The sequence below is a fragment of the Primulina eburnea genome, unplaced genomic scaffold (assembly GCF_022965805.1).
Source record: "Primulina eburnea isolate SZY01 unplaced genomic scaffold, ASM2296580v1 ctg1459_ERROPOS7100000, whole genome shotgun sequence".
In the NCBI taxonomy this organism is placed as follows: domain Eukaryota; kingdom Viridiplantae; phylum Streptophyta; class Magnoliopsida; order Lamiales; family Gesneriaceae; genus Primulina; species Primulina eburnea.
Genome location: NW_027330988.1, coordinates 10169 through 82257, shown reverse-complemented (window position 1 = coordinate 82257; position 72089 = coordinate 10169). Strand labels below are relative to the sequence as shown.

The window sequence follows — 72089 nt, the reverse complement described above, 5'->3', positions numbered from 1 at the left end:
AGATGATGAGGTGAGAGTTTGATTTTTCCTGCGAAGGCTCGGCTTAGCAGAGGAGTTATGAGATGAGTTATGAGATGATGAGGTGAGAGTTTGATTTTTCCTGCGAAGGCCCGGCTTAGCAGAGGAGTTATGAGATGATGAGGTGAGAATTTGATTTTTTCTGCTAGGGCCCGGCCTAGCAGAGGAGTTAGAGGGTGGAGAGGTTGAATTTTTATTTTCCTACTAAGGCATCACCTAGCAGAGGAGCAGAGTTTGGGAGGAGAAAAATGTTATTTTCCTGCTATGGCATCGCCTAGCAGAGGAATAGAGTGGATGAGGAGAATTAAATTTATTTTTCCTGCTAAGGTGTCACCTAGCAGAGGAGTTAGAGGGTGGAGATGTTGAGTTTTTAGTTTCCTGCTAAGACCTGGCTTAGCAGAGGAGTTAGAGGTTGTAGGTAGTGAATTTTTATTTTCCTGCTAAGGCATCGCTTAGCAGAGGAGCAAAGTTTGGGAGGAGAAAAATTTATTTGGTTAGTCGATAACGAAAGATGTTTACGGGGAGCAGAGTTTACGGGGATCGACCTGCCCAGTTAGGTCGCGTGGATCGACCTGCCCGGTCAGGTAGTGGGGGTGTGGGGGCAACGCCCCCATAATTTTTTCAGAAATTAGACAATCATTCGCAGGGGACGTGCTTGGGCGAGGGCATGTTTGGGCGTCGGGGCGAGCTGGCGGATGAAGGGCGAGCAGGCGAGGGCGAGCTCGAACGTCGACGATGGGCGAGCTGCAGGTGGCTGGGCGATCTCGGACGCTGGGCGAAGGGCGAGGGGCGAGCTGGCGGACGAAGAGCGTGGGGCGAGCGTGGCATCAGGGGCGCTCGGGCGAGGGGCGAGCGTGGCGGAAGTGGACGGGCACTGGGCGGGGCGAGCGTGACGTGCGCTCGGGCGAGAAGCTGCATGGAGAGGCTGGGCGATGGCTTGCGCGGGGAGATGGCGAGGCGAGGAGAAGGCAGGGCGAGCGCTCGGGCGAGCGCGGCATACGTCGAGGGGCGAGCGTGGCACGGCATGGGCAATCACGCGGCGAGGGGCGAGCTTGGCAGGTGTATGGGCAGGCGAGGGCGAGCGTGTGGGCGTGCTGTCGAGGTGAGCTGAGGGGCCGGGCGAGCTGGCTGGGCGGTGATGGGCGAGCGTGACAGGCGAACGTCTGGGCGGTGACAGCGCGGAATACGTCGAGGGGCTGGGCGAGCTGGCAGGGCTGGTGAGGGGCGAGCTGGGCAGGTGTATGGGCAGGCGAGGGCGAGCGTGTGGGCGAGCGTCTAGGCGGCTGGTGAGGGGCGAGCTCGGCAGGTGTATAGGCAGGCGAGGGCGGAACAGGCGAGCGTAAGGGCTGGGCGTAGACTCGGCGAGGGTAGTGTGGTGTGGCTAGGCGAGGGCGGCGCTTGGCGAGGCTAGGCTGGCGAATTGTGTGCTGGCGACGAGCGTCGACAGGGCGAGTGGCGCGCAGCTGGGGCGTTGTGCGCGGCAGGGGCGAGCGACGAGCGTGGGGAGGGGGCGACGCTGCAGGATTGCGACTTTATTTGTTTCCAAATTTTTGGAGACTGACAGATGCCGAGAAGGACACACAACTCACATGTTGTAAAGCTAGAACAACGCAATTAATCGAACTTTGAACCTACGATTCAGTTCGACTCGGGAGGGGGAGACTGGTGATACCCCAGGGATGAACCCATCAAGATCCGGCCCAAACTCCTGGCCCATATATAAGGCCCGCAGGTGAATGGCCCATGACAAGCTCATGTATTCTCCTATAAATACCAGGTTTGAGCGTATGATTAAGGATTCACTATATTGTTTTCAACAGCACCCTTAACTGCTCCCTTCATATATCCTCAGTCACTGACTTGAGCGTCGGAGGGGCTACGCCAGGATACCCTCCTGGCCCCCTCTTAACGGTCTTTTTCTTGAATTCAGGCTCAGGGTCATCTTAAAGCCCATGTCTGAACTAGTGACGCTCGTTGGGATCGGATCCTAAATTTCCCGTGAGTATCAGCATGATCTTGACCATATAAATTTGACCCAATGCTTAGGATGATACAACATCTCTGTTTTCTTCAATGTGATAGGGACATTTTGACTCATCATCCATTCTGTCTCTTCGATACATAATTCATGGATAATTTCTATATAATTCATTGTCGCTACCATGTACGCCGTGTGTTCATCCCAATCAAAACTCGACATATTGTAAACTGCGTATATTGTCTATGAATCAGACATCGCCAGTTTTCCCCTCACCAGTCCTTGTAGTCGTCATGACGCATTCGCAGATTAGTGTAGAATTCCTGCACCACTGAAAGATAGCGTCTGGTGGTGATTTGGCAAAATCAATCCATTCCCAGTTCAAAATCTCCTGGCATAGCAAAAAATCTGGGGTCAACATGTCGATTATATATTCTTTAATCATCGGTCTAATCAGAGAACTCTCATAAATGTTTTGTGCTTTCTCATTCCAGAACTTGTGGGCATCAAAAATACTGGAGGAAGAAACAACTCCCTTCGATTTCTTTTTTTGAAACAAAATAACCCTCAAATGTCAGTGCACTTTTAATCCTTAAACAATTTCAACCTCATATACCTCAATTAGGGGTGTTCAAATTTCGGATAAAGCCGAAAAAACCGATTTCGGTAAAATTCGATTTTTTGGTTCAAATTTTAATCCGTAAAATCCGGTTTTTTGGTTCGGTTTTTTCGGTTATTTGACCAGTTTCGGTTTCAATATTACGCATTTTCGGTTTTCTGGTTCGTTTTTTTTTTTAAAAATAAAAACCGAAATAACCGAAAAATCGAATATATGAGAATTCTTTGTTTTTTTATTATACCGAAAATGCGTAATATATGAGAATTCTTTGTTTTTTTATTATATTGTACTTCAAACATGTGGGGACCCGGACGCTAATCAAGTTCTTAATCACTTCCTGGGACTAATTAATCAATTATAAACAGGGTCTAAAAATTTTTCTTTTAATATACAAAGCGGAAACGTAATGTAATTAAATTCAAATTACATATTAAACATAAACATACACATCCTGTATTATCTACAAGGATTCAACTAGGTTCAACTACATATCAGTGCTGAATCCTAAGTTGCTTCGAAGCCCGGATCTCCACGCTATCTAGTCCAGCCTCTTTCTTTTCTTGACCCTGAACCTACCCCACCTGTTGTCATGCACACATACAAAACAAGACAACAGCCGGATAACTCCGGTGAGATATAAATATCCCAGTATAAACAATGTAAACATGCAATCATATAAAAACATATATAAAAGCATATAAGCAATAATCATAACATGTATCAAATCAGAACATGAAGCAATATCAAGAATAACTCTTATTCTAAACATGTACCATCATCCGGAACATAATCAACATCAAATATTATAAATCAATATCAAGCAATGAATCACACTCAGACTCAAACTCAACTCAAACAACGCGTCGTCTCAGACTCGACTCAACTCTAACCTAGGGATCCCGATGTCTGGGCGAAACATCCACAGAATTGACGAATCAGTCAAGATTTAAGCGAATCAGCCAGTAGCTGGGCGAAACAGCCGATAGCTAGACGAATCAGTCACTAGATAGACGAATCAGTCAATAGATAGACGAATCAGTCAATAAATAAGCGAATCAGCCAATAGCTAGGCGAAACAGCCGATAGCTAGACGAATCAGTCGGTGACTAGGCGAATCAGCCAATGACTAAACGAATCAGCAGTCAACACATGCAATAGCTATGAATCAATAGACTACACACATCAATCTCAACAATTACAAAAATCAATGTAATAAACTAAGTATGTGATTTAGGGAGACTCGAGTCAAACCACACTCGAGTTGTGCAATCCCAACACAACATTACTTTATACCTTTCTTTCTGATACTCTGACTCTGTCGAAGTCTCGAACCCCAATTCCTGTCAATTAATCAATCTGACAATACGATATCGAGGGTACGGTATCAATACACCACTCAATCAATACTGGATATAATCAGAATTTAATCAAATTCTATTTCAATATCATAACGTCATAATTTCCAATATATCCAGCACTACCATATTAGTCAGATATCAATCCAAACATCTCATAATCAAGAACAACTCAAATTTGATATCATATCAACTCCAAAATTCATAACAATTCCATACGGTATCTATTCTTCAGTCCGGTTTCGATTATACGATGTCTAACATGTCAAGAACATCATATATGAATCCTATTCAATTCTGACAATAGCATAATTTCAAAGCATGTCAAAACGTAGCAAAACTTACGTCCAGTTGTAGCCTACGTCGATAGGAACTCAGTACCGAAGTCGGATTCAAAATCAGACGGACGGATTTCTTACAAAAGGCGTAAGGATTTTCTTTCCCAAAGCCTCGACCCTTCTTCGGATTTTTTCTCTGAATTCTAAATGAATTCGTGCATGTATATATATATATATATATATATATATATATATACATCCTCGCACATGCAAGAGGACGAGTGGCTCAACTTGGTTATTCCACGTCTCGCGCTCGAGCGGTAAGAAAGTACCGCTCGGGCGCGAGCTCGGCGCTCGGGCGGTGACAATCTGCCGCCCGGGCGCGAGGCTCTCTGTCCGGATGCTCCTCCATTGGCGCTCGAGCGGTACTATTCTACCGCTCGGGCACCACCTCTTCTGCCCGAGACTCTTCTTTGTTGAACATTGGCGCTCGGGCGGTCTCTTTCTACCGCTCGGGCGCCACCGGTTCTGCCCAAACATTACATAACTCATATGTTTTAACCAATTTGGTTCCGGAGTGGTCTAACTATACTCATATTCGTTCATCATCAATAAATCATCTCATATTACGTTAATCATCTCAGATTTCGTTAATCAAATTCTTGGGCATTACAAAACATGTCCTAACTTAAAAATTAAAAATAAAACTTAAAAATAAGTGAAAAAATAATAATCTAATTTTATTTAGGTTTTGAGGTTGACTGTAATGCCCGAGATTTAATTATTGTAATCAGACGTTGATTAACTGACATAATTGAGATTTTAAGAACTCAAATGACGAGGCCGGGCGTCGGTGCAAGAAAAACAAGATTTGTACAGAACCTGCGGCTCTCGAGCGGTAGAAAAGGACCGCCCGAGCGCCAATGCACCACAAATATGGAGGTTGGGCAGAATGTCTGGCGCCCGAGCGGTAGAAAAGAACCGCCCGAGCGCCAGTGTTCTGTAAGAATAGGCTTGGGGCAGAATATGTGGCGCCCGAGCGGTAGAAAGTTACCGCTCGAGCGCCAATAGATAATCACCCGAGCAGAAACTTCCGCGCCCGAGCGGTAAAGATCAACCGCTCGCGCGCGAGACATGCAAAAGGAAAAGGTGCCACTTGCTTTCATGCATGTCACGGGTGAATATATATATATATATATATATATATATATATATATATATATATATATATATATATATATATATATATATATATATATACACACATGCAAAACCTTCAGATGTTCAGAAGGAAATCGAGAAGTTAGGGAAAGGCTTCGTTCTTGAGTTTTGGAAATTAAGTACGAGAAATCCGTCCATCAGAATTCGAATCCGACTTCAGTACTGTGTTCCTATTAACACAGGCTACAACTGGACGTAAGTTTTGTTATGTTTAGACAAGATTTGAATTTATGTTATTGTCAGAATTGAATATGATTCAGATATGGTGTTTCTGCTACCGTAGACACTTTATAATGGAAGTCAGATTGAAGAACAGACTGTTTCTGTAATTGTTATGATTTTTGAAAGATATTGACTGAGATTCTATATCAGAATTGTGTTAGTATTCAGATTATGAATTGTGTTGACATAGATTATGAGTTCCAGTATTATATTTGTGATGTTCAGATTGACGGGGTTATTCAGATTGTATTGTTATGCCGTCGAAACATCAGTAGATTGATATTGATCAGATTCAGATATGATTTCGATTAGATGGTGATATTATTGATATGACTCAGATTGTATCTTGTTCAGACACTGATCATATTGTATACTGGATGGAGTATTGATCAGAACAGATTGTGTATTGAGTTATTTACTGATACGTTGTATTCGATATTGTCATTTCAGATTTGATATGGACAGAGTTGAATACAGGTCATCGTCTTCGTCAGACCGGGACGACAAAGGTATAAATAAATGTTGATTCGGGATTGCACAACTCGAGTTAGGTTTGACTTGAGTTTCCCTAAATCACATACTTTATTTTATTGCATTGATATTTGCAGATTATCAGATTGATATGTTAATCTATTGACTTAGAACAAAGTCAGAGTCCGAGTCTAGGGCAGACAGCCTAGCTAGGGCAGAACCGCTGAGTCTTTCTCAGAACCGATAAGACTCTAGACTTACGGTGTATCGAAGAGCTTCAGATGTAGATCGACGTCTATCTCAGACACATTCGATACAGCATACTAAATTAGATTAGGATCCCTAGATTTGAGATAAGATAAGATTAGATCACGAGTCATTGATTCATGTAGTCAGATTAGATACATGTTTTGATGTTTGTTTATGCTTTTATATATGTTTTATATGATTGCATTTAATACATTGTTTATACTGGGATATTTATATCTCACCGGAGTTATCCGGCTGTTGTCTTGTTTTGTATGTGTGCATGACAACAGGTGGGACAAAGATCGGGGTCCAGAAGAAGATGAGAGATCAAGATTAGAGTGGTGATTCCGGACTTGGATGTAGATAGGTTTCATTACTAGAACTTTAGTAGTTGAACCTTAGATTAATTGAAAGACTGTTGTATATTATTGTACTTTTATACAGATATGTATATTATGTAGATACCATTACTTTCCGCATTTTAAAAGAAAAATTTTTAGACCCTGTTATCTTAACTGATAATTAAACCCCAAAGATGATTAAGAAGATGATTAGCGTCCGGGTCCCCACATTGACAATTGAAATTGACGATTCAGAATTTCAGCCGCACAAATCAAGATTGGAGAAAAAGGCATTGCTTCAAGCCTTTGTTGTTGTGCCTGTGGGCTGCTTCACACCTTCCCTTTTCAATAAACCAACAATAGCACGAGTCTAGATTGGAGAAGAAGAACTTGTGTTGCTTTGGCCTTCAAGAGTTCGCTACTCTTAGTTCTCTGCTCTCTAATCTCTATATTGCTCATGGTATTTTTTTATTATAAAATTATTCTCTTGATTTCTTTTTCCCTGGATTGAGTGATTAAAAAAGTAATTGATGATGCATTGATGATAGTTTCTTGATTAAATATGTTTATATCAATATTATTTTTGTCATTATGTGTTTACTTTATCTCACATTCTCATGAGCTGATGTGATAAAAACAGGTAAAAAATCAAGGAAATGGTGAATATAATTTACATCGATTTAGTTACACAAGTACTATTGAAATACTAGCTTTCTAACATACTGAAATGTATAGTGGAATCGAAAGGAGAAAAAGAGGCCCTAATATTAGTGATCAGAGTCCATGTGCTTGGAATCTCATCTGCAGAGTAACCACAGAATATGTACATTATAAATTTGTCTTTGATGAGATAACTCTCCCATACCAAACTATGCATATTAGCCCAAACTAGTTTTCACATAAATTGAACTTTTGTGTTGTGTCGTATATGTTGTGTCAATCATGCGCGGTATAAGAAACATTTGTTTCTTAGCGAGCCATGTCTTTCCAAAGTGACCTTGCAAGTGAGAGCTGATTTCCTTGCACGATACGACATTGACAATGTTTATTATTGTTCTGTTCTAAATTGTTTTTTTCCCTATTTACTCATTAATTATTCTACCTCTCAAAATTAAAAGTTTCTTATATCTTCCTGAGAAAATTTTTATATTAATAGATGGTCGAAGAAGGTGGTAAACTTGATGATAATGAAGGTTCAAATGCTATGCACCTCCTTCTGAATCTACAATTACTAGTGATGCTGGAAAAAAAAAGAAAGTGGTAAGAGTTAGATCTGTTGTGTGGTAACATTTTGAGAAGTATGATGATTTTGATGGGGCTTCTAAAGCAAGGTGTAAATATTGTAGATCTAATTATGCTGCTAATACAAGCTATAATGGAACATCAACTTTTAGCGCTCATTTGAGAAAATATAAACAAAATCCTCACAATGTTGAAACTAGCCAAGATAAAATAGGTTTTCAACAAGCTTCAAAAGATCATAAAGGTGATGCTTCAATGGGTATTTGGAGATTTGATCAAGAATTACGTAGGAAAGCTTTAGCTAAAAACTTTTTTATGAAGAAAAGCAAAAGCTTAAGAACTTTTTAAGGGAGAATAATCGAAGAGTCAGCCTAACTACAGATACATGGACTTCAATCCAAAGTATTAATTATTTGTGTCTCGCCGCTCATTTTATCGATAAAGATTGGAAGTTGCATAAGAGGATACTAAATTTTTTCCCTGTTAATAGCCATAAATTAAAGGTGATGATATGACAATTTCAATAACTAAGTGTTTACTTGATTGGGGCTTGGATAAAATGTTCACTATGACAGTTGATAATGCTAGTTCAAATGATATTACCGTGAAAGAATTGTCAAAACAATTTAGTAAGTGGGGAACAAATTTGATGGATGATCATCACCTTCATGTCAAATGTATGGCTCATGTGATCAATCTTATTGTTCAAGATGGTTTAAAAGAAATTGGTGATTCCGTTAGACATGTTAGACAAGCTGTGAGATACATCAGACAATCTCCTGCAAGGATCAAAAGATTTAAAGATTGTTTTGAAATTGAAAAAATAACAAATAAAAGGTCCTTGTGTCTAGATGCTGCCACTAGGTGGAATTCCAGTTATTTGATGTTAAAAGCTGCCCAAGAATTTGAAAATTCTTTTGTAAGTTATGGCAATCTTGATCCAGGGTTGTTGGAATATCTTCTTATTTATGTTTGTGAAGATGGAAAGGCTACAGGAGCCCTCACGAGTGATGATTGGGCTAATGTAATACGGATAGAGAAGTTTCTTGAAACATTTTATAACCTTACACTGAGGGTATCGGTTCATTATATGTAACTTCAAATATTCACTTCCATGAAATTGGTGAGCTTTATTGTGTTTTGAAATTGTTGATAGAGGGTGATGATATTAATTTGAGTTTGATGGCAAGCAGAATGAAAGCTCAATTTGACAAATATTGGGATGCTCCGGAGAAGATGAATAAGATGATTTTTGTTTCTTCTGTTCTTGATCCTCGATTCAAGTTTGATTAAGTCGCATTTGTTCTTTTTAGGATGTATGGGCAAGAAAAAGGGGAGAAAATGATAGATGAAGTTAAGACATACATGGCTTGTTTATTTGATGAGTATCGAAAGATAACTTCAAAAGTATGTGGAGTCTTATCTGATTCACATTGTAACACATTTGACATATCAAGTATAAATTGTGGAAGCATTCATAAAGGAACACTGATACAACAAGAATATATGAGACACAAAGCAAAGAGTGGAAGTATGGATGCTAAAACAAAGTTGGATAGGTAACTTGGTGAAGAAAATGAGGTTGAAAATGAACAATTTGCTATTTTACTCTGGTGGGAAATAAACAAACCTAGATTTCTTACTCTTGCTGAGATGGCTCATAATGTGTTAGCGATTCCGATTTCTACTGTGGCATCGGAAAATGCATTTAGTACCGGAGTGTTGGGTTTGTCCCGAAAACCAGATCTAAAATGCAGCGAAAATTTAAAAAAATTTCAGATATACGATATTTTAGGGACAATCGATTGCCTTTGATTCATATTTAGTTTATACATGTAAATAAAATAGATACACGAATAGAGATGACCACACGACCTAGATCGTGGTGACGAAAATCTTGTCCAAATCTGACTGCACGGCTTGACTTTGCCGCTACCACAAACCGCCAAAATCCGGTCCACCAACTGTATATATCTACCTCAAAATAGCTGGCACTAGACAACTATCCGATTTTTTTTCAAACAAATCAAGAAGCACGAAAATCAAATAAAATTTATTTAATCAATTAGCCGAGAGTGAAGTTGAGAAAGAAACAAGAATTATTCAATAACCCTTCTTCAATCACACCTCTATTTAATTACACGGCTCATTTAATGAATCAATGTCCTACTTGTTGAAATTATATATTTTAATATGGAAAAGTAATAGTTGAATATTTGAATGTTGAAAATAAGAGTTGTAAAGTTAGAAATTTGTGTGTGATGATGTAGGTAATGATGTATTTTATTTTTGGATTATGTGTAATGAAACTCTATAAATAGATCTCTCATTTGTGAAGAAAATCACAATTGAGTAGAGAGAAAAATATTATAAAGTGTGTAGTTTGGTAAATTTTGAGAGTTTGAGATTTTTACTTTTTACCATAAATTTTTACTTTTTCACAACACGTTATCAGCACGAAGCTCTAAAAGTCCTACATACTATTCCAAGCTCCAAACAGAAGAAAAAGGTAACAAAAGTAATAATATTTATTTTACTGTTATTTATTTATTGTGTATTTATTTAATATACAATATAATGTTATTATTAGAAATAATAAAAATAAATTTTTCATAAACTTGTTATAAATCTTGGGAGGATGTTAAAACGACATCCCACACTCCCGGTAAGGGATACGACAAGTATAAAAGCCTATACGGTTTTTAAACAAAAAGTAATAATATTTATTTTACTGTTATTTATTTATTGTGTATTTATTTAATATACAATATAATGTTATTATTAGAAATAATAAAAATAAATTTTTCATAAACTTGTTATAAATCCTGGGAGGATGTTAAGACGACATCCCACACTCCCGGTAAGGGATACGACAAGTATAAAACCCTATAAGGTTTTTAAACAAAATAAATTATGACACTCATTATAATATTATGATATGATATACATAATTATTTAAACATGTCTAATATTATATACATCATATTATTACCATAAAATTATACAAATACATACATTTATTTTTTGTACACCAACGGTCATAAACAGTAACAAACGGCTAGTTTTTGCCCTATAAATATCATCTCACAAACACATTCAATCACTCCAACTTTCTCTTCTTCTCTAAAAATTATTCATCATCAAATTTTTCGAAGAAAAAAGAAGATGGCTTTCTCAAGGATATTTTTAATTATTTTGGTTATCATACTCACGAGTCTTGTATTTATCGGAGAATATCCTCCTCGTGCGTTTTCTTTATTTTTACAAATACTTGTACTTGTTGTTTATCCGTTACTTTGTATTGCAATATTTATTAACTAATAAAATGCATCGTAATTTTTTTTAGTACCACCATGTCAAATTTAACAAAGCTCGAATTTATTGCGCTCGACATCACGGGAAAGAATTATATGCCATGGACTCTAGATGTAGAAATGCATCTTGAGTCATTGGGTCTAAGCGAGACCATTAAAGAAAATGGCATATGTACGTCACAAGAAAAGGCAAGAGCCATGATATTTTTGCGTCGACATCTCGACGATGGATTGAAATGTGAATATCTGACTGAAAAAAATCCCATGGCTTTGTGGAAGGGATTAAAAGAAAGATTTGAACATATAAGGGAAGTTATACTTCCGCCCGCCCGGGATGAATGGAACACACTGAGATTCCAAGATTTTAAAAAAGTCAGTGATTACAATTCGGCTATGTATAGAATAATCTCGCAATTAAAATTTTGTGGACATGAGGTCACAGAATCTGAGATGCTTGAAAAAACATTTTCCACATTTCATGCATCAAATATTACTCTACAGCAACAATATAGAGTACGTGGATTTGCGAGATATTCTGAACTCATCGCCTGTCTTCTTGTGACGGAAAAGAACAACGAGCTATTAATGAGAAATCATCAGTCCCGACCCACTGGATCAACAGCATTTCCAGAAGTAAATGCTGTAAGTAAAAATGAATTTATACCTGGAAACCAAAATCAATTTCAAAGACAAGGTTTTGGTCGAGGTCGAGGTCGAGGTCGAGGTCGTGGACGTGGAATTGGTCGTGGTCGTGGACGCGGCCGTGGTTTTGAAAATAATAGAGATAGTTAATTTTATAACTCATCTCAAAAGAGCGTCCCAAACCATCCACAGAAAAGACATCATGAGAATACAAGTGTTAATGAGAATCACTCAAAAAGATATGAAAGTTCTTGTTACAGATGTGGTACTCCAGGACATTGGTCCAAAGTTTGTCGAGCCCCTGAGCACCTTTGTAAACTTTATAAAGAATCATTAAAGGGGAAAGAAAAGGAGACCAACTTCACTAAACGCAGTGACCGTTTGAGTGATTCAACTCATCTTGATGCTGGTGATTTTATGAATGATTTCTCTGGAAATGATCAACATGTTGGTGGGATAGAAATGAACAATTTTGATGCTGCAGATTTTCTCAATGATTTTTCTGAAAATGAACAATATAGTGGTAGAATATAAATGTACAATAATTTGTTTTTCATGTATTCATATAATAATGTTTTATTGTACAATTATGATATGTGTTATATTTATATATGTATTGTCAGTAATTTTATTTCATTGCATATTTTTTTTGAAGTACAAATATGGAAAATGCTATGGGCAAAGCTGAAGTTTGCAACCCGATAGTGGTACAACGCACACTATCCTCCGAGATAAAAGATATTTCTTGGAACTAAAACCAACAAAAACAACGGTGAACACAATATCAGGTCATGTAGACTTGATTAAAAGATGTGGTAAATCACAATTTTTGTTACCTAATGGTACAAAATTTTTGATCAATGATGCTTTATATTCACCACAATCGAAAAGAAATTTGTTGAGTTTTAATGATATATATTCTCATGGGTATGATACTCAAACAATGAATGAAGGGAATGAGAAATATATGTGTCTTATCACATATAAATCAGGAAAGAAATATGTGATTGAAAAACTATCAATGCTCCCTACTGGATTGCATTATACACATATAAGTCCCATTGAATCAAACATGGTAGTTAATAATTCCTCGATATTAACCAATTGGCATGATCGATTGGGACATCCTGGTTCAACAATGATGCGAAGAATTATAGAAAGTACACATGGTCATCCACTGAAAGACCAAAAGATCTTTCAGAATAATAAGTTTCAATATAAAGCATGTTCTCTTGGAAAACTTATTATAAGACCATCACCAGTCAAAATCCAAACTGAATCACCAATGTTTCTTGAACATATTCAGGGTGATATTTGTGGACCAATCCATCCACCATGTGGACCATTCAGATACTTTATGGTATTGATTGATGCCTCCAGCAGATGGTCACATGTATGTTTATTGTCAACTCGAAATGTTGCATTTGCAAGATTACTTGCTCAAATAATAAAATTGAGGAATCAATTTCCCGATTATACAATCAAGAAAATTAGACTTGATAATGCTGGTGAATTTACTTCCCAGACTTTCAATGATTATTGTATGTCTATGGGAATCATTGTTGAGCATCCTGTTGCTCATGTACATACACAGAATGGATTGGCTGAATCATTGATTAAACGTCTACAAATGATTGCTAGACCAATGATTATGAAAACAAAGCTCCCTATTTCAATATGGGGACATGCAATTTTACACGCTGCTTCATTAATTCGCATCAGACCAAGTGCATATCATAAATACTCCCCATTGCAGCTTGCATTTGGTAAAGAACCAGACATTTCTCATCTGAGAATTTTTGGATGTATGGTGTATGTGCCTATTGCACCACCACAACGAAAGAAAATGGAACCTCAAAGAAAGGTTGGAATTTATATCGGTTATGATAGTCCATCAATCATTCGATATCTTGAACCTCAAACAGGAGATGTGTTCACAGCACGTTTTGCTGATTGTCATTTTAATGAGGAAATCTTCCCAATGTTAGGGGGAGAACAAAAACATTCCGAAAAAGAAATTACATGGTATGTATCATCATTGTTACATCTGGATCCAAGAACAAAATAATGTGAAAAAGATGTACAACAAATTGTACACTTGCAAAGAATAGCAAATCAAATACCAGATGCATTTGCAGACACAAAAGGGGTAACTAAATCATATATACATGCTGCAAATGCCCCTGCTCGAATTAAAATTCCAAAGAAACAAATGGAAGATACTCATGATGTCATTAAACGCCTGAAGCGTGGAAGGCCAGTCGGTTCCAAGGATAAAAATCCTCGAAAAAGAAAATTCATAGAGAAACATGATGATCACAAAATAGAGAATGTTGTTCCTGAAGAAATACATGATGATGAAAATGTTCTGTCAGAACCACAAACTGACGAGAATCATGAAATCTCTATCAATTACATTAATACTGGAAAAATATGGAACCGAAAAGATATAGATGAAATTGATGATATATTTTCTTATAATGTGGCAATCGACATCATAAATGATAATGAAGATCATGAACCAAAATCTTTTGGTGAATGTAAAAATCGGCAGGACTGGATAAAATGGAAAGAAGCCATCCAGGTTGAATTGGATTCGCTAAATAAACGTAATGTTTTTGGACCTATAGTCCTTACACCTGAAGGTGTAAAACCTGTTGGATACAAATGGGTTTTTATTCGAAAACGAAATGAGAAAAATGAAATAGTAAGATATAAAGCTCGACTTGTTGCACAGGGTTTTTCTCAAAGGTCTGGAATTGATTATGAAGAAACGTATTCTCCTGTGATGGATGCAATTACGTTTCGGTATTTGATTAGCTTGGCGGTATCTGAAAATTTAGAAATGCGTCTTATGGATGTTGTTACAGCTTACTTATATGGATCACTTGATAGTAATATATATATATGAAAATCCCTGAAGGATTTAAGATGCCTGAAGCACAAAGTTCAAAACCCAAGGAATGTTATTCTGTGAAATTACAAAGATCATTATATGAGTTAAAGCAATCAGGTCGAATGTGGTATAATCGACTAAGTGATCACTTGATGAAAAAGGGATATGTAAATAATTCAATATGCCCTTGTGTTTTCATTAAGAAAACAACATCCGGATGCGTAATTATTGCTGTATATGTTGATGATTTAAACATCATTGGAACGAATAAGGAAATTCAAGAAGTTGTGTCATACTTGAAGGAAGAATTTGAAATGAAGGATCTTGGAAAACCAAGTATTGTCTGGGTTTACAAATTGAACAAAAAGAATGTGGAATGTTTGTTCACCAGACAAATTATAGAGAAAAGATCCTTAAACGTTTTAATATGGATAAAGCAAATCCTTTAAGTACTCCAATGGTTGTTAGATCATTAAACATAGAAAAAGATCCATTCCGTCCATGTGAAGATGATGAAGATATTCTTGGTCCAGAAGTACCATATCTAAGTGCCATCGGTGCCCTTATGTACCTTACAAATTATACAAGGCCTGATATATCTTTTGCCGTGAATCTGTTGGCAAGATTTAGCTCATATCCAACAAAGAGACACTGGAACGGAATTAAACATATATTCCGTTATCTACGAGGAACGACAGACTTGGGATTTTTGTATTCAAAAGATGCTAATCCAAGTATAATTGGTTATGCCGATGCTGGATACTTATCTGATCCACACAAGGCACGTTCCCAAACTGGATATGTATTTACTCGTGGAGGCACTGCAATATCTTGGCGTTCACAGAAACAAACGCTCGTAACAACTTCATCAAATCATGCCGAGATTATTGCACTACATGAAGCAAGTCGTGAATGTGTGTGGTTAAAATCAATGACCCAACATATCCAAATTTCATGCGGATTATCATTTGATGAGAAGCCTGTGATACTATATGAAGATAATGCTGCATGTGTTGCTCAAATGAAAGAAGGATACATAAAAAGCGACAGAACTAAACATATTCCTCCTAAGTTCTTCGCATTCACCAAGGAGCTTGAGAAGAATAAATGTATTGATGTTCGTCACATTCAATCAAGTGAAAACTCATCAGATCTCTTCACAAAGGCACTACCTACGTCAATATTCAGAAAGCACATATATAATATTGGGATGCGCAATCTACGAAATTTGTGAAGTTTGTTCGTGTCAACATGAGGGGGAGTTCACGTGACTGCACTCTTTTTCCCTTACTATGGTTTTTATCCCAATGGGTTTTTCCTAGTAAGGTTTTTAACGAGGCAGTACAAAACACGTAATGAAGACATCATCGTATCATGATCATCATCACAAGGGGGAGTGTTGAAATAATATATTTTAATATGGAAAAGTAATAGTTGAATATTTGAATGTTGAAAATAAGAGTTGTAAAGTTAGAAATTTGTGTGTGATGATGTAGGTAATGATGTATTTTATTTTTGGATTATGTGTAATGAAACTCTATAAATAGATCTCTCATTTGTGAAGAAAATCACAATTGAGTAGAGAGAAAAATATTATAAAGTGTGTAGTTTGGTAAATTTTGAGAGTTTGAGATTTTTACTTTTTACCATAAATTTTTACTTTTTCACAACACTACTATCATTTTTAAAACATTATCATTTCAATACTTCCGTATAACAATTGAATTGCATATTCATTTTTAGTCCTGAGGACTATAAATGCATTGTCTAATCAATATTAAAATGCATCACGTGGACACCTCTTTTTCCATTCATTGAAACGCCCACTTATATATGTAAATATATATATATATATATATATATATATATATATATATATATATATATATATATATATATATATATATATATATATATATATATATATATATAATATCTTCATGTATACTTATATATGTCATATATATATAATATACATGTTCCGATATATAATCATATATATATAATAATAATAATAATAATAATAATTCAACAAATCCAATATTTCAAAAATATACCTTTTATTCGATTTTTTGTGCTTACTTATAATCACTATTATAAGCCTTGAAATTTAATTATATTAAATTTATTATTATTAAATCCAACTCTTTGAATTTAATTATTTTTGTTCGGGTAGATAAAAATCAGTATTTGTGTGACCCTCAATGGTTCAGGATTATAACTAACTGTGAGTTCACACCTTCTTTGTGATTCAGAACAACATTTGTTCTTATTCGAGCTTATCCTAATTAGCTCCATTCTTTTCATCAACCCCTTGATCAAGAATGTCAGAACCCAACTCTGATTGCACTCATCGGATCACGGTAAAAGCGTCTAGTAGCATCGTCTCATGATCCCCTAGGTATCACTGATAGTGCCTGCAAGAACCTTATGCTATGGTTAATTTACAGTATGTTCCCTTCAACCAAGTATATCCCGATCGAATTTGCAATCATTGGTATATCGAGAGTTGCTAATTAATTCGATAACAATGTGATGTATCTCTGAGTAATTATAATAGCATCGGATGTGCAACTAGAGAACCACCTTCTCTAAAACACATTTATTGCTCTGGCCAGAGACTTCTTGCACTATTAACTTATCAGATTACATAGGATATCTTCACCCGTAGGTGATCGATGAATCCCCAACTACAATATATTGGCTCCTACGTATTTCGAAACTACACTCAACCTCGCCACTTTATGACCCTCTGTGGAATCGGTAAACGAGTCAAAGTACATGCTAATACGCAGAGCCTCCATATTGTCTCGGGTCAAAGGATTAATGATATACAACCATAAACGTGGACTATTCCACTCAATAAGTGATAACCACTTGGAAAGTCCGAGGGAGGGTTGTTCAGTGCATCATCATATGATCATCCATCTATATGAATGGACCTCTCTATGCCCTTTTCAATGAAACATAACATTTTCATCACAGATGCTAGTCTCAAGCTCGAGCGACCTTTATCCTTGTTTTAGGCGGCTGAACAACTAGGAACCGATTTAGAATATGCAGTACACTTTCTAATGAGTTTCATGATCTTACGTTGAAAGGCAGACCTCATGGTACTTATTGTATATTCAAGGACTTTATCTATGCAGTTTGCATGAGTATACAGATAAAGTAAATGTCATAATATGATAAAAATCATAAAATATTATTAAAATAAATATTGTTGTACATTAGAGTCAATAAAATCCTAGCCACAAGTTGGCTAGTCGGACACCTACTCTAACACGGAGGACGTGTTCTTGATTCATTTAGAAGTTCTTTGACTCCTAAATTGGTGCAAGCTCTTGTTTGTGTTCAAGATTGGCTTCGAAATGAATCTTCACCCGTTAAAGTAGAAGAAGACTTGGATTATCTTGAGCGACTTGAATCTGGTGAGTATCTATGTAACTCGTATCTTTTTATGTTATAATTATTTTATTCTTTATCGGTTGATGATACTCGTTTTTAAATTTTTCTAAATTTTATCAACGATGGAAGATATTTTTGCATTATTGATATATAGTTGTGACTTGCAATCAGGTTTGTTAAGTTGATATAACTTATATGAACTTATTCTTTTTCATAATGGGTTGATATTTTAATTTCCCTACACATGAGGATTTTTGTTGCAGGAGTTGACAAATACAATGCTGGAATTATTCACTATCAACATATCCAAATTCCAAATTGCTTACAATTGTCATAGCTATATTTTTTATTATTTTATTTTGATGTTGTGAGATACTTAACAAATTAGTTACACGAATGATAGCTACGCCTGTTTTTGATTACTTTATTTTGATTTTTTAAAGATAATCAAAACCAATTTGATTGTTGTTTTTTATTATATATTTTTTTAAAATTTATAACCTACAACTTATTTATTACTAATTTATCACACAAACCGTACTAATCGACCGTAATAACCATACAAAAAAACCAAACCGGACCGAATTAAAATGATTTGGTTTAAGATTAGGTATTCGAAAAATCGTAAATCTAAAACCGAACCGAAATTTATTAAAACCGAACCAAACCGACCGTTGCACACACCTAACCTCAATCAACAAGCAACTCAATATTCATCACCCGAGTAATTCATGCTATCGGGTTTTATATAATCTAGATAAAATTCTCTTCTCACTTTCTAGCACGAGCAATATTTCTGGGATATAAAAATTCACACCTAAATTTAGGGGACTTACAGCCAATAAACGAATATAGTCGGATTTCATAGATCTGTGTCGGATGAGTGCAGATCTTGTGGTTGTCGGATGAGTGATCGTGCGGGTGCTCATGTGTTTCTGGTAGTCATGCACGCGTGGCTGCGTGTTCTCATCGTGTAGGTGCGCGTGCATTTTTGTATCAGGTGACTAGTCCTATAGCCCCTCTTGTAGCACTAGTGCACGGTAGTTCTTGCTTTCATCTCTTCAATCCTTCATAAACTCTGTACACTCTATCCACTCCGCGTTTGCCCCTGTCGTCCCATTATGCATGTATCACCACGATTCTTGTCATGACACCAAAATAACCACTAAACGCATAATTTTGCCCAAAATCAGCATTAGGCATATCAATTTCTAGGCTAATTTAGATGTAAAAATCGTATTTATGACCATGAATAATTAGACTCTGATGTTGAAGTGAATATCATTTATTAAAAATAAAAAGTATACAAGTGAAAATTTTAATTTATATTTTAGATTTGCTATATAAATATCTTTTCCTCTTTCTCACCCTTTATTTATATTTAGACATGATAAGTTGGACTTCTATCATCTGATTTTAAATAATTGATTCGTATGTTTCGTTTATGATTATTTATTATTTATTCATTGAAATTTTTATTTTTTAAGATATAATTATCCAACACCTTCGAAGGAAAAACTTAAATTACCATATTTGATTTTGAGTGGTGCATATAAGGCAACATACACTAGTTTTGATTTTGATGTTGTAGTGTTTGTCATTTGTCTTGTGTAATAAGAATAATTTGGAAATAATAGATTTTTTGGTGGAATATATAAATACGTTGGGACATGAAATAAATGAGAGTTGTGAAAGCGCAATATTGGACTAAAATTTTTTGGTGATTGCAAATCATTTGTATGTGTCCAAAAGAGATAACCGAAAACTTATTTAAATACGAGTTTAGTTTATTTACAGAAAAATATATATCTAAACATAAAGAGAACCTTAGAAAACCAAACATGAAACATCACAATTTTCATTTCAAATTAGACAAATTAGTTACTGGGATCAATGATTTGTTATCAGTTGTGGTGAAAGATGTGGAGAAATCATGTAAGACTTCAAAAAAACAAGAGGAAAAAAATGGAGTAAGACATGAAGTGTAAACGACTCAAATAAACAAAATAAGAAGTACATAAGAAAAAAACAATGCAACTATCAAATAGATTAATCAACATCAAATCCGATAACGAAAAATAAACATGGAAATCGGATATGGCGATGATATTGCTGAATTTAATCGAACTCATAAGCATGAAAAATTAGAAAAGATGAAAAAAATATTAAATGATTCAAAAATCAAACGAAGAAAAATTTAAAGAAATTAAATCATGGATGTCTGAAATGATTGATGACCAGATAACATATTTCTCATACTCTAAACCACATGACCTATTAACTGAAACTGAAAATAACCACGCTAAAAAATAGGGCATGATCTTACCTTGGTTTAGAAAATCTGAGGAGGTACTGAATCGATGATGGACGTATGTATGTGTGTGTGTGTATATATATTATTTAAAATAACTATATCACTAAGATTTATTTTTAAAATGCTTAGCTACTCCAAAAAAAATATTTGGGGCGTTACAATTTATTTGCATTCTTCGTTTCTCAACAGAGAATTACTGAGATTGCCGGGATCGTACTCTCTTTCGATCCGAAACCCATATAGTTTAGACCTGTGGAGCATGCATTATGCGTTCTTTGATGTTTGTTTTCATGGTGTTGTCAGTGGCGGAGAGCCAAGATACAGGAGAAGTTGCCTTCCTCTTTGTTTTGAGCATGTAATAAAATATTTGTTTCATGTAATGGGGAGAATGGAATGGAGCGGGTGCCCACACGAATTATAGGTTCGAATCCACAATACATTTAGACTTTAGTTTTTAGTTTCGAATTCTCCATGCTTATTACTTATTAGCGTACTTCATGTCATCATGTGTAACAAATGTCGTTGTAATTCTTCAGTACGAACTCCATGAGAGGTGATGGAGGTTATGAAGTCATTAAGGAGGCTATCCATAAGCTCAGTTTGAGGCACAAGGGACACATCTATGCACATGGAGAAGGCAATGAACGTCGCATCACCGGAAGGCACGAGACAGCCAGCATACACACTTTCTCACGGGTATGAGCTTAAAAATTCTTATATAAAGAGGCACATCAAGATATCAATTCATACTGCATTTTGATTTTGTCAGTTTTACTTTTTGATACACTCTACTAGGTATAAGAAAACTCTTTTTTGATTTCAGAACACCTAAGCAACATTTTGCATCTTCTGTTGCATGTTGGCATCACCATGCATGTATGATAAGGTGTGGCGAATCGTGGAGCACCGTTAGGGTCAGAGGAGAGTTGGAGAGGATGGAAAAGGCTATTCTGAGGACAGTAGGCTCGCTTCGAACATGGACCCTTACGTCGTAATGTCTAAGATAACCATAGTGTGGAAGCCACAAGATTAGTACCATTTGTGCTGCTTGTGTGTGTGAGTTTATTTGCCTTTCTACAACCATTTGCTGTTCAGATAACTCATCATCATGATATAAAAAATTGATATAAAATTTTAAAAACTGTAACTTAATGAATAATAATTATTACATCAAGAGAATAGAAGATGCGATATAATACATTAGTCTGCGTCATTGTCATTATAGTTTGGGTTCATTCTCGATTCAAAATCTTTCACAAGTCGAATGTAAATACTTCTCTTATCGGATTGTATATTTTTTTTGGGTTTTAAAGGTAATCGTTTCCAAGACAGACCGAGATGTTCGTATATAGTACCAACAAAAATCAATGTTAATATTATTTTCATAGACTTCACAATGCCGTGAAAGAAAAAAAAAAAAAAAACCGTCCCTTTGCAATATTTAACAATTTTATGTCGCCTATCGTTACAAGTTTACCTCCTACAACGATAAGAGAAAAATAGGAGTACAACAAATATCAAAGTTCAGTTGTCATGTTTCCGGCCAGATTTCCTATTTGTATCGAATAATGGTCCGGTTATGCGTGACATCCAGCTTTGAGCAACCCCTGAAACCAATTTCCCACCATCATTGCATGCGTATTGTTCCAACTGCTGCTCGACAGAGCCGCACGATTTTCTGAACTTGGACTTCTGATAACGCTACGACCCTTTAGAAATCATTGGAAAAATCTACTCCAAGCAAGTATTTTCAACCTGTCAAACAAATTATGTCTTTCATGAATATTGAGAAGAAAAAGAGTGATCGGATAATAAAAAATTGTGTGGACTCTCTCTAACATAGAAGAGATGGCATACAAATAAAAAATATTAACGGACTGACAAGAGTCTAAGATCTAATGCTCCAATCCACAACACAAGCACATTTTCCAACACAAGTCTCGAATTATGTTCAGCTTGAAATACAAAATTGAAAAGTCAGCCGCCAAGTCCTTCGTGAAAGATGGTCCTGATTATCTTGTTGTCACAATGCATGGACATAGGAATTTAACATTTTATACTCCTTTTGGTCAATAAAGTCTTCAAAACGACTTCACAAACTATATGAGCCATTACCCTGTACACTGCTACTGTGCTGGAACTTGAAACAAAATTTTGATTTTTACAATGTTACCGAGTTTCCACCGACATGCATACAATATAGGATCTAGATTTTCTATATGCTTCATCACTTGCATGGCCAGAGTTTGCATTGGATTCAACATTCCAATCTCGATTATTTCTATACAACAAGTCCTTTGCGACACATTTTTTCATATAAGCAAATATCCTCAAGGCAACCCCCCGACACGCAACCTTAAGATTTTGTATAAATTGACTTGTAATTCAAATAACAAATAACATATCAGGACATTGTGAGACTAAAAATATACAAGTTTGTTGGCAAGTACACAATACTTTGATGTTTGCTCAAACGTTTCTCCACCTTCCAAGAAGAAATCAGAGTGAACATTCATACGAATGCTCTCAGGCTTACATCCAAGTAGTCCAGTCTCTTGTAAAAGGTCAAGCGCATACTTTCTTTGAGATAGAACAACTTCAGATTTGCTATGACCTCTATCTATCTGAAGGAGATTTCTAGGTCATCAAATGTCTATGGTCACAAAATGTTACAGATATTCTTTGACTTCTTCTAAACCAGCAATATACTATCAGCCAAAAGAAAATCAACACAAACAACAATGAACAAACATAGAGTCGTTTGGATGGCAATGGCGAAAACCTACAATCATAACACTGATGAATTTGTCAAACTATGCAGGGTCTTTGTTTCAGACATAAATAGCTTTCTCAAGTTCGTTGACCATCTTCTCAACCCTAGCAAATATCCTGGAGGTAATTCCATTCACACATTGTGATATAAGAAGGAATAACTGACATCTAGTTGAAGCATGGATAATTCCTTATCCACACCAATAACGAGGATGTGTACCACACAAAAATCACGAATTTGTAATTATTTAAGTTGGTCCTGAATCGATGTTAATAAGACAACAAATTATTGAAATTATTAATTTAGTTTTAAAATAAATAGCCTCAATGGACCTTTGATTGAACCAGAAAACAACCAAAAAAGTGCAAAAAAAAATCTGCTAAACAAATCATAAAATCTACGGGCGTATAAAATCTAACACCTAAAGCCTTCGATGTATAATAAAAAACAAAATAGTAAATTTTCTAAAATAAAAATATTCTCTAACAATGAATAATGTTAACTCGATAGCATTGTAGTAAGCAACAAGAACAAGCTTTTATCCTAGTAAATGGGTCGGCAATATGAATCGTCCTATATCATTTTGTGTCCTATCCCCTTGTATATCCCGATCTATATTTAAATTAATTTTATCTTTCTTGTAGCTAGGTTAGAATGTGTATTTGTCGGAGAAAAGTTCCTCTGCAACAATTCATGTAACATTTCTTGTTACATTAATAATTGATTGACAAGTCACCTGTGTATCAAATTGCATACTTAAAAAACTACCACACCAATAAAAAACCTAACATGCGTCAATCAATTAATAATGTAACATAGAATATTACTGGAAGTATTAAAGAAGATATTTTTTTCCATATTTGATGTGGTCTAACATCGCCTGACGGATACATTTATTGGTCGTTTAAGTACGTGTCCGTACTATTTTAAATGTATCTCTCAAATTTTTCCTCAATAAATGTAACCCCAACTTTCTCTTAGGTATTTTTCATTTCTTACACTGTTCATCCTTGTATGCCTGCATATCTACCTTAACATCGTCGTCTCTGCGACTCTCATCTTCTGCTCATGTGCTCAGTTAACAGCTCAACATTCAGTTCTATATAACATATCAGGTCTAACTACTGTTCTATAAAACTTCCCTTTAAGCTATAGAGATATCTTATTATCACAAGAACACATGACGTCTTACTTCATTTCAATCATACTACTTGTATTCTATGCGAAACATCTCTATCAATCCCTCTTCCGTCATTTTACAAAATCGATCCAAGATACTTAAAGGTCCCTGTTACAGTACCTCGTCATCTCTTATCTTAACCATTGGCTTACTACATCTAATATTGCTAAAAATTTAAATTGCATATCGTGTCTTTACTCTACTAAGTCTAAAACCTTGTACTACAGTGTTCCCCCAAGATTCAAGCTTGACATTTTCCAGTGTTCCCACAAGATTCGAGCTTGATATTTACTCGTTATGTGTCTCATGATCTCATCTACCAAGACAACGTCATCTACAGCAACATGCACCGTGGTAACATTATTGACGTGTCCAGCAAGTTCATCCATGACCAGTGTAAAAAAATAGCATTGTCGTAAACATTGACGCTTTTTATTCAGACATTAAAAGATATGTCTTACCTAATTCTTGGATCATTATCCTAAACAACATGATAACAATGAAATTGAACTGCCAATGAAACCTCATGTGTGAAAATAATACAATTTGAAGCACACAAAATCCAACCCTTTGCTCCACAATAATTTGGGTACACTGGTATATGCTAAATTTCAAACTTGCACAAGGTTGTAAATGGCGGGAGGCGGTGGCAGGGCGGTCGATGACAGCCTACCGCCTCGGCCACCCAGGCGGTGCCCGGACAGTGCCTAGGCGGTTGAATTTTTTTAAGTAATTTTTTATAGATAATAATAGATAATCATGCAATATAATCACAAATAGTCATCATTTTTTATGTAAAATGTGCAATTAAATAATGTTAAAGTATAAAGAAGCTTCATACAATATAATATCATCTAGATAATGTGATAGGGTTTTGATATTTAAAATTAGTTGACCTTGACTAGATTTTTAAAATTGTTGACTAAGTTTTTAAAATTGTTGATTAGGTTTTTAAAATTGTTGACTACAACTTAAAACTTTTGACTGCCCGTCTCTCCCGCCTGCTCGCCACCTCGAACCACCTCCCCAACGCCTAATAGCTTGGGACGCCTAAAACACTTGCCTCATGCATAGGCGGTGCGGTCGAGGGCCGCCTACCACCTAGGCGGCCGCCTCAACCGCCATTTAGAACACTGAACTTGCAACCTAGTAATATCAAAGTAAATCAAGTCATGCTAGATACTTGAGGGCCAAATTAATTTTGACATCCAGTCATCCATATAAATCATTTAAGTTTACTATCTGTGTTTCCTCTTATTTGGGTACACTGATATATGCTGAATTTCAAAACTGCAGTCTAGTAATATCAAACTAAATCAAGTCATGCTAGATACATAAGGGCCAAATTTAATTTTGACATCCATATAAATCATTTAAGTTTACTATTTGTATTTCCTCTTATTTCGTCATATGAGACCCCAACCTTTTTTCAAACTACCATTTCTAGTTGGATCTATTCTTGTGCAACTTGTTAGTGTCAAAAATCAAAGAATAATTTCATTATATTATTTCCAATAGCTACATGATATTTACATATTAAACTATTTAGAATGGAAACTCTAGATCTTAATCCTAGCAATCTTTTGAATTAAGGAAACCAAATATACACATGTATCAATCCAATATAAATAATATCATTAAAGATCTACAACATATTATTTATACAATCTTCCAACATAGTCACAATATCTTTAGTTTTTAACATTCTCCCTCAAGCTCAAAAGTAGACATATTCCATTCCCAGCTTGGAAACAATCTTTTGCAATACTGTACCTTGGAGTCATTTTGTAAGCACATCAACAAGTTGGCCATTCTAAGGAACAAATTGAGTACAAATCAATCCATTCAATATGCTTCATTCTGTCGTGTTGAACTGGATTATGATCAATATTTATGGCAGATTTGTTGTCGCAAAATAATCTTATCGGCCCTTCCCATTCAATTTTCAAGTCATTCAAAATTATCTCGATCCATAAAAATTCACATATTCTCAATGTCATTGCTCTAAACTCGGCCTTTGAACTTGATCGAGCCACATCATCTTGCTTTTCGTTTCTCCACGTCACTCGATTGCACCTTCTATCAACAAGAGAACCTGCATAATCAGTGTCAGCATATGCCTCAAGGCCTAATCCAGCGTTTCTCTTGAATAAAATGCGTTTGCCTGGGTTCGCTTCTAGGTAATGCGGTACCCTATAGACTGCATATAGGTGTACTTCTCTAGGATCATGCATAAATTGACTTATAACCCCCATAGTGTATGCAATATCCGGTCTGGTATGAGCAAGATAGATAAGCTTACCAACCAACCTTTGATACCTCTCTTTGTCGACTACGGGTCCAACATTGTCATCACCAAGTTTGTGGGTAGCATCAATTGGCGTAGGGGCTGGTTTGCAAGCTAGCATTCCAGTTTCAGTCATTAGGTATATGAGATACTTTTGTTGTCGGATAAAGATCCCTTTCTTGGACTGAGCTACTTCTATTCCAAGAAAATACTTCAATCTCACAAGTTCTTTCATCTCAAACTCTGTTGCCAAATGGCTCCTCAAAGCTTGCTTTTCCTTCTCATTTTTTCAGTCACGACTATATCATCCACATATACAAATAGGATTGTGACTCCCCTTGAGTAAGAATGTTTAAATAACTAAGTATGGTCTCCTAGGCTTTATCTGTATCCATAAGCAAGCGTTGCTTTCGTGAACCTCCTAAACCAGTCCCTTGGTGATTGTTTAAGGTCATGTAGTGCCTTCTTTAATCTGCAAACTTTAAAGCCCTCAAAATCTTTATTGAATCCTGGAAGAACATCCATCTATATTTCTTCTTCCAGATCCCCGTGAAAGAATGCATTCTTTACATCAAACTGCAACAAATTCTAGTTAAGTTGGCTGCTAAAGACAATAGGATTCGGAATGTATTCATCTTGGCAACGGGAGCGAATGTCTCTTCATAATCAACACCATAGGTTTGTGTATAGCCCTTTGCAACAAGTCTGGCTTTGTACCTCTCTAGTTAGCCATCGGATTTGTACTTTATTGTAATCACCCACTTGCAACCCACAACCTTCTTTTTTGTTGGGAGATCAACAATTTCCCATGTTGTATTCTTTTCCAGCCCCTTCATTTCACTTTTCATAACAACTCTCCAATTCTCATTAGATAATGCCTCAGATAAGTTATTAGGAACGTGAATGGTGTTTGAATTTACTAGGAAAGCTCTATGTGAGACAGAAATTTTGAAAGGTTACAAATGTTCATGGGCAGCTTCGGGCTTTTTCTTCTTAAGTATACATGGTCAAATTGCTTGCTGTTAGGAGAATTATTTGACGAGTGACTTGGCTCAACATAAACTGGAATGGAAGTAATTGGGGCTGCCGGAGCGGCCGGAGGTAACTCAAGTAAGAAGAAATCTCTATCCTTATCTTCAAGAACAAGTACTGCTTCCTCCTGAAGATACGGTTGGGTAAAGTATGATGTATCTTCATCAGAAGTAAGATCCATAAAAACAAAAAAATTCTTAATAGGAGGATGATAAAACTTGTAGCCCTTTTGGGTTGATGAATACCCAACAAATATACACTTATGAGCTCTATAATCTAACTTCCCTTGTTATGAATATGAACAAATGCAGTGCAACCAAAACATTTGGGTTGAGGTGAGATTTCTTGTCAAGTTTAAGGAAAAATTTCAGATAGTACCGGGATTGGACTTCTAAAACCTAACGTTTTTTATGGCAAACGGTTTATAATGTATGCAAATGTTAGTACGACTTCTCCCCAATAGTTTTTTGGACCATTTTTATGGAAAAGAAGAGCTCAGGCTGGAGCTAGTAAATGACCATTTTTCCTCTCCGCCACTCCGTTTTGTTGTGGGGCATAAGTGCAAAATGATTCAGGGATGATTCCCTGCTTTTCAAAATAGGAAGACAAGGTGTGATTGAAATATTCTCGCGTTATCAGATCTAAATTTTTTGATTTTTTCTCCAAATTGATTCTGGAAAATGGAATGGAAATTTTTAAACACAGTACTAACATCAGACTTATTTTGACAAGGAATATCCATGAAATCCGAGTGCAATCATCAATAAATGAGATAAACCATCGAGGTCCAGATATATTAGGAGTAATCAAAGGTTCCCAAACATCACTATGGATTAGATAAAAAGGAGTAGCACATCTTTTGTTGCTTATTGGAAAGTTTACACGTTTATGTTTTGCAAACTCACAAACATAACAATGAAGACGTTCATTTCCTAACCCCACAAACAACAATGGAAACATAGATTTTAAAAATCCAAACGATGGATGACCTAATCGGAAATGGTGAAGCCAAATGCTATCCTTATTTGAAGATGACAAAAAAAGACAAAGACACTTTATTCTTAACGCTGTTCAAGTTTCCAATATCCTCAAGAAAATATAGCTAGTTTCTTCCCTAGCAAGTCCAATCTCCCTCCCCGAATCCTGGTCCTAAAGCACACAATGAGATGTATAAAAAAGCACATTACATTTAAGGCCGTAGGTAAGGTTTTTGATAGATATTAGGCTGGTGGATAATCTTGGCACGTGAAGAACATTGTGAAGTCTAATTATGGGGCTGATTTGGACACTGCTTATCCCAGCAACAGTGGTAAGAGCACCATCAACAATGGTTATCTTTTGGTTGCTTGGACAAGGTGTGTAGTTGTTGAATTTAAGTGAGGAATGGCTCATATGGTCGTGGCTCCTGAATCGACAATCCACAAATTTCTAACCGCAATATCTGAGGCATTTAATCCTGGAGAGATAAGGGACTTACATGAATGGGCAAAGGAACAAGTAACATTGTTCATCTCTTCGTTCCCAAGGAGTTTTCGAAGTCTCAGCCTCTTACTGAGTTCATTCAGTCTTGGTCACCTTCTTGGCTAGGCTGATTGACAGTAAAGTAGGCTTGGTTTAAGTTCCTGGTCTGTCCCCATCATTGATTCCAGTCCTTGTTTCTGCCATGTAATTTCCAGCACTTGTCCTTAGTGTGTCCAGTCTTTCTACAATAAGTGCACCATAAATCTTTTTTACCTTCTCGGCCTTCAACTTTTGATATTTCTGCCCTTCCGTACTACTTAACTTGACGTCATTCTGGAATCTAATTTTGAGGCTCAAGCATCACAATTCTCCGACTTTCTTCAGCCTGAATCAAAGAGATTGTTTCTTTCAAAGATGGTATCTCATCTTTTCCTAGAATTTGGACCCTTGATATAATTATGGGTTCAATCCAGCTAAGAAATCATAAACTCTGTCCTTATCAATGAATTGTTTTAGAGAAGAGGCATCTTTTGGACAATTCATCACAATGACCCGACAAGTGATCAAGTTCCTGCCAAAGATTTTGAAGTTCGTTGGCATACTCAGTAATCGGTTTATTTCCTTCCTTGACCGATCCCACCTTTATTTTGATTTCATAGCATGGGCAGTATCACGAGCCTTCGAATAATTCAATAAGTTCGTTTGATTGACTCCCAAATGGCCTTTGGAGACGTTAAAACATGACAGTGTCACTAATCCTTGGATCCATAGACTCCAACAGCCACGACATGACCATAGATTCAGCTTCATCCTACGTGTCGAAGCCGTCTTCTCCTGGTTTCTTGGGTGACTAATTCTCCCTTTCACCTTCAAAAAAGTTCGCACAAACTGGGACCATTTCAAGTAGTTCTTTCCATACAAACGTAAGTTCATCCAAATGTTTTGCAAGTCACCGGTCGTTAGATTGAGATTTACACACTCCAATTTGGCAGATTGCTTCACAACTAAAGTTTTTTTTTTAAGCTTCAGAATCTTTTTTTTTTTGATAGGAAACAATATTTTAATTTAAGTGATAAAAATGATTACATCAGTCATCGATTATAGCAGATGACCTAAAAATTCATAATCTATCGCACTAATGGTCTAGTGATACACATAGTCCCACTGTCTTATCAAATCAAAAACCGAAACATTCTTGAACTCCTTGTTAATTCCAATCCATGTGGCGACATTAAGCTTGATTTTCTCCCAGCATTTGTTGACGTCCGATTCTTTTTCTTCGAAGATTCTGTGGTTTCTTTCCAACCAAATTGTCCAGCAAATGCATTGAACCACTACTCGCCAAAATATTCCTCCTCTCTTGCCAGTTGTCCGGCCCAAATCCAAGCTGAATAAGTCTTTAGTTGATTTAGGCGTAACCCAAAACAACCTCAACTCCTGCAAAGCTTTAATCCATAAAGAAGACGAGAATGGGCAATGTATGAAAATGTGATCCTGAGACTCCGAGTCATGTCTGCATAAAGTACACCAATTTGGAGACAACGCAAGGCCGGGGCATCTTTTTTGAAGCATCTCCGATGTCGGTAGCTTACCCAGAGTTGTAGTCCAAGAGAAAAACTGAATCTTGCTAGGAACAGGAACTCTCCAGATTTTATCAAAGAGTTGATATTTTGGGAAAAGGTTTGATGAGAAAAATGAATCATAGAAAGAGCCAACAGAAAACAAACCCGACGGATCCCCTCTCCACTGGATAAAATCATCCACCCCCTCAACCAATCTAACAGGCTGTAAGACTTCTAATAACCCTGTGAGTTGATCAATCTCTACATCTCTCACTGCCCTCCTAAAATGAAAATCCCAAGAGTGTTCTCGATTTGTACCCCCGACATGAGCATAGTAAGAGATAGGTAAGTTGTGACACGATGAAAGCTGAAATAAAGCTGGAAAACAAACCTTGAAAGAAGAGTCGCCCACCCAATTATCCTCCCAAAATCTAACCTTATTCCCGCCTCTCACCTTAATTAAAGTCCAGTTCTTAAAAATTGGGTGTATCCGGGAAATAAATTTCCAAGGACAACGGTATGTTACATTTCTTGCCAATCCCGCATCCCAACCGTTTTCTTGTAATCCATATTTGCTCACAATAATTTTTTTCCACAGTGTGCCCTCTTCTCGAAAAAATCTCCACCACCACTTCCCAAGCAATGCTGTATTTTTGAATCTGATTTTTGAAATCCCCAATCCACCTCTTTCCTTCGGTTTGCAAACTTGATCCCATGCGGCCAAATGAAAATGACTCTCTCCATCCATTCCGTCCCATAAAAAGTCCCTCGATATCTTGTCCAATGATACCTCAACAGATTTTGGAACCTTGAATAACGACATGTAATAAATGGGCATCGAATTCAACACCGAAAGAATCAATGTTAATCTACCTCCTTTCGACAAAAATGCTTTCTTCCATGTGGCCAATTTTCTGGACATTTTAGCAACCACAGGCTGCCAAAATACTTCTTTCAAAGGATTTCCACCCAAGGGTACACCCAAATAAGTAATAGGCCATGACTGTGTACCACATCCCACGTGTCTTGCCAACCTTTCAATTTGATCACTATCGCGGTTAATTCCCAGCAGTGAGCTCTTCTCCCAATTGATCTTTAAACCCGATATATCACAAAATGAAAGCACCACTTTAGCCAAGAATTTTATGTGATCGTCGCTCCTTGCGAAAAAAAGCGTGTCATCCGCAAACTGGATATGAGTTATCTCAATCTTTTCTTTGCCTACCTCTATCCCCTTTAAAAGATGTGATTCCTTGGCTTTGTCTATCAATCTTCCCAACACATCAACAACCAAGTTGAAAAGAAAGGGAGATAATGGATCTCCTTGACGAAGACCTTTGAAAGCCCTGAATTATCCTCTCGGTCGGCCATTGATCATAACTGAAAAAGTTACCTTCGATACACAACCTCTCATCCATGATCTCCATCTGTCTCCAAACCCTTTCTTCATTAAAACGTAATCCAAAAACTCCCAACTCACATTGTCGTAGGCCTTCTCAAAATCCACTTTCAAAACCCATCCTTTTGTTTTCTTAATCCTAGTTTCTTCGAGCAATTCATTCGCTATAAGGCCACAGTCGAGAATCTGTCGTCCTTCAACAAATGCATTTTGAGATTCTGAAATTGTCGACGCCATGACTCTCTTCAGTCTTGCTGATAGGACTTTTGATAAAATTTTGTATATGCTTGTTATTAGACTAATGGGTCTAAAATCCTTTACCTTGAACGAGTCGGCTTTCTTTCTAATCAAGCATATATAAGTCTCATTGGTGATTCCATTGACGATGCCACTACTGAAAAATTCATCAAAAACCAACATGATATCTGTCTTTACTAATTCCCAGCATTCCTGGAAAAAAGCGAGGGTAAATCCATCAGGTCCCGGGCTCTTGCCCCCATCACACTTGAAGACTGCTTCTTTCACCTCTTCTTCGCTAAATTTTTGTTCAAGTTGACGACTCATCACGGCTTCAATTGGACTCCAATTCACGCCTTCAATACCCCAACATCTATCTCCCGACTTGCTGTACAATCTCATGAAGAATTCTGAAATGATTGAAACGATTTCATCCTCACTAGTTGTAATTGTACCATCATTTCTTTCGATTTTATCAATGATTGCCTTACTCTTACGGTGGTTAAGAAGCGAGTGAAAGAATTTAGAATTATGATCCCCTTCTTTGATCCATTTTATCTTGCTTTTCTGAAAATTCATTTGATTCTTTCGATTAATCATCTCTTCTAACATCATCTTCGCTTCTATCCTCTCGGCCACTACACGTTCCGAAGCCTTCCCCTCACCCTCTAAACTGTCATATCTTCTGATTTTGTTCGATAATTCAGCCATTTTCATCTCTGTCTTTCCATAGACATCTTTGTTCCATTTTTTGATATCATCCTTCATTGTCTTCAATTTCATCATCATCCTACTATATCCCGCCCATCCTTGAGATATGGAGTTATTCCACCATAATTGTGTCAAGTTTTTGAAGCTTTGGTCCCTGAGCCATGCGTTCTCGAATCTGAAAGGCGTTGGGCCCCATTTTGTTTTTTCCAAGTCTAGAATTAACGGAAAATGATCCGAAGTTACTCGAGGTAAGATCGATTGTCTATAGAATGGATAAATTTCAGTCCATCCCACCGAGAACAGAAATCTATCTAGTCGACAACAAATGGGAGAATTCCTAAGATTCGACCAGGTGAATTTGCCATTCAATAGAGGCGTATCACATAACTGAAGCTCCTGTATCAAGCTATCGAAGCATTGCATACTCGATGTCATTGAACAACTATTAATTTTCTCCTGAGTGGACCTAACAACATTAAAATCTCCCCCCAAGCACCATCTTTCTCCACAAATCACACTCAGACCCGCTAGCTCGTCCCAAAAATTATTACGAAGACTCGGATGGCACGGTCCGTAAACAGCCGAGAACCACCAATCATGCTGTGAATCATTCTGGATGTGAATTGAAACAGAGAATTCACCAATCAAATTGTCCTTAACCCTTATAATTCTCGGATCCCACATAATGGTGATACCCCCCGACCTTCCCAATGCAGGTAGGCTTACCCATTCCACAAATCTCGACTTCCAAAGGCCAGAAATCAGTCTCCTGTCCACCACTATCTTTTTTGTCTCCTGCAATATTATTAAATCCGGTTTTTCTTTGACGATTACGGCTCTAATCAATCCCCTCTTAGTGGCTGATCCAGCCCCTCTAATATTCCACGATAAGACTTTCATTGATTCACTCCTACTACCCTGTTACTCTTACTACAGCTGGCTGCCTCACATTCCGCCATTTTTCCATCGTCATCAAAGTTTCTAAGTTCCACCTTCTCCACACCCATCATTCTTAGGCACTCGTTCTCGTCTTCAACGCTTAATTTCTGCTTTCCCAGGCCTTTTGAATTGACCCCTTCATCCATCCCCTCACAATGTCCCATGATTTTATTTCCGGATAAACCCACATTTTTAATGACCGAACAGTTTCCCCGCTCACCCCAGCCCTCCAACCCTCCCCCCGACTCAAAAAAAGAATCTGAAACAGAAGAAGAATGAGGAGGATACTGACAAGGTTTTGATTTTATGGGTAAATTGCGTACCTTCACCGGAGAATGTTCAAAGAATTCACCCAAGTCCTCGAATTGTAATGATTTTCTTGATGACTTATCCGTGTGGTCGGATATATGACTGTCGGCATCGCTGAAATCTCCGCCATCATCTGAGGTGTCGTCTCTAGCGCCATGATATAGTTGTTCCTCCCAAATTCCTTCTTCCCCGAGATCTAATACTTTACCGATATCAAGGATTGCTTTCTTTGGTTTTTGTACTTTATTCATTTGTTCTGATTCTTGTTGATGCTTTTTCTGTTTCCTACAATAAACGTGCTCAAATTTCCTTACAGCAGGGCCACAATCCTCTTCTAAAGAATGCTGTCCAAACTCTTGAGTATCAGAAATGTTTGTAGAGTCAATCTTCCCTTTATGAAAGTCTTGTACCCCTTTCGGCTTTAACTTTTTCAGTATCTTAATGTTCTTCCCCCGGAACCATGGTTCTGAAACACAGCTCCGATTTTCAGCGTTAGCATCCTGATCGACGATCTTGGGAGCATTATAATCTCTGAACTTGTTCCTGTCCACTGACTCGCACTTCTGTTTATGCATGAACATTCCTTCTTGGTTTTCTACTGGATGGTTTTCGGTATTAGCCTCGTGCTTGCTTTGGATATCCTGGGAGTCTTCTGCATTCTGAAATTTGTCATTGATCCCTTCCTTGGTACCCCAGCCTTTCACATTGCTGGCTGCATTCATCACCACTTGAGCGTAAGTCCTCTTTTCCTGCATGTCGTACTCTGAAATTTTGACTGAATCCACGATAATGCGAACGAACATAAGTCCTCTTTTGGTTTTGATCTGAAAATTTCTATTGATGAATCCTCCTTCGATTCCCACAACTTTTAGTTTTGCTGCTGATAAATCTCTAAAAAGGACCGTATCTTGACTAATGCTTAACAGACCACCACATTGATCCCCGATACTAGTGAAAAGTTCTCTGGACCATAAGTCCCATGGAATCCCTAAAACGCGAATCCAACTGTGGCAACACTCGAACACTTCCTCTTCTCTGTTGATATTTTGACTCCATTTCTGAAAGGATAATGTAACTTTACGTTCCAAAAAGCATTTCTTCAAGCGCAAATAGAATACAGCAACCTCTTCGTTATGTGGCCACCAAACTGCCTTGTTGGCTTGGAATGGGAAAACTTCGATCTTTCTCTGGATAGCCTTTCCGAGTGTATTGCTCACCAACTCCCATGAAGTGTTCACACAATCTCTTGTGATGATAATAGCCTTGTCCCAGTCCTTAGATATCATATCTGGTACATGTTCCTTCTCTACCACTTCTGGACTTACCTTTACACCAGTATTCAACCAAACATTATGCCTCCTCTGTGGTTGATCCATCGGCCGTTTAATATCTCTGAAGTTCAAAGCATCGTCCCTGCCATTTATCCTGAACCTAGACAAGAAAGATGCCAACCGTTTCCATCCCCCATTGAAACGTCCGCTTGGTATAATGATTCGCTGGGACTTTCCCCTCCAGACTAACTTAGATAGTTCTAAATAGCTGCCTCGACCGTTAACGAATTTCTGCAAATGAACCACTGATTCTCTGCCTCTAAATCGATTGAAAGTAGAGCAATCTTGTGGTTTGTTAATGAAATCATATAGTTTTGATATGATCCAATCCAAGCTTTCCATATTAATTTCCAGAATGTAGGTTGCATTTCTAGTTCTTTCAGAAACCAAGACCGAGTCACCCCACCTACCTCGACTGACTAAGAACAATTTTTGTTCAACTTTGATGTCATAGCTTTTTTTGTATTGATTTCTAGCAAAACCCTGATACTTCACGGGTGATTTCATATTAACGAAAGACCTGGGAAGAAAGGCACACTGACTGCGATGGAAAAAAGGATAGAGAAAAGGATTATTGGGATCAAGAGGCTAGGTTAAAGGTCAGATAAACCGGGAGAAGCTAAGGGATCGGAAAAGATCGGGACAAGATAAAATGACAAAGGCAGAGTAAGGGACCGACAAAGTAAGAAAAGGTACGCTGTAGGTGAGATTTTAAAAGTTCTGGTTGACGCCGGCGCCGGCCGATGGAGACTGGGAATGAGGGCGAACGATGAATCTCAGGGAAACTGGAACTCGGTGAAAGGATGGTGAAGTATTTCAGTCGAACGGTAGTTTGGTGAAGGAGAGAGCATTTTCAAATTTTTCTCTCTCTAGGATTCTCCCTTGATTGTCCATACCAACTGCTTTCTTGTTCAGAATCAGACATGATTAAAGAATGAAGAGAACGATTTATTGGATTGGAAGAAAAAAAGTGAATTTAGAAAAAAAAAAAAAAAAAAAAAAAAACTATCTCTAATATCATGTCAAAAATCAGAGAATAATATTATTGTATTATTTTCCAATAGCTACATGGTATTTAAACAACATACTAAACTATTTAGAATGGAAACCCAGGAATATAATCCTAGCAATACCCTGACTTAAGAAAACCAAATACACACCTATATCAATCTAAGATACATAATATCAATCAAAGAGAGACAACATATTATTATACAATCTTCAAACTTGGTCAATTAGAAGATTTGAACACCATACTATGAAGCATGAATACATTTTTCTAACCACAGCATATGCAGTGATTCATTTACCATAGGCTTCAATTAATCATTACTTTTTTTCATGCAAAGCGTTGGGTTAATTTTATTTATTCACATATATACCAATATATAACTCTGGTAAGAATGAGTAATCTACAAAAAGATTAAACCTCACATGCCAAATATTGCAACTTCTTCACGTAAAGCTTTCATGTCGTTGGCCGTGTTACAGTGGACGAACCCCGTCCCACCGGGATAATGTTATGGAGGCCCTCTACCAATTCTTCCTCCACAATGGAATCTGCAAAAGAAGTTTAATAAAGAACTTGGACAAAGTAGATGATAAATACTTAAAAGGAGACATTTCATCTCAAAACATAAAATTATACTTCACCTGTGGCATCTTCCCCAGCCTGAGACCCAGAAATCCCAATGCAAGAGTACAGGGAATTCTCATCTATCTTCAACTGCGCATATGCTACATATACATCTTCAACAGTAGCAGCATCATATAGTGAAGTGAGATCTTTGATGCAAGATATATCCTGGAAAATGGTATAAAAGTGGATTATATTAGAGGGGGAAAAACATGGAATTGCTATATCTTGGAAAATGGTATAAAAGTGGATTATCTTATAGGGAAAAAAACATGGCATTGCTAGAAAGACGGAAAGTTTTATGTTGAGGAAGATTGCAAAAACTGCAATTAATTTCCTATGAATTGTACCTTCATCGGGACAGATGTCGACTGCAAGTGAGCCATCAATCCTAACCAATAAGCATTCGACTTGATTTCAGCTTCATGCCGCATTAGCAGTGTCCGTCTTGCCTGTACATGAATAACAGTTAAAGAAGTGTAAACAACCATCCATTTGGAATAATGCTGCACTGTCCACTCACATGGGGAGCACAAAGCCTGGAAGATTTTTTATCAAAGGTTTAGTTATATGTCCCGTCAGTCGGAAGACGACGAAGCACATCCATCACCCAATCATGTAAAGGCCAGACTAAGGCTTAACTAAGGTTAAAAGCGCTGTCGCACCTTCACTCTTTGTATTTGTCGGCCTTACTAGCGCTACTGCTAATGTCGGCGTAAGGACTTTTTATAATCAGGGTCAAAAGTGAGGTACTTAGGCGTATGGGAGTGAAATATGCAGTTTACAGTGTTTATAGGCAGTTTCAAAGTGCCTTCGGTAAAAATGAACATGAAATCCTTTATATTTTAACACTGCAAGCGAAGAGGCTCATTTTAAAAATTACTTTGAAGAAAACTTTAGAGCAAATATTTTCAATGGAGGATATATCGTTTTTTTATCTGATAATGGGAAAAAATACCATTACACCATAATTTATGGTTTAGTTTAACAATCATCAGAAAGAGACATGTCTTGAGTTCAGGGCTGTTAAAATCCAGGATCAACACTTGCTAATAAACAATTTCAATTGTCATCATTGCCATATTGTGTTTTAAATTTAAGGTCCACTCACAGTTGCTGGTAAATAGTCATGATTTCAAAAAAAAAAGAGACAAAATAAAAGGAACGCCTTCTATTGTTATCAATTCACCAAAAAATTGATTGGTTTTTCATTCCTGAAAAGGAACATACATGGAAATGCAACTGAATTAGCCACCTAGCACACACAAGGACGTTCGTACATAAATCCAGAGAATACAAATAATAACACCTGGTTGATGCATTTGCTTTACTACCAGGGATCTGGAAGATAAAATAATATATTGTCATTGACCCTCGACTCTTAACATGTGCAAGGATAACAACAGTTTTGGCCTTATGTTAAAGTATAAACACTACTGTTGGGCCACTTCCTACGGACTCAACTTAACACTGGAGAAACGTGATCATGGTACTTGTGCAAGGGAGTCATAGCTTCAAAACTCCTGGTGTGCAAATCCTAATATAATTCATTAGTTTGTCTGCAACTATTGCCCAATATCAAATCATCAAGCACATTTATAACTTCGATGTTTCCAAGCATAGATTTGCCCTGGTTTACAGCTTAACATGAGGCAAGTAAGCTAAAATCTAAATACTAGACACCTCACATAAGCTTGAGCTTCAAGAACAAGTAGTTACTAACGATAATAAATACAACTTACAGAAAAAAAGGCAACCGTCTAATAAATCCATAGGCGTCAAGCGTATGGTAGCACCAACAGTGTCAAAATCAACAAAAGTACTAAACAAATCTCAACCAATGAAATGTAAGAGATTGAAAATTGTAAGAATCAAGTCACGATCGTTATAAGAAGTAACTCACTCTATCCAATTCCCTTGGGGCAATTTGGTTGCCGTGCAGACCTCTGAGAACACTTTTGCAAGCATCAACAGCTTTATGTACCTGTGTTTGTTGTTAAGTTGTTAAAAAAAGATAGAAGGGCAATTCCAGCATACATGCGAAATCTGTGCGGGTGATTATACAGAAGAAATACGTACCTTTCCAGGGGTTGATGTCACAGATATCACATACCACCCAAGCTTCAACCGATCAAATAGGTTTAATTCAAATGAAACATCATATGTCAATCCAAGAGAATCCCTGACGGTTGTAAAGAGCCTGAAGACAAAAAATTACCAACAGCAACAATAGTTCACACTCAACTGAGAAAAAAACTAGAGTGAGAAAAATTTGAAAATGCTCCCTTCCCTCTACATCGTTCAAACTACCGGTTCCTTCCTTCTCCCCACCAGCCTTTCCATCTACTGAGTCTTGTTGGCCACACTTTTTCCCCAATCACCGGCGACGGCCGTCGGCCGCCGGCGAAGTTTATTCTCGTATTTTTTCTGTCCTTTTACCAAAATGCCTTGCCCTAATTTGCGGTTACTGGGCTGTTATAATACGACGTAGTAATCCGCTGACTTTCGCATTACTCCGCCGTCCACCAACAACCATTTCCGACCACTGTCCAACTTAGTCTACCATTCCCGTTGTCATTCACCATTTAGTCTTACGACGATTCTCACTCGTCCATTCAGCTATTGGCCCGAAAATTGTAACAAATTTGAATATTCAAACTTTCTCCATCATCAGAGATGTTACCAAGGAAGACTAGCAATTACCATTTTGCTCAGACAGTGGAGGAGGTTAGAATAGAGCAAAAATTATTTCTAATCTCACTGGGCAGAAGGGGAGATTTCATTAATATCACAGAGAGAACTCGTAATGCGAGCTATATGCTGGATATTGACCGTGACAGTGCTTATTGGATGAGGAAAATTATGGGGGATCACATCACAAACCCTAAATCTCAAAATACCTTTAACAGATTCAGAAGGGGGGATGTAGTTGTTTCCGTGCAAAAGTTTGTGAACAGGCGGGGGAGCTACATTGAGGTGTCAAAATTTGAGCGATCCAGTAAGAAGCAGCGAATTGTTATTCCAAGTGGAAGATATGAGGAGGGCTGGAAATGTTTGGTGTATTATATTGAAAGAATCTTGAACAACAGTAAGCTCAACGGAACAGTGAAGATCAACCAACAACATCGACAATCTTTGTTTGGTGGGAAGATTCAGTCAAAACCTACTGACTCAGGGAACATTGATGCCCACAGAGAATTCCGCCACTGCTTGACCAAAGAGTGGAACAAAGCTTTGGTAGTCACGAAGGAATGTGTTAATATTTCATGGGAGATGGTAAAATCAGCCATTGGTAAAGCGGTTGCCAAGAAGATAGAGATTTTCCCTTTCAATGCAAACAAAGCAATGTGGTGGCCGAATAGTGGAGAAGATTTCGAGTTTTATCTGAAAATCAAGAGATGCTTTTTCGAGAAGAGGATTTGCTTGACTTTCGAAAGCTGGAGGAGTGACATCAACACTGATATAGAAGTTTATGAATGCTGTAATAGTTGGATCAGGATTGTTGGACTACCATGGGATATGTGGACAACAGAGGTGCTCAAAAGTGTGGGGGATAGTTGTGGGGGATTGGTGGATATTAGTCAAGATACATTGATGCTCAAGGATTTGGCAGCTGCAAAGATTAAAGTTGTGGGGCTGGAAGGGGGTTTCATTAATAGCTCCTTGACAATTCAAACACTTAATGGGCCCTTGACTGTGCGCATTTATGTTGACTCAATCAACAAAGCTGCGTATGAAATTTATGAAAAAAGATCCTATGCTCAGGTAGTAGTTGATGGGGCAAGAAAGTTGGCGGGTTGGGGCAGAGTGAAAAGATCTACTGAGGAAATCGATGAAAATTTCAAACAACCAGCAGATGTGAGGGAGGTGATGGTCACAACAGCACACAAACAGATTAAAAATGTTGGTGAAGACTCAAAACAAAAGCTTACTGGAATAGAAAAGGTATTAGAAGAACAGGTTCAAGTCCAAGACAAAGCAAAGGAATACAGCAGTACTACGATTGTTCAAGGGATAGAAGTCTTTGTGGGCAAAAAAAAGGATGGTGAAACGACTTCAAGCAAGGATGGAAGTAAAGGTCCTAAAGTGGTGGGATCAGAACCAATGAGAGGAAGCAAACATATCAGAATACTCAAAAGAGTGAGTCCGAAAGGAGTAAATGAGTTCAACAAAGGAACAGTTCAGTCTTTGTGCAACAAAAGGAATGAGCATACATGGCGCTGCGATCAACAAAATGAATTCAGTGAACCAGAACAGAATTATCAGATTGTTTACACTAGAAGGAAACCAGGGAAAAAGCTTGATTGGGTTAATGCACAGGAGGAACCATCAACAAAGATCAACACACAGTGGCTGGATGATGAATTAATGCATAAGGAACAGGACAACACATGGGATGACAGGGATTTAACAAAGGACCAAAGCCATGGTTCTGAAGAAGACAGTGATTTCAGCGATGCCGGGACTCATATAACCATTACCTCAGATACAACGACACATACCACCTTGGGTTTGGAGGACATAGGAGATCTCTTCGCATCACCTTCGGCAAAGGTACATCACACAACTACTGTTTCACATTCTCTTTCTTCCAATCATTTCCTTCATTCTTCATACCGTTCTTTCAAAATCAAATCTGGGGAGGGGAGATTTACAGAGGTTGAGGGAGTTGATATGGTTGGTGATAAGTCGGGTATGTTAGGAATTAATAACCACGAGGGTGAGACGGTTAGTAGGGGTTTGACGATGGCGGAAGATATAGATGGAGAATATGATTGCTTGAAGATGATGGGAGTTAACAAAGTACAGATCGGGGAAGAGTTTCTGAGAGAAGGAATGCGTAATTTGGGAAAAGAGGTGATTCCATGAAGATTCTGTCTTGGAATATAAGAGGAGGGGGATCGGCAACGAGGAGAGGATTCATCCGAGATATGTTACGAAAGGAAAAACCAGACTTAGTTATTTTGCAAGAAACAAAAAAGGAAGTGATTGATAGAAAATTTATATCCAGTGTGTGGAAAACAAGGTTTGTTGATTGGGTTCATTTACCTTCTATTGGATCAGCGGGGGGGATTTTGGTTATGTGGGATCCGAGGGTGGTATCCATCACTGATAATATGATTGGGGAATACACGGTTTCGGTCTGCATAGATAAAAATAATGAATCAAACAGCTGGTGGTTCACGGCTGTTTATGGACCGTGCACAGCAACATTGCGGAATAGATTTTGGGATGAGTTGGCGGGATTGCGAGTTTTGTGTGGGGATAGGTGGTGTTTGGGAGGGGATTTCAATGTTGTGAGATTTCTGAGTGAGAAAATTAACAGCCGATCACAAACAACAAGTATGGCTTGTTTTGATATGTTGATACAGGAGCTAGATTTGTGTGACCCACCTCTGATGAATGCTAAATTTACTTGGTCAAATATGAGGACAAATCCTATATGCAGCAGGTTAGACAGGTTTTTGTTTTTGGGAGGGTGGGTGGAATTATTTCCACATTATAAGCAAATTGTTTTACCTCGCATTACTTCGGATCATTTTCCAATTGTCTTGGGAACACAGAAAATTAAATGGGGGCCCTGTCCGTTCAGATTTGAGAACATGTGGTTGCAAAATAACGGTTTCAAGGATAAATTTTCTATGTGGTGGAATAGCACACAAGTCCAAGGATGGGAGGGTTACAAGTTTATGAGAAAACTTAGGAACATTAAAGAGACGATCAAAACATGGAATGAGGAGGAGTTTGGGAGGATTGACATGAGGGAAGCAGAAATGATAAACAAAATTGGGAGATTGGACGAAAAGGAGAGTGAGGGGAGGGAAAATGCGGAAGACGTGGCTGAAAAAATTAAGTTAAAATGGGAATTGGAAGAATTGGTGTGCCGGCGAAACAGAATGCTCTATCAAAAAGCAAAGATTAAATGGTTAAGACAGGGTGATCGCAACACCAAGTTCTTCCATTCATTGTTGAACCACCGAAAAACAAAGGCAATGATTACAAAGTTGGAAATGGATGATGGAGGAATCATAGAGGATGGGGATCAAATAATTCGGTTCATTGTTGATTATTTTCAGAAACTGTACAGCAAGGCAGATGTGGAAAGATTTGGGATTCAAGGCGTGGAATGGTCACCTATTGACGATGATATGAAGGAACAGCTTGAAAAACCTTTCTGTGAAGATGAGATCAAGAAGGCGGTGTTTGATTGTGATAGGAGTAAAGCACCGGGGCCCGATGGTTATACCATGGCGGTCTACCAGGATTGTTGGGAGGTACTTAAAGGAGATTTAACCAAGGTATTCACAGAATTTCACGAAGGGGGCATCATTAATGGGTTGACCAATGAAACGTATATATGTTTGATACCTAAGAAGCATGACTCGTTAAAGGTAAGAGATTTCAGGCCAATTAGCCTCACTACGAGCTTGTACAAGATTATTGCAAAAGTTTTGGCTACAAGGATGAAAAAGGTGTTGTCACATACTTTGTCAGAATCTCAAAATGCATTTATTGAGGGGAAGCACATTTTGGACTGTTGTTTGATTGCGAATGAGCTGGTGGAAGAAGGGAGGAAGAAAGATAAAAAAGGATGGGTTTTGAAAATTGATTTTGAAAAAGCATATGACAATGTTGAATGGGATTTTTTGGATTTCGTCTTAAAAATGAAGGGATTCGGGGAAAGGTGGAGAGGATGGATAAGAGGTTGTGTATCTAATGTATCGTTCTCAATCATGATTAACGGGAGACCAAGGGGGAAATTTAAAGCATTCAAGGGACTTAGACAGGGAGATCCTTTATCACCTTTTTTGTTCAACATGGTTGTGGATGTTTTGGGCAGATTAGTTGACACAGCAAAAGAAAAGAAATTCATCAGTGGAGTCGAAGTAGGGAGAGAAAAAGTGGAAGTGTCTCATATACAGTTTGCGGACGATACACTGTTTTTCGTCAAGAGTGAAGATCACTTGGGATTTCTGGTGAGAATTTTGAAAGCGTTTTGTGATATGTCGGGCTTGAGGATCAACTGGGATAAAAGTGCTTTGCTGGGAATTAAACAAGATGAAGTAGTTGGGGAAAATATAGCAAGGGAAATTGGTTGTCGCAGGGAACAATGGCCCATAAAATATTTGGGAGTCCCTCTCGGTGGTAACCCATTACAAGCGTCTTTTTGGGAACCTATAATCACTAAAATGAAACACAGATTGGCATCGTGGAAAAAAGCTTTCTTGTCTAAGGGAGGTAGACTCACATTGATTGCCGCGGTGTTCACTGCATTGCCTATATACTTTTTGTCTCTTTTCAAGGTACCAAAAGGAATAGCGGGGGCGATGGAAAAGGTAATGAGGGATTTTTTGTGGGATGGGAACGAGGGTGATTCTCATTGTCATATGGTTAGGTGGGAGAAAGTTTGTAGGCCAAAGCAACAAGGAGGGCTGGGCATTGGGAATATTTGCTTACGAAATATAGCTTTAATGGGGAAATGGTGGTGGAGGTTTAATGTTGAAAATGAGGCGTTGTGGAAAAGAATAATAAGAAGCAAGTATGGGATGCAAGAAAATGGATGGGATGCGGGGTTGGCTAAGAATGTGACTTTTAGATGTCCGTGGAAGTTCATTTCTAAAACATACCCGGCTTATCACCGATTAGTGAGAGTAGTGGTTCGAGGGGGGAATACAATAAGATTTTGGGAGGATATTTGGTTGGGAGTCTCTTCTTTCCGGGACTTGTTCCCAGCTTTGTTTCGTGTTTCATTGGCACATAATTTACCTATCTCTTATTTTGCTCACCTTGATTGTTCCACAAATGTTTTTTCTTGGGACCTTCATCTTCGTCGATCACTCCGAGAGGAGGAGGTCTCGCAACTATCCTCAATATTTAACATTCTACAGGGGGTGAGATTAGTGGAGGGGGTTGATGATTTTCAGCAGTGGGAGGGGGATCCATCTGGGATATTCTCGGTCAAATCTTTTTTCCAATCTTTTTTCAGAAGAGAGAATGGGGCCCAAGAGTTCAAATTTTTCAATATCATTTGGAAAGTGCCTATTCCTTCAAAGATTCAGATATTCTCATGGACGGCAATCCTTGCTAAATTACCGACATCTGAGGTGATGCAGAAGAGATATCCTAATTGTTCTCTTTGCCCAAACTGGTGTGTGTTGTGTCGTCAGGAGGTGGAAACACAAGATCATTTGTTCATTCACTGCAAATTCACTCATGCATTGTGGGCCAAGGCTTTGGTGGAATTGAAACTGTTTTGGGTTGTGCCGAGGACAATTAATGACTTGTACAGTACAGATCTTGGCAATATGCTCGGTAAGAAAGGAAAGATTTTCTGGAGAATGGTGATCCACGGCGTAACATGGGAAATATGGTTGGAGAGAAATAGAAGAATTTTTCAAGAAATAGAAGAAACAACGGAAGATATCTGGGGGAAAATCAAGTTCACTTTAGCCAATTGGATTCGAGCGGATAAGAACTTTTATGGAGTCTCTACTTTTGACATTTTAAGAGATTGGTCCTATGTGTATTGTTAAAATTTAGAGCTTTCATTTGGCTACAGTGGATTGCTAGTCCACTACTTGTTATGTTTAAATAACAATAATTATTAATAATATTTATGTTTCTCATCAAAAAAAAATAAAAAAAAAAGTTCACACTCAACTACAACCATGACTAATTAATATGAGAATTGAACCTAAGGCCTTGTATATAATTATATTCTTATGTTACATTGGCATTGGCATTTATGGACCATAGAAATTACCTTGAATTTATGACCTCAGCCAAAAGTCCCAATGTAACAGCAAAAAATAATGGGTGATCCCGCAGTTTCCCTTGCACACCCTTTTCAGCATTCTCAGACCCTCCAGATTGTTGATCAAAATTTACAAGTTCTGGAAAAGAAACCATAAGTGAATTATGATGTATGCCTTATGAGAAATCAAGATTCAGTTAGCATGGAATAGTTAAAAACTTCAAAAAAACTACCATATCACAGTGCTGATTAAGATAAAAAATCTAGTAAGAGGAGTTATCGAATTAGAAAAAATTCAACGTAGTTCCCAATTTATCAGTATCACTGTCATTGAGATTTCAATTCTCTAGTGAATGACACTTTTGACACACACATATATTACCTGGTTGAAAACAGAAACCAAGCAACATATAGAAAACTTTTACACCCCCAGAAACCACTTAATTTTTGTGAATAAATTCTCTGAATACCTTTCACAAGCAAACAAGAAAGGTTTTAGCATCAACAAGGCATGCTTAAAAAGCAACAAATCCTATTATTTCTTTTTCTAAAGCAAATCATCTTTTCCGCGCATGTAGAAATCTAATGCACCCCAGGTTTTCGGTATAGCAGAGATGGTTATTGTCACAATTGAATGACATTAGCCAAGGTCAAAATCTGCAAGTAGAGTGAATTTTTTTCCTTTAAGGAACATGTGAACATGGAGAGACATATATCAAACAAAATGGAGAGGACAAAAGCTCTTGCAGTTTTGACTTTTCAAAATGGAAACAAATGGATGAGCATATGCTTTATGTTAGAAGGTAAATTCAAGTCAAAAAAGGGTTGGCTAGACTGTGTTCACGCACAAGCGTCCATAAACAAGAAAAGTACAACTAGTAACTAGCATCACCAAAATGCATATTACATTGGATGACTCATGCCGTAACAGATGCCTTGGATGATGCCCATGTCACTGCTATACATGAATGAGGAACACATATAGTCCATTGTGCACCCAAAGAACTCACCAAATGTAGCAGAATTGCTAACTGAATCATGCAGATTCTTTCCATCAAAAGTTAACCCCCATCGATTCGGGGCAGGGCCTGCAATGTATGCACATGCTCGCTCATCTGTGTCCTTCAAAAACATCTGAGAAGAATGCGCTAGTAAAACACCCAGGACAGGCACAAACCAGAACATCATTGAGGAGAAGTTTCTCAATTTGACCAACAAAAACTAGATGATCGGATAGCAAATCTATATTACCTATAAAAGTATGGATGGAGGGCAATGTTTTCGAATTGTGAATTGGAAAACTAATCGTCTGTGTGTGTAAAGTATGATAAATCACTTGAATATTTTCATCAATTCATTTATATACGTAGGGAGATATATGGAAAAACAATTTATCAACTTAATGTTGCCCCTCAAATGTTATTAAGTTTTTTTCCTACCACATAAATTCCTAACAAAAAATTGCATCAATTGAGTACTCATAACTGAATGTGGTCCGGAAATTAAAGCATATAATAATCATTAATCTTCTTGAAAGGATTTATCGGTAGTTTATTAGACCAGAGGAATTCATATTTATATTGAAGGATTTTTGCTATGAAAGAGTTGCAGTTGGCCACTTATAATTTTAATTATGAATGGAAAAGCTGAAATTTTGCGGTGTGTTTTGTGTGTCGGTTCTGGGATGCTTCTTTCTTCTCGGTGCTACCAAACATTAAGAAATCAGTTATCTACATCTTGACAGGAGCAATATGTTGTAGAAGTCCTCAAAGAAGTGGAATACTCAAGCAGCATTACTAATGGATTATGCATTAGTAACATCTATTTTTTTTTTTAGTTACTTTTCTTTATTTGTTGTGTTTTAATTTATGAACCTTTTTTTAATATTCATTTCTATAGAAGTATTCTACATATCATGTTTATTATCATTTGTTATATATATAAAATCAGATTTAGATATTGTATAACTCCAAAAAAATTTTAATTTACTTTATATCTAATTGGTGTGTAGGTATATCGCACGTACTTCATGCTAGTGACAGTAAATGAGAGAACACGTCAAACAAAGCCATGTTTAGTTCGGCCTATATGCAAAGACAAATGCCTCAGAGGGTTCAAGCCTCTCACTTCTCTCAAATATAGACAACATTCATTCATAAGGTGAATTTCAGTGGGAAAATGAAAAGGAAATTTCCAACATAAGAATTATCACAATACTGAATAGCATAGGTGTGACACTATAATTAGAAAAATACTTCAATCTTAACATTCTTCCACAGGTTAAACATAAAGGAGTAACTTGATGTGTTCTACTTAGATGCAGAAACTAAGGCCCTGACAAAGATTTACCAGCCACGATGCTTCTTCAACAGACAGAAGAAGATAGTAATCATTTATAACAATGGACAATTTCATCCCATATGGATGGAGGAAACAGGGACAGAACACACAATGACCATGTTCTTTCGAGAGAAAAACACACACGCACAATGACCATTTCATTTTTGTAGGACAAAGTCTAGACAATCTACATGAAAGCTAGCGGAGACAGGAACTCAAAAGTCTTGCTATCACTAATGGAAGTAAAAACAAAGCTTATCCATAACCTGCTCCATAACACAAATAACATAAATCATTTACGAAATCTTTACAGATAACAGAACAAAGAATGACATAGAGGTTGTAAACAGGTCATACATCAATGTAAATTTAATACGAAAAAAACCATGCCGTTATGAAGTCATGTCCATACTTGTTGATGCTGCCAATCTGAAGTGTGTGGCCGGAATATGATTGGGTTGTAATGTTGCGCTCTCTCAAGACCTTTTTTTTCTTTTACTGTACCTAGATACTCCAAAATACAAGACTCGATATCCTCTTCTGAGAAGTCTCCAACAATACTCACCTAACAAACAAACAAGAAGTTAAAATTCGATAAGATGATAGTCACTTTGGTATTCTAGATTTCAAAATGACATGCAACTTAATTTATTAAATTAACAAAGGAAGATACAAAGATATACACCTCCATATTGTCACAAACAAATTGATTCATCACTGCATCTTTCACTCGTGAAAGTGTTAACTGTTGTAATGAATTTGGTGTAGGCTCAACAAACCGTTCATCTCCATTCAGCATAGCGAGCATGAGCTTGTGGGCCGTTGAGCGCTCTAAGCTTTTAGGAATAGAGCGGTAATAGGATAGATACAACTGCTTTGCTCTATCAAATGCATCATCCAGCCAAACATTATGCTGCAAAAATATGAAGTTCTTTCAAACTCAGGAAAAGATGGAGAATGTCCATAGATTGATCAACTGTCAGTTTATGAATCCAACTTGACAGCAATAGGAATAAATCCGAAATCTTTTCTTGGAAAAAGATGTCCACATTATTTTAAGAAAAATTTCTGCTCCAGGTTTTAATTTACAGCAGCATCTCCTTGTTCAAAAGCAAGGCATAACAAAATCATCTTGCACACACTAAGGAAGCTGCAAAATACAGATCCTGCCTCCTGACGTTCAAAAAACAGCTCAACAACCTCAATCGAATCTCCTAATGGTGGTTTTTCTTGATGGTTTATTTTTTAGTGAGGAGGATATCAGAAAATGAAATTGGTGAGATCAAAGACAACTAAAAAATAATTACCTCGCAGCTGCATGACTAGTCAAATAGCACAAGAGAGTATGTAATCTACATGTAATGATTTTAATTAAGATTCATATATCACAAAACTTCAAGATTACCTCAAGTACCATATGCAGTAACTGGAAAGCAGCACGCATCCCACCATCTCTTAAAGTAAAACGGAACTCCATGCATATAAATTCTTCAGTTGACTCCAGAGAGCAATTGATCAAGTGGTTCACACAGAAAAGTTCTACCTGGAAATAGATAGCATATCAAATTACTTACAGTAACTATGACCATGAGGGACAGATGTTGGATATGTAGTAAAATAAAACATGACAAAATAGCATTTGGCATGTACCGATACCACAAAAGGTTAAAGTGTTTTCTTGGATCGTGGCTTTGGGGAAGTTGCAGACTAACGATGAGATACAGAGAAGAAGGCCGGGCATAGTTCTATGTCCCCAATGTTGCTGCTTATGCAAGAACAATATGGAGACTCAGGACCACCTACTACTTCATTGTGCTTTCACGAGGGTAATATGGATCAAGGTCATGAAGCATTTGGACTTTCAATGGTGTTTCCCAAGCAGATCGAAAGACATGTTACTAATGGATCAGTCATTCCTCAAGGGGAAGGCTCTTATGGATTTCTGGTATGTAGTGATCCATTGCGTTTTCTGGTCAGTATGGTTGGAATGCAACAACGGAATTTTCAGCGGCAAAGAGGATTCAGACGAAGAACTATGGGAGAAGATCAGGTTCAGAGTCGCGACTTGGACAATCAACTTAAAGAAGTTTCAACATATGCGAATTTCGGACCTAGTTAGGGATTGGAGATTTATTTGTTCCTAGAGTTAGGGATGAACTAATCACACTTTCGTTTTGTGGACCACTCATCCACTTGTTTTGTAAACTCTAAATTTTTATAATAATTAATTGTTTCTTATCAAAAAAAAGATAGAGAATGTGAATAAAATTTATGTTGTGTTACTTGTTTTCCAATGTGACAGTAACATTGTGAAAAACATCATTAGAGATACATAAAAACTCAGGGGGAAAACAGATTATAGATTACAAAAAGAGAAAAATATAAGTTAAATGGTGTGTTACGTCACCTGTTCACGTGAAAAATCACCCACACGACCTCCCTCACTTAGTGTACGCACACCTACAATAACAGCTCCTTTGGCTTCAGAACTTTCGGCTGCTCGTCCACCACCAACTATGAGGCGCATAACACCACTATTAGCTTCATTTTTGGATACCTGGTAGCACGACGACAGGAATATGTAAGAGTGATTAAGAAAATAGTAGCTAGTCCTACAAGTCGTTCGGAAAATAACTTTATACTACAGCACATGACCAGCATCAATGGGAAGTAAGAGTGGATACTACAGCTTAAGACCAGTATCAACATTTTTCTCCACTGAACATCTCGTCATAGCCATAGATTAGGAAATATGACAAAGTATTTCACCAAATGCATTTAATAGGACCAAATGAAGAGAAAGGTGAACGCCTAGAACAGTATATGGACTGGACTTCATGAGAGTTTCAGAACACAGGGTCATTGCACTTTAATTTCAAATTGACATGAAAGAGAACTTCTTCACAGGAAGAATCACATTCAAATTTTTCGCCATAAAAAAAAAAAGAAACATGTCCACAAATTTAGCTCAAACTGCTCAGTCCAAATAAAGTTGTGACTCGAAGTGGCCAAAAAAGTAGGATTAGCAACACCATAAAGCATGCAATTCTCAATTTCAGAAACAAGATAGATGGAACTAGGTGTTTCAAAATACAAATCAGATACATATACATTAACAAACTGGTCCAACAACCATATGCTGGGGGAAGAACACCTGTAATGATAATTTATCCAACTGTTTTCTGAACAACCTTTGAAAGACAACAACATCAACATCTACCATGTGACTGTAAGGATAAGAACAAAATCATCTGAAAAATCCAAATGAACATCCAATTGATTCACCTTGTAATTTACAGAAATTCCATTCGAAAGACGCCGTTGGACTATTCCTGTTTCCCCATCATATACCTTTGACACCTTTTCTTGGTCAACAGGAACAAAGGATGGATGCCGCAGAAACCTTAATTCCTGCAACTGTTCTGTTGATATCAGTTCTTTTGGAATCTCAAGCTGCAAAAGTGACAATGAAGCCACAAGTCAGTTCTCAAAATTTAAGACAGAATGGGGGAATAAAATTTCTTCTAATGGTATTCAACAAAAGAAATGGTTAAGGAACGGGAGTGGTGATAATAAAGAAATCAGAAAAGTGGCAAGAACTCAGATGAACATAACCTCTTATTTTTAAAGCAGAAGTCTTTTTAAGTCAATTAAAACATGAAATAATCTATTTCTGAAGAGTGGACAATCCACCTTGCTCATAAAGTTCACACCCTCATAACATAGCAAAAGAACAACTATATGACTGTTAATAATAAAAACCTCTGGCTCAGCCTCTATGAATTCATTCAAACCAGCTTCTATAGCAGCCACAATCTCTTCTGGCGTTAACTTGAATTCGGTTTCCCCACTTCCATCAATATGCACTTTCTTTGGAACACAAGCAACAATTGCAGCTGGGAGTGGTGCAGATGGTTTTCCATAATCCGAGATGAATTCCAACACCTTTGCACCAATGGAATTAACCTAACACACCAACAAGGGTCAAGAAAAACATCACTCATGCTTTGAAAATATTGGCAGCATAACCAAATGAGTTTCATGTTTCATCGGTCCAAATTCATTTCAGATTCATAGAAGAATTTATTTCATTTTCTTTTCTATGAATTGAATTCTAATTTTCTGCTGTCTAGATTTATAGTCGTAGTATATAAACGTCCTACATTATATAAATATTTGAAACGGTTGTGTATCCTTTACCGGTGATTTCAGTTTTTTCGAGATATCTACTATTTTCTCCATCAAACAGACAAGGGAGTACCATTTGGAACAAGAAGAGGCAATCAAAATAAGTAAAAGAAGGCATAACCACACATACATACATGCAATCTATTTCTTTTTATTTTGTTTAAAGGAATGTGTTTCTTAGTTTTTCTTGTTCAAGATGCTGGCAATCCGACAAATCAAAGCTTTTCGATGAATTTATTTGAATTTGAAGAAATATTTAAAATCAAAGCATTTGAAAATCTGTTGATCTAAAAATGATATATCAATGGTAGCATTTGAAATCCTTTTAAAACGCATACAAAAATGTATGCGAAGATAATATGGAATTTTAGATATCTGACTAAAATCTTTGTCAAACATAAATGATGGATTTTAGTTAAGAATTTGAAATTAGTCCATTTCACTATGTCTATCCAAAGGCACCCTAAGATTCATAGAAAGATTTATTTAATTTATTTTTCTCATGAGGATTGTGTTTCTGTATTGTTCACTTTCTAGAAGTGAAGTGGGTATTCATCCTTCAACCATGGTTTCAGTTTTCTCAAAATATCCGCAACGTTATCAATGGAACTGGCAGTAAAGTGCAGTTTTGAATCTTTGAGACTAGTAGATGCCGAATAGAGTAAGTTGAAGAAGGCAAGCATAAATATATTCTTACAACAAATATATATCCATTTATGTAGACGAACACACGTGCATAAAAACATATACACATACATAGACATGTATGTCTTTGACATAGTATGTACCTGTGTACACATATGTATACATGTATAAATGTACACAAACTATAATCACGTTCAGATGTCAGAAAGTGTCCATATATAGGTACATGTATATGTTTGTGTTGTCATTGCGAAGCACCCGCACATAGGTAGGAAAATTTCATTTTTTGTCCTATAATTTGCGTGTTTTTCATTTTTTCCATGTTATCGATCAATTTAAAGTTTTATTCCTCTAATTTGCAAATTTTTCAATTTTAATCATTTTAAATCAGAGTGTCGGATGTGGTGCCAGAAAATGATGACGTGACACCAGAAAATGATGATGTGTCATCGGAAACTACTGACGTGTCTGAAGCTATGTCAACACTCTAGTGAAAATAAACTTAAGATGGAAAAAAATGTGCAAATTATGAACTAAGACCGCGCATTGACCGGCAACATGATCAGAAATATAAATATGCAAGTTAGAAACCAAAAATATATTATTTCCCATAGGTTTTAGAAGAACATATTTGTGTCTGTATGGGTCTTTTGGCACTTACAAACACTATTTTGTTCTCGACTAGAGATAGAAAGATTGCATGCCAAAGATGGTAAGTTCGTTGATGACATATTATCACACTCTTTTATCTGATAAGATAAACACATTATCATACTTCATCATCATGCAAAGCCAAAATGGTAAGAGGCCAATTAGAGGAAAGGAAGTGCACAAGGACATGTGGAGAATTACCTCCTCGAGGGTTACAGTACCAGCAATTGCAACCAAACTCTCATGTCCTTGTCTTTGATCCATTACAGTATGACCAAGTGCATCACTTTCCATTATAAAATCTAAGTTATCTACTGATGATACATTGTCAATCATAGCTGCCAATTGTTCGCTGTCTTTTAATAAAGCATCTAGATAACGGGCCAATTCGCCATTTGTAACGCCAAACACTTTAAGCCTTCTAACCTGAAATGCAAGATATGAAAAACATAACCACCATATGAATAATGTCATATAGAATTAAAGCCAAACCAACAGACAACAAAATACAAACCATCATTGACATCTTAGCACAATTTTCGGTCATAGCTTTCTCAAAAAATTTATATGCAAAGTGGAAGGAGTGTTGGGAATGTAACCAAAATCTCACGGAAATACATGGAGAAGATAATTGGTTTATATAGAAAGATATCTTCATTAATATGAAGTTTTTTTTGGTAAAGTTCAAAAACAAATTCATAAGAATGTAAGGTCCAAAGTGGATACCATACAATTGTGGAGATATGTGAGTTTCATTACACAACAAGTATCAGAGCCATGGTCTAGATCGAGCCATGTGAATGGAATCCTCGGATAGTTAAACGAAGGAGATGAGGGCTCCCAATAAATGCGTGATGGGCTCTCGATGAAGATGACGCTCCAAGTAATTCACGTAAGACGTATGCTCCCAACGCAGTGGAGATGAGTGCTTCAATGGGAGTATGTTATCATCGAAGTGGAGAGGTTGGATAGATGGGTTTGAAGGGAGGCTCTGACCATGAGAAAATTAATGGTTCTTTGTTTGTGGGGAGGATTGTTTGGGATACAATCAAAATCTCACATTAAAAACATATGAGGAAGATAATTGGTTTATAAGATAGAAAGATATCTTCATTGGTACGAAATCTTTTGGGTAAAGTCCGAAAACAAATTCATGAGGGCGTAGGCCCAAGTTGACAATATCAAAACATTGTAGAGATATGTAAGTTCTATGACACAACAAAGAGGGTAAAGAAGACTATGTGGCGTGTCTTCACTTGGGTGAATGGACTTGTTATATAAAACAAACATACCTCCTGCACAGCGACTTTGATTGCATTTTGCCAATTTCGAGGTTCCGCAGTCACCGTAAGAGTGGTAACTGTACAACCTTCTCTACCGGAATCACTATGGTCCAACTCCACTGAGGTAAATGGGGGGTTTGAACTCTGGAAAACACATCAAATGTTAAAGCTTAAAATATCACCAAAACCATGTGAACTGGACCAACTATTATTTGGAAAAATCATGTTAATAACAGAATTCATAATCTACCCCAAAGCCAAGCAACTCTAGGCACGACTACATTCTCCTATTTTATATTATGGCAACTCAAATATAGATTCACAGAATATTGCGCTGAGGGTAAAAATGACAAAATTAACCATAAGCCATCGAGCCTGAAGGAGATAAAAATCATTTTACTTATGTGGGTAGCTTCAGCTTTGCTTCTTTGAGAAACTACTGTCAGATTGATTTTGCGTTGTCTTTAGAGTTTCATTCACTAATTGGCTAGCAACAGATCACAATTTATGGATTATGAGAAGTGCGAAACAAAGTAATGGCAGTTAATTAGTAATTTCTGGAATTGAAAACAGGGAACATTAAGAATATTCTTACTCATGCTTGCCTTTAGCTGAAGGTTCAAGAATAAACAGGAAAGAATGCTTAACTTAAACAATTAATGAATGAAGGCGTCAAGTTGGCACTTTTTTTCTCATTGTGTGTAGTTTTTCTCTGATGATAGTAAAAGTAAATGCCATAATTTCAAAAGTAACCTTCAAATATATTTTCACCCCAGCTCCGAAAAGATGAAGTATGGCTTCTATCTTACAGTATAAATCTGTTAGACCTGGACCTAGAGTTTACTCTTCATCACTAATCAAACAAAGAGGAAAGTAATGTAACCTTGTATCGTGTATTAATACGGAAATGCAAAGCAGAAAGAAAGATCCTCTTCATCAACACATTCCTCAAGTCACCATATGTACGGGCCTTGCTGACAGGGATCTGTAGTTATGAATAACAAAAGTGATAAAGTTAAAGGGGGGAAACTTTAAATGTGACGGACTGGGTCACAAGACAACACTCGCATGTAATTGAAAGTTGAAATCTGTGATGGGTTTTAACATACAAGAAACTGAAACCGTGATTTTTTTATTTTTTTTTTTGGTGGTGGGGGTGAGATGGGTTTGTACAAATAGATATCGAGCTAATCATGAGTATCTCATCATCCAAAAGAATAAACAACAAACAATGCTGAAATTTTTGGGGGATTCCATGTAATAGCATCCAAACAACGTTCAAAATTTCTCATTCACGTCATTTGCTTTAATGGAAAGTGGCAATAAATGAGTACAAGTATTTCCATTTTCTGGCATGAAGTTATATTATGGCAAAAGAACACAACACAAATATAGGCATGAAGTTATATTATGGCAAAAGAACACAACACAAATATAGACTATCATTGCTTCATTTTTCATGCCTATTGAGATGCGTCATCTGACTAGGAAATTATGTTCAAAATATGATGCAAACTTGGAAAAGAATGAAAGGGTGTCTTTTTAATTTCTCTATCAAGCCCACCCTGCAAGAAAAGATGAAAGTAGAACAAAAGAAAACAACAGAAAGGAAGGCAAAAACTCTTCAAGGGAAATTTTAATAAAACGAAAAGTATTAGTACAACAGTGAAGGAATGAAGATAAAAACAGATCGTGGGAAACAAATATTTATCCAAATCAGGTGCTGTCACCTTGCAAAACATATTAATCGAGAAGTTCTGAAGCAATTCATGCTGAAATATATGAGGTAGCTTCACATCGGTGTAGATTCCAGGAATGGACCAATTATGTTGAACAGGAGGGCGAACGGCATGTCTTTCCTTTCTAAAAATTTTAGACTGTTCGATGGGAGAAGATCTTTCATGAGACAAACCATTGGCCAATCCCATGGGAAGCTTAGGAACAAGGAAACTGGCCATTGCACCAAAGGCAGTTGGTGTAGGTGCAGCACCCACCTCACTTTCTGTTCCAGTTTGTCCAAAAACTTCCTGCAAAAGACCTGGCAATCAGCTAAAAGGCTAAACGTACAAGAAGACTAGCTCAAATTCAAAATCATAAACTGAAGAGTAAATAAAATATGACATACTTCAATGTGGTCAACCGTCTTTGAAATGTCATCAATGTCCCCAACAATGTATAATGTCGCATTTCCAGGAAAGTACCAGCGCTCATGAAATTTTCTAATTTTGTCGGCATCCCATTTCTTAATCTGCTCTTCTAGTCCAATAGGAAATCTTTTACTCAGCTTGTTCTCGGAATGCAAGTATTGCAACAACTACGCCAACAATACCAAGGAAGAAAATTTTGAGGAGTAAATACATACAAATCAAAAGAAAAAATCTAGTAAAAGATGGCTAGCTAAAATATATAAAAGCTATGCACACCCATCTCTCGTAGTGGTTACCTGGCAATCAACGCGGTATTCTATGGTATTCATCATTTGTAGTTCAGATAAAATTGCCCGCCTTTCTTTTTCAACTCGAGAAGCCAAAAATTTTGGGTGAAAAGCAATCTATGGAAATTTTAAAATAATATATCAGAGTTCAAACTGGCATCAAATGAGAAAAATCATATTGATAGTACAAGCAAGTGGAAAAACTCAAAGAACTCACATGAAACCAATGCCCCAATATGATTAATGAAAAATGCCAATCAACTCAACACATAAAGAAAATAAATAGAAAGTATACCTCGTTCAGAGCATCCAGAACAACAGGCATCAGATCACCTTCAGAGTCCTAAAGATCAAATCTTTCACTATGGTAAGGATAGAAAAAATTGGCAAAAAAAGGACAAAAAAGAAAAATTGAAAAAACATTTATTAGAATTTATATTTGGAAAGTTTGTCGCAGTTATCTTATATGATAACTGATCTATCCAAAGATTTCTGGAATTCCAATCATCCATGATGAACGATTTCTTCACCATGTTCAGAGCAATTTGTTACTCTACGGAAGACCAAAATTGTATGCCCCTTGATTTGTCCCCTACGTTGTGGACATTTGATTTACATATATCGTAACATTTAAAGACAGAGACAATGTAAACAAATTATGTATCAGGGCAAAATGATGTCTACAAACATCAATTTTAATAAGGAGACCATAAAATTTGACAAACCTTTGTACTGGTTGGTGAATGGATGTGAAAAACAGTGTGATGAAAATCAGTGTACGCATTAGATCTTGCCCCAGTTCCAAGAAGTTTTTCACGTTTCTTACTTCCAAGAAATGCAACATGTTCAATCATGTGAGCAATTCCTTGCTCATCATCTTCCTCATCAATTGATCCGACATGAACTTCCATGTGTGCTTCAAACCTATAGTTCAAAAGTGCTTAGCGTTGCACCATGAGGGCATAAGAATTACAAAAGCATTTTCTTGACATTGTAACATTGAGATGTCTGGCATTGAAAATAATGAATATTTCCTTTTTAGTATTTTCACAACTCTGACTAATGTACCAAAGCATACATGTTTTATTAATGTTTTAAATCTTTCCTTGTCAGTGAATTTGCAATTCAAACTCGTGCCAAAACAATAAATGTTTTAATAGCATTTTAGATCTTTCCTTGTCTGTAAAAACACGATGTTTAGCATAGCCAAAGCAGCTCAAAATTAGTATTCACTTATATCCAGAAAAGAAAAGACAAAATTAGCTTTTATTTTTCTTAATCAAAGTCATTGCAAATAAGCCTCCCATGTCCTTGCCCAAACATCTGTATTTATGTCGATGCTCCATTACTTTTGAAAAATGGTACAATCCCTTAACCTCGCAAAACATCCACTCAAGTCTATGTATCTATTATCTATTAACAACTAAAGTCATGAAACTATTTAAAATGGTTGCAATAGTTAACAGTGTAAATATACCGAGACTAAGGACCATCAATGGCTCATTCTTGTCTTTTTCTAATAGCATACAAAGCCTCCCTTTAACATAAATGAAAGGACATTTGATAAGACTCCTCATACTATATAATGTGCTGGTATAGCCTACCCATTGAAAAGTATAGAAGAGTGTTGGGATAAAATCAAGATTCGGATAGCAAATTGGATTGGAAATGTTAAAGAGTTTCAGAGTTTATCGATACTTGATCTTTTGAGGGACTGGAGTTATATTTATTGTTAGTTGCATGAGTTTATCTTTCATGGTGGTGGACCACTAGTCCACTTTATGTATAAGAAACACTATTATGTCTTATTAATATTATCAAGTTTCTTATCAAAAAAAAAAAAGTATGCCTCCCATAAAAGACTTTCCTACTTTGACCACAATCTAAAACTTAGAATTATATGCATGCTCTGGAGGGTAGAGCAGCTGTTTTGGAAATGGACTAGCGTTAAAGCGTTGAGTTCTCTAGTGCTAAATTTACTCTATCTAATCATACATTTTTCACTTGGCAAGGTTGTAATCTTATTTAAAGGTGTCAGCCAATTCTCACCCTCAAATTTGTAACCATACTTCCTTGAAGCAACATTAGTTGGCCAGGTTGTAATCTTATTTAAAGGTGTCAGCCAATTCTCACCATCAAATTTGTAACCATATTTCCTTGAAGCAACATTAGAAGTCGTGTATGCTAAACCAAAAATTATTGCAGAATGTCAATCTGTTAATTCTATGTCTTCGGTCTTACAATTAACAAAATTGATTTCTGCTTTTCCCTGAGTTCATATCAATCAAACTGTTCAGGAAGGGACTCGGAAGCTTTTACAAGGATCTGGACTAGTGTCCTCACTCACCCCATCATTGTCATCTCGTTCTTGTAGTCATATTTGGAACTTGAGGGCTAGAGGCCTTACAGTCAAAACAACACGAAAAGGGAAAAGAAAATAAACTAATGAATAACAAATTGATTTAGTAATGAACATAATGGATGAAACCCAAATAATGATCAAGAATTATTATTCATTAGTTTATTTTCTTTTCCCTTTTTGTGTTGTTTTGACTGTAAAGCCTCTAGCCCTCAAGTTCCATAATGGATGAAACCCAAATAATGATCAAGAATTATTATTCAACATTCATCATTAGAATGATTGTCAAAGGGGCTGGCTGTTACTGAAGAGGAATAGTACCTATTGGGAGGGACTTTGTTTGGCAAAATGAGGTAGCGGAGACCATTTTTCAGTTGTCCTCGATGCAATTTCGGGTGGGATGGAAGCTCAAGACGCAAAAATTGTTCATATTCTCTTCTCTCTACTTCTGGATCTAATGCATCGAAACTCTGTTTTTCAGTAACACCATCTGGCCATGTTGTACTTGCTGCATGTGGCTCGTTGGGGCCGACGGTGGCACATGAAACATGAAGTTGTCTGACATGAAGACCAACCTGACATGATAAAATGAGAGAAAATTCAATATAATATGGCATATTGTAAAATAAATTGATGACAGTTGTTGAAATTATCAGACTTCATAAACAAAAATTTATTGCTTTAGTGACTGCTACAAGAGCATAATATATTATCAGCAAGAAACATAACTACCATGTAAATCTCTTCACGGCCAATCTGACAAGAAGAGAATTATATCAAAGGAAAGCATCGCAATTTCACAAGAATGTAAGAGGCCATGGTGGTAAACTGATTGGTGAAGTACAAGAGTAGGTCAACATATCACTCAGAGTACTGAAAAGGCACAGACGAGATTACCACAAAGTGGATGGTTCCTTACTTTATCTTTGTTTGGTTTGAGCTTTGACAACTGAAAAGTTGACTTGTCCGCAAAGAATCCAGAGGTGAAACCGTTGATTCCAATTTGCTTTCTTTTGCAACAATGGAAGCAAGATACTCGCCGACTTTCATGATTGGTCTCCGAATGAAATATTTTCGATGTATTCTGCATCAAAGGGAAACAACGAGTGGCAAATTAAGTTCATTTGCAGCTTGCAAAGAGAAAAGGGCATCATCCAACACAGAAAAGCCACAGCTAAAGCTAAACCATATAAATACTGGAAAAAAAAAAAATCATTCACTCCCTATGCGCCAAGAATCAACACAAACCAAACTCCCCAATCCCGCGTCCCAACCACAAATTTTAGAAGGAGCTAAGAAAAGGAGAAAGTTGAAAACTTTATTAAAGCAGTTGAAACAATAGAACAAACCTTATTGTTGACAAGATATGCACGGCTGCAGCGACGTCTATTCGCGTGGCGCCAAGCCACTGGTTTCTTTAATTGAGCCTGATTGATCTGGGTTGTATTTGGAGTGAAATTGCGATTATCTTTACCATAGCGATTGCCTGCATAAATCTGAGCTAAAAGAGGTTTCGTGTTGAACAAAACTGATGAGGCCTGCATAATTTTTGTCAATCCAAGTCAATGAAAATCCCCAAATTGATAGGACAATGTAAAATAATGGAGGGTTTTGGAGAGAAGAGGGGATTACAATGAAGTTGGGGATTTCATGTAAATAGTTCGTTTTAACGGTTAAGTTCAATAAATATCAGACTGCTTTGGACGGAGGCGGCGGTGTGCGTGGTGGCGATTTGGCCAATATATATGATATAATAAATAATATCTTATTAAATATAAAAGGGGAAAAATTAAGAAAAATAATTGGGTTGGGTGAAAATGAAGGCTTTTCATTTTCACAACTACTTTATATTATATGTATATAATAAAATAAAATAACTGATTTCTTTTTCTTTTACTTTTTTTTTTCTTTTTGTTTCTGAAATTAATTCTACATCAATTAATATAACTATTGGTTTGACAATAAATTTTGTTTTTTGAAGAATAATAAATTTTTATATATCAAAAATTGTTAAAATATTGGTTATCGGATAAAATTTACATATTTGACCGACACGATAAATTATTTGTTTCACGAAATTATATATATTTGGTTTTTCAAATTTTTTTAAAAAAAATTGATTGTCATACATGCACTTCTAATTAATTAGGAAATTATTACATACATATGATTTTAATTTTTATAAAGTATAATTTATAGTATACTCAAATTTTGTAGAAAATATAAATATATTGTAAAATGTAATGTTTGATGTTTGTAGCTGCGAATTTATAGACAACTTATCCTTGAGTTTTTATTCATTATATTATTTAGTATAGATTTATACAAATAAGGGTATTATGGAGATGGATATTGTGGGGACTCGGACGCTGATTTTTTTCTTAATTTTCTTGGGATTTAATTATCAGTTCTGATAAACAGGGTCTAAAAATTTTCCTTTTAAAATGCATTTGCGGAAGGTAATGGAATCTAAATAATATACATCTCTGTATAAAATACATTTCAGTATAAAAGTACAATACTGTACAAACTAAGTCTAAGGTTCAGTTACTAAATTCAAGTAATAAAACCAAGTCTACAGTAAGTCCAGAATCACCACGCTAACTCGTCTTCTCTCATCATCTTCTTGACCCTGATCCATCCCCACCTGTTGTCATGCACACATACAAAACAAGACAACAGCCGGATAACTCCGGTGAGAATAAATCCCAGTATAAAACATGGTAAACATGCATATACATAAAGTAAATCATGAAATATTCTATCATTAATAAACTTAAAAACAATAGATTCCATAATCTATGAAATCAACTCAAAATAAGCATGCAACACAAATCAGTTAAACATGCTACTCAAATCAAATCATAAAAACATGATATCATAACTGAAAGCAATAACAATGAGTTTCATAGTCTATGAAACCACATCCATAAACGCATGCAGTTCTAGTCAAATCATGTCTAGACTCGACTCCACTATAACTCTAGGGATCTCGGTGTGAATAAGACGTCAATGGCTGTCACCTACCCTCCCAATCGGGGTGACTGTACGTCTTATTCCTAGACTTCGGTCTGAGCTGTATCGAGTAATCTACAATAGGAGGGTGTCTGCTCCTACGTAACGATACACCGAACGTCTAGAAGTCTGACTATCTGTCAAACTTTCCTATCTCAAATGCAATGTATAACAATCTGTAAACAAAGCATGCTCATTTCCAAAAGATTTGAATATAAAGTCTATAAACAAATCATAATCATATCAGAAGATAAACAATAATCAAGTATGTGATTTTATTGGGAAACTCAAATGAGATCTGATTTGAGTTATATCTTCCCAGATATCACATGAATTATACCTTTGTCGTCCCGGTCTGACGAAGACGAAGTCTCGAAGTTAAATCTGTCCATATCAATCTGATAATGACAAATCACATAAATACAATATCAGTATATATCTCAATACACAATCTGTTCTGATCAATACTCAATTCAGTATATAATCTGATCAATGTCTAAACAAGATATAATCTGATTCATATAATCGATATCACAATACAATCTGAATCATATCGAAATCTGATTAATTTGAATCAACTGATGTTTCGACGGCATAACAAGACAATCTGAATAACCCCGTCAATTCTTAACATCACAATTATAATACTGGAACTCATAATCTGTGTCACTACAATTCTTACTCTGAATGCTAACACAATTCTGATATAGAATCTCAGTCAATATCTTTCAAAAATAATAACAATTACATAAATAATCTGTTCTTCAATCTGACTTCAATTCTATAATGTCTACGGTAACAGAAACGTCATATCTGAATCATATTCAATTCTAGCAATATCATAAATTCAAATCTTGTCTAAACGTAACAAAACTTACGTCCAGATGAAGCCTGCGTTGATAGAAACACAGTACTGTGCTCGGATTCAGAATTGAATAGACGGTTCACTCACAAATCGAATTCTAAGATCAAGAAGTAAAACTTCCCTCCATTTCTCGATTTTCTGCTGAAGGAAATGAGTAAGGAATCGTGTGTGTGTGTGTCTATATATATATATATATATATATATATATATATATATATATATATATATACATCTGTAGCATGCAAGAAGGCAAGTGGCTCACCTTACACATTCCACGTCTCGCGCTCGGGCGGTAAGAAAGTACCGCTCGACGCGCCACTTTCTGTCCGGATGCTTAGCTTGTTATCCAATGGCGCTCGGGCGGTAACATTCTACCGCTTGGGCGCCATACATTCTGCCCAAAACAAAATCTGGTGGTGCATTGGCGCTCAGGCGATCTTTTTCTACCGCTCGAGCGCCGAAGGTTCTGTCCAAATTCTTGGCTAACCATGCAACGACGCCCGGCCTTGTCATTTGAGTTCTTATAACCTCAATTATGTCAATTAATCAACGTCTGATTACAATAATTAAATCTCGGGCATTACAGATATCTTCCGACTTGATAGATATTATTCATAATTTGGGTATTGTTTTTATCCAGTCAATACGTGACACATGTATTAACTGATGAATTATGGTCACTTATTCATACATCATGATTGAACGATTGTGATTTATCTACTTAGCACATGGATACTAAATGAATAAGAGCATTACCTATTTGACTAGCAAGTTATTCTAAAGGTTTAATAATTAAATAAAATTGATTTTAGTTGTTAAATATTTCGAAAATCTTACAATGATACTCGGTCAACAAATTCTCACCTTAATTTTGATACACTCTCGCGCATTGGATGAAGTTGCCAATTATTGTTACCCAATTCAGACCCATTTTTGTTGTGAAGCTTTTATAATTATATTATAAATATTAAAATATATGTTATTTAAATATTGCTAGTTGAACATCAACAAAATTATGTTCACTAAACACTTCTCTTTGTTTTTTATGACGTGAGAACTCGTAGTCGCTACCGATAATGTGCACTAGGTAAATTTTCGAGCTAAAAAATAGTTTGTGAACTATGCTAGCCAGATAAAACCTACTTGATAAGTTTTGTTCGACATGCTTGCCCGAAAAAGTGTTTGTAGCGGAAATCGAACTATTGATCATTGATCAAGTGTTCACCTACTTCACCGACTCAGATATTTGACTTTAAAAAAAAAAAAAAAAAACTCTCTTGATATTATAGTTGTATTCAAATGCTTTTGCACCAATATCATATAGCTAGTTTTTCTTGATTATTTTGCTTGATTTTTTTTCCCATTAGTATACATACATACATATATATATATATACATATATATATATATATATATTCCCATAGATAAACTATGTATACCGAATCCTAGCTAATGCTAGTATTTCTCTAGTCTAAGCTATCAAAAACTAACAGAATGCTTAACTACTCCACTCCCTATACATTTTTATTTGGGGATTTTGTCAAAAACTCCCTATTTCCATTCTCAACTTCCTCTTTACTCCCTACCCCATTAAAACTTTGTTTCAACTCCCCATATCCTTCAAATTTCCAAGTTTGCCCTTATATCTTTATTTTAAATAATTGATTTTCTTTTTTGTAGTAAAAGGCCCATCATGCTTCCGTAAAATAAATTGAATCTTTTACCTTTTTGACTAGAGTACCACCGGGTTGTATCCACCGTTTTTTACGAACTGCTCCTCACAGTCCAACCACACGATCGCAACCGATGGTTACTAAGCAGATTCCTTCAGCAATACTTAGCACAGCTCTAATTCGTTTCCTACCTTAGAGCGTACAGCAAAAGATCAAATTTTTGAAAATAATACATGATAGGAAGAGCAAAGATCTCTTTTATTCAAACACAAACATTTATTTATTACATAGTAACCTCCTGTAGAGGAGGAGAAACTTGTTTTAGCTACTTATCGTAGCTGAACTCTTAACACACATAAAACTTGAAAGAAAATATTACAACCTTGTATGAAAGAAATGGAGAAAATATTTGATGATCTTCACTTCCTTCTTCCGGCTTTATTTATAGAAGGCTCTTTCGGATTTGAAACTCGGATTTCAAATCTTCATTAGCCTTTACAGCTTGCTTGGGGACCATGTAGTGGTTGAAGAGTCCCTGTCTAGATTATTAATCTGGACATTAACTTCTCATCCTCCTTTATCTCTTTTAGATACCATTGACGATGAGTTTCCAGGATATCGGCAGTAATTTCATCTTTTTTATACTCTTTGAAATGATTTACTAACCATTTAAGAGCTTCTGCCTCTTTCCTCTTGTATGTTATCCTTCTTTTCAAAACTTTCAAATATACGCGATACATTTTTAAGTTTTGATTCTGGTGTGTTAACTGGTTTCCTTTCTGTCCTTATTTATGGATGAATTTTCGGGACCAGTTAATTTACTTTTACTTATTGGATTCCTTTTAGATTGGTATCCAATGCTTTGCTGAGTCATCCACCATTTGTTATTGGTGGTCTATTTGTCCTTTACCACTAATTAGTGGTTGTCTTGATTCTACCACTCACATGGTAGTGGTCCTGCTTTTTATAATGGAGGGTCACATGTCCCTTTTAATTTAGTCGAGGAATCTTCGGTTTTTTGTATCCTCGAGGAAAATGTGCATGTGGTCCTTCCCCACTTGTCCTTGCTTCGGTAAAATGCTTCCGATCAGATCTTGGTTTGAAACCTTTACCGAACTCTGGTTCTTTCTGTATTTGGCATTCAGAGCAGATGTTCTCCGACCATCTTCCTATGTGTGCCATGTTACAGAACTTTCGGCGAGTCTCTTTGCTTGCCGGTAGCTTGCTGTTCCACAAGAGATTTCTTTTCTTTTCAAATAAATCTTCTGCGAAACTTGTTGTTTTTCCTGTCATGGTATTCAACAGGAATGATCCGTTCACTGAATGATTGTAGAACTTGAACGGAAACTTGACTTTGTCCATCTCAGTAAGACAGACCCATAAACCCCAAGCTCTTCTGGTAGAAATGTCATCTTCAGTGATTGAAGCAACCAGGGGTGTTTCTTCTGTTGGAGGATCCTTGATAAATTTTTGGACATTTGTATCCGGCCTCCTTAGCTTGATGAAATGAAAGGCTTCGTGAGAACCTTTCCCTGCTGGTTCTGGTGCTGCACTAAAGAAGTATAGCTCCAAAACATCTCCTCTGGACAAATAATCATTGTTTGCCCAAGTCTCGTGAACAGCTTCCTGGATCCACTTTGGTAAACCTGAGATTTCCGGAAAGCTGGGTGATGTAGTATAAACTGAGGCAAGAGCCCCAAATTCATACCAAGCTTTAACCTCCTTGGGATATGAATTAGGTTTCATCCATACCCTTGGATATTTTCCTGAAACATCAACCCTATTTGTAGCTGGGTTAATATCAATACGTGTTTTTAATTTCTCCCAATTCCGCTGATAAACCTGAAATGGAGAAATTACACCTTCATTAGTACCAACCTTAGCTTTGCCTTTGTCAATACGAGGCCTAAGGTTGATCTCTCCTTCTTCAATCCCCGAGGTGAAGGGTTGACTTGAGGACTCAAGATAAGGATCAGGAGTCTCAATTTTTGTTTCAGCCGACTCATCTCGTGATGATCCCGACTTAACACTTGTGCAAGGGGTATTTGAATCCCCCGCTACAGGTATAGAGTCCTGTACTCGAAAACTCTCCATTTGAGAAACCAGTGGTCTCTCAATGCCCTGGAGGATAGGCCTTTGCGTTACAGACCATAACTGAGTATATGCCTGTAAACATCCTGTAATTCGATCAGAGACAATTCTCTTATCAGCTTGTTGTAGCCTTCCCGCAACTTCTGCGTTAACAGCTAACTTGTTGAACTCGGTTTGAAGCATTTCAAGTTGTTCCCTCAAATGCCTCTGCATCTTGATAATAGCATCCATGTCAATGCTGTCCATCTCTTGTTAAAAAATCTGCAAGAATATTTTCATGAGATTTTATTATCATAATATCAAAAATATAATTTTGACATAAAGCTTGCCATCGTAATAATCTAGCCTTCTCCGGTTTAGACTCAATTCTATTCCTCAAAAAGGCTTTAACTTGAGTGTTATCAACTTTCAAAGTGAATTTCTTTGCAAGTAAAAATAATGGCCATTTTTCAAAAGCCCTCTTTACTGCATAAAATTCCTTTTCGTTGATATGCCATCTTATGGCTTCTGCATCTGAGAATAACCCACTACAATATCTGCATGGTTGTTCTCCATCTGGTGTGAGCTTTGTTAATACTGCAGCCCACCAATGATCACTGGCATCGGTATATAATACCAGATCATCCTCGTCTTGAGGAATAGCCATCTTTGGAAGATTTTTGCAAACCTTCTTTAAATGGATAAGTCCTTTTGTGTGTTCGTCTGTCCATATAAATCTAGCATCCTTTTTCAATAATGGACTGAACACCTTCCTGTGTTTTGCTAGGTTTTTAATAAACATCCCAGCAAAATTAACAACCCCTAAAAAACTTTGAAGTTGCTTCTTGTCTTTGAGATTTTCTGGAAAATTCTGCACTTTTTCTACTATGTGCTCTTGCAGAATTATTCCTGACTCATCGATTTCAATTCCGAAGAATTCAATCTTTCTTGTAGCAATGACTGCTTTCTTTTCAGATAAAACCAGTCCTTCTTTCTTGCAAACATTAGAGAAAATCTCCAAATGTTTAACATGTTCATTCATATCTTTGGATGCTATTAAAACATCGTCGATGTAAACAAACATAAACTTGAAATAATCTTTGAAAAGATTATCCATCTTTCTTTGAAATATTTGGGGTGAGTTAGCCAATCCCATTGGTAATACTTCCCAAATATAATGTCTTTGAGGTGTGGAGAAAGCTGTGAATTTCTTGCTTTCTTCCTGCATCCGAATCTGATAGAATCCAGACTTGCAATCAAATTTAGAGAATATCTTGGCATTGCGAATGCAACTAATCAAGTGTTCTCTACTAGGTATAAAATACCCATCAAACTCCAGAATCTTATTAATTTCTTGATAATTAATAACCAATCTGGGTTTTCCTCGTTTAATTTCACCATGGTTTCTTACCAGAAAACCTGGACTGCTATATGGTGACATACCTGCTTTGATTAATCCAAGGTCCAAATGTTCCTTGATTATAATCTGCATATCCCTCTGATCAATGATGTTCATTGGGATGGGTTTACAACGGACAAATTCATACTCTTTGCCTTCCTTGATCTTAAGGCAAGCCCTGAGTTGATTTCTGTCCCACCATGCCAAGGGATCTTCGTTATAATTTTCTTTGATCCTCTTCTTGACATCTTCCAGTGATACCTTAGATTCAAACTCTACTTCATTTGTGTGTAGAGTTATCTTAAGGCATTCTATATCTTCTGGTTGGAGTTCCTTATCTGCTCTTAACTGGAGCATTGTTTCTCCAAACCGTCTTGAATCCTTCATTTTTGGGTTCAGAAGTTTTCCTGAATCACCACGCTTGCTGCGAAACTGGATTGGCAATTTTCTGTAAAATGCCTCCCGAAGTCTCTGGACTATGATTTTGTGAGCACATGGTGTTGTGGATACTAATCTTCTAGTCTCATTTTCCTGTGTATAGGATTTGAACATTTGTAGGAAATTATTTCCTAACAATATGTCAGCTCCTGTATCATGAAAATAAATTGGTGGTGTCTTTACCTTGTACCAAGGTGTTTGTCCAGCACCGCCAATCATGATTTCAGTCATCTTAATCCCTTTACATAAGATTAAGATTCTTCTGGAAAAATCTCTTCCAGCAATCTTGGGTAACTCTTCTTCCAAATTATTTGGAAAAACTCCTCGTTTTGCTGTACATATTCCAGCACCTGAATCAATATATGCAGCAAAGTATTCTGCCTTATATTGTTCATACAACATTCCTACTGGAATGTATATGGAGAATGGACTTGTGGTCATTGGATTTTCCACATTTTATCTTCTGCCATAAACTCCATTCCATACTCTAGACGTTTCCAAGGTTTATGTTCCTCGAGAAACTCTAGCCCAAGAATCAATCGTTCTGATTCTTTTCCTGGAATTCCTTGAATATGAACCTCCAATTCTCCGATATTAATCAGTCCTTGGTAAGTTCCTATCATCGGTTGTTCCAAATAGTATATTGAATTACAAGGAAATTGATTCCTTTGTTTTGTAATATCAAATACTATTTCTACTTCCTTCCAACCTTCTGGGCATCTGAGCTTTCCTATTGTAGAAAAACTTTTCAGCTCCTGTTGGGTTTCTATGACAGGCTTTTTATCCCATCTGTAACTTGTAATTCTATCTCCTTGAAAAGATAGTCTTCTTGGTTCCAATCTAAGACTTTGATTCCTCTGTAGAATCGGTTTGTCTTGGATCTGGATATCTGTTTCCTGTATTAAAGGAAACTCAATTCTTTCTGGATAAATTGCCTGCGCAACTTTTCCAAATATCTCAGGGATTTCAATAAATTCGTTTCTAATAAACAACTAAGAATGATGTGTATTAGATAGAGCATATGAAATCTGATAGGTAATAGAATATGGTCTATTGCCTTCTTTCATCAACCTTTTTTCCTTAAAATTCTGATGTAATGTCAAAGCTCGGCTGAAATCTCGATCTGCCAGGTTGTAGGCTATCCTTGGATAGATTACTCCTACAATTTTCCCTGCACAGAGGTTTCCTGAGATTGTTCCCAGTACTGAATCTTGTAGATTCTCCATTCTTTTATCGCATATGGCGATATCAATTGGTGAATCTATCCCTTCTTTGAAAGTAGCCTTTATCATAATCTGGATTGCTCCTATATGAATCCAGGACATAGTCCTTGCTACTTCTATCTTGAGTTTTTGTAATTCCTCCTTTATTTCTTCGGAAGGAATTAACTGCATCTCCATTCTATTTCCTGTAAGTTCCATTGGGATTGCCATTTCCCTTCTAGAAACTTTATAGATTAGATGATGCTTTCTGTTTCTTAGGCCAAGACTTCCTAAGAACTTTTCTACCTGTCCTGCAGAGAAACCTTGGTATCTCTGTAAACTCGGATTTTCTCTCATGATTCTTTGAACCATGTTATGAGATATTGTTGTCTGGCTAAAAAACCCAGACAAATCTTCATGTGTTTCGTGTCGAAACACCTCGTCTTCAGTCAGATTCTGATTCTGTTCCATCAGATTCTTCTTGACTTAAGACGACTTCTTCTTCTTCATATATACTTTCATCTGAGACGATATCCTCAAATCGGTATACTTGAATAAGATCTTGGTAATAAACTGCTTCTTCAATATCAGGAGTAGGATCAAAACGTTTAATACCTCTTTTCTCATTCTCTGGACAATTGGTCGAGATATGACCTCTTGCTCCACATGTCCAGCAATTACAATCCTTGAAACTTTCATTGGCTCTAGTATGAGCTCTTCTGAAAGTTTTCTTTGTAGGTGTTCTTCCCGTGCTTCGAGATGAGCTCGATGCTTGGGATGATATCCTACTTCTTGATGGTCCGCTTCTTTGTCCAGATTTATAAGATCTGGCTTTCTGTCTAGACCATACGGTTCTTGGTTTCCAAGAACTTCTTCCACTTCGTGCATAAGGATGAGTCCTAAAACTTTTCCTTTTATGCTTCTGTGGTTTACTTCCAATAATTGTTGGAAGATCATTTTCCTTACAACACAAAGGAGTTTTTTTGTTGATACCCCTTAGTCGTTTGTAATTCTTTTGTAATGCTGCCATGTGACACCATTCTGCTAATTTCTCTTTAAGGAAATAGGCTCTTCTTGCCAATGTATCTGGATTACCAGGTACGTATTCCCTTATGAGCATTTCTCTCCACGGGCTTGGCATTTTTGCGAAGAAAAGCTGCATAGCTATATCTTCTTCGACTCCTGAATTCCATCTATATTTGGTGAATAACATAATGTATTCATCTACCAAACATATATCATGTAATTCAAGACTATACAGAGCTTGAGTATATTTTTTCTTCTTCTCTGTATCTTGACTGTTGAAATAGTCTACCCCTATAAAGTGTGCTTTGAATAGGGTAGCCA

The 72089-nt window shown here is 36.8% G+C and overlaps 1 protein-coding gene across 1 annotated transcript; it reads right to left on the bottom strand.

Annotated features, from left to right (window-relative positions):
• Positions 1 to 21924: 21924 nt before the first annotated feature.
• On the bottom strand, positions 21925 to 61749 carry LOC140820787 (stromal processing peptidase, chloroplastic). Its single transcript, XM_073181122.1, has 25 exons — positions 61430 to 61749; positions 61000 to 61164; positions 60402 to 60655; positions 58447 to 58645; positions 58017 to 58064; positions 57731 to 57838; positions 57413 to 57601; positions 57018 to 57314; positions 56171 to 56272; positions 55297 to 55431; positions 54206 to 54430; positions 52283 to 52486; positions 51806 to 51973; positions 50928 to 51077; positions 49926 to 50063; positions 49206 to 49433; positions 48933 to 49085; positions 47191 to 47314; positions 46190 to 46319; positions 39505 to 39625; positions 39329 to 39409; positions 37776 to 37877; positions 37443 to 37593; positions 37224 to 37349; positions 21925 to 22323 (listed from the first exon to the last, which is right to left on the bottom strand). The coding sequence occupies exons 1-24, from the start codon at positions 61622 to 61624 to the stop codon at positions 37258 to 37260; spliced, it is 3759 nt and encodes a 1252-aa protein (XP_073037223.1). The 5' UTR covers positions 61625 to 61749; the 3' UTR covers positions 21925 to 22323; positions 37224 to 37257.
• Positions 61750 to 72089: the final 10340 nt, after the last annotated feature.

Excerpts from the sequence above, each read along its gene's own strand:
- LOC140820787 (XM_073181122.1), bottom strand. The coding sequence starts at position 61,624 with ATGCAGGCCTCATCAGTTTTGTTCAACACGAAACCTCTTTTAGCTCAG. Across the intron at positions 58,065-58,446 it reads ATTCACCAACCAGTACAAAG|GACTCTGAAGGTGATCTGAT; the intron begins GTTTGTCAAATT and ends TTTGATCTTTAG. Across the intron at positions 37,594-37,775 it reads CGACATCTGTCCCGATGAAG|GATATATCTTGCATCAAAGA; the intron begins GTACAATTCATA and ends ACCATTTTCCAG.